The sequence below is a fragment of the Oncorhynchus tshawytscha genome, unplaced genomic scaffold, assembly GCF_018296145.1.
Source record: "Oncorhynchus tshawytscha isolate Ot180627B unplaced genomic scaffold, Otsh_v2.0 Un_contig_2726_pilon_pilon, whole genome shotgun sequence".
Taxonomy (NCBI): Eukaryota; Metazoa; Chordata; class Actinopteri; order Salmoniformes; family Salmonidae; genus Oncorhynchus; species Oncorhynchus tshawytscha.
In genome coordinates, this window is record NW_024609307.1 from 7,639 (window position 1) to 79,727 (window position 72,089).

The 72,089-nt window shown below is 41.7% G+C and overlaps 2 long non-coding RNA genes and 1 pseudogene across 4 annotated transcripts; all 3 read right to left on the reverse strand.

The window, feature by feature from the left end:
- Positions 1 to 8,132: 8,132 nt before the first annotated feature.
- Positions 8,133 to 32,663, reverse strand: LOC121844563 (annotated as a pseudogene).
- LOC121844565 lies at positions 17,992 to 19,449 on the reverse strand. 2 transcript variants are annotated; one of them, XR_006082045.1, is made up of 4 exons: positions 19,223 to 19,449; positions 18,783 to 18,878; positions 18,186 to 18,486; positions 17,992 to 18,146 (listed from the first exon to the last, which is right to left on the reverse strand). It is a non-coding gene; the product is annotated as an uncharacterized LOC121844565 (long non-coding RNA). The 2 variants fall into 2 exon arrangements; XR_006082044.1 differs by having other exon boundaries at positions 17,992 to 18,486.
- On the reverse strand, positions 26,025 to 26,734 carry LOC121844564. Of its 2 annotated transcripts, XR_006082043.1 has the most exons (3): positions 26,629 to 26,734; positions 26,166 to 26,279; positions 26,025 to 26,087 (listed from the first exon to the last, which is right to left on the reverse strand). It is a non-coding gene; the product is annotated as an uncharacterized LOC121844564 (long non-coding RNA). The 2 variants fall into 2 exon arrangements; XR_006082042.1 differs by lacking the exon at positions 26,629 to 26,734 and having other exon boundaries at positions 26,166 to 26,331.
- Positions 32,664 to 72,089: the final 39,426 nt, after the last annotated feature.

Sequence of the window (72,089 nt, forward strand, 5' to 3'; positions counted from 1 at the left end):
TACCAACACTAGATGAGGCTGAGGTACTAGTTACTCCATACCAACACTAGATGAGGCTGAGGTACTAGTTACTCCATACCAACACTAGATGAGGCTGAGGTACTACAGTTACTCCATACCAACACTAGATGAGGCTGAGGTATTAGTTACTCCATACCAACACTAGATGAGGCTGAGGTACTACAGTTACTCCATACCAACACTAGATGAGGCTGAGGTACTACTAGTTACTCCATACCAACAGGCTGATAGATGAGGCTGAGGTACTACTAGTTACTCCATACCAACACTAGATGAGGCTGAGGTACTAGTTACTCCATACCAACACTAGATGAGGCTGAGGTACTAGTTACTCCATACCAACACTAGATGAGGCTGAGGTACTAGTTACTCCATACCAACACTAGATGAGGCTGAGGTACTAGTTACTCCATACCAACACTAGATGAGGCTGAGGGTACTAGTTACTCCATACCAACACTAGATGAGGCTGAGGTACTAGTTAATCCATACCAACACTAGATGAGGCTGAGGTACTACAGTTACTCCATACCAACGCTAGATGAGGCTGAGGTACTAGTTACTCCATACCAACACTAAGGCTGAGGTACTACAGATACTCCATACCAACACTAGATGAGGCTGAGGTACTAGTTACTCCATACCAACACTAGATGAGGCTGAGGTACTAGTTACTCCATACCAACACTAGATGAGGCTGAGGTACTACAGTTACTCCATAACAACGCTAGAAGAGGCTGAGGTACTAGTTACTCCATACCAACGCTAGATGATGCTGAGGTACTAGTTACTCCATACCAACACTAGATGAGGCTGAGGTACTAGTTACTCCATACCAACACTAGATGAGGCTGAGGTACTAGTTACTCCATACCAACACTAAGGCTGAGGTACTACAGTTACTCCATACCAACACTAGATGAGGCTGAGGTACTAGTTACTCCATACCAACACTAGATGAGGCTGAGGTACTAGTTACTCCATACCAACACTAGATGAGGCTGAGGTACTAGTTACTCCATACCAACACTAGATGAGGCTGAGGTACTAGTTACTCCATACCAACACTAGATGAGGCTGAGGTACTACAGTTACTCCATACCAACACTAGATGAGGCTGAGGTACTAGTTACTCCATACCAACACTAGATGAGGCTGAGGTACTAGTTACTCCATACCAACACTAGATGAGGCTGAGGTACTACAGTTACTCCATACCAACACTAGATGAGGCTGAGGTACTAGTTACTCCATACCAACACTAGATGAGGCTGAGGTACTACAGTTACTCCATACCAACACTAGATGAGGCTGAGGTACTACAGTTACTCCATACCAACACTAGATGAGGCTGAGGTACTACAGTTACTCCATACCAACACTAGATGAGGCTGAGGTACTAGTTACTCCATACCAACACTAGATGAGGCTGAGGTACTACAGTTACTCCATACCAACACTAGTTACTCCATACCAACACTAGATGAGGCTGAGGTACTAGTTACTCCATACCAACACTAGATGAGGCTGAGGTACTAGTTACTCCATACCAACACTAGATGAGGCTGAGGTACTAGTTACTCCATACCAACACTAGATGAGGCTGAGGTACTAGTTACTCCATACCAACACTAGATGAGGCTGAGGTACTAGTTACTCCATACCAACACTAGATGAGGCTGAGGTACTACAGTTACTCCATAACAACGCTAGAAGAGGTTGAGGTACTAGTTACTCCATACCAACGCTAGATGATGCTGAGGTACTAGTTACTCCATACCAACACTAGATGAGGCTGAGGTACTACAGTTACTCCATACCAACGCTAGAAGAGGCTTAGGTACTAGTTACTCCATACCAAGGCTAGATGAGGCTGAGGTACTAGTTACTCCATACCAACACTAGATGAGGCTGAGGTACTAGTTACTCCATACCAACACTAGATGAGGCTGAGGTACTAGTTACTCCATACCAACACTAGATGAGGCTGAGGTACTAGTTACTCCATACCAACACTAGATGAGGCTGAGGTACTACAGTTACTCCATACCAACGCTAGAAGAGGCTTAGGTACTAGTTACTCCATACCAAGGCTAGATGAGGCTGAGGTACTAGTTACTCCATACCAACACTAGATGAGGCTGAGGTACTAGTTACTCCATACCAACACTAGATGAGGCTGAGGTACTACAGTTACTCCATACCAACACTAGATGAGGCTGAGGTACTACAGTTACTCCATACCAACACTAGATGAGGCTGAGGTACTAGTTACTCCATACCAACACTAAGGCTGAGGTACTACAGATACTCCATACCAACACTAGATGAGGCTGAGGTACTAGTTACTCCATACCAACACTAGATGAGGCTGAGGTACTAGTTACTCCATACCAACGCTAGATGAGGCTGAGGTACTAGTTAATCCATACCAACACTAGATGAGGCTGAGGTACTAGTTACTCCATACCAACACTAGATGAGGCTGAGGTACTAGTTACTCCATACCAACACTAGATGAGGCTGAGGTACTAGTTACTCCATACCAACACTAGATGAGGCTGAGGTACTAGTTACTCCATACCAACACTAGATGAGGCTGAGGTACTACAGTTACTCCATACCAACACTAGATGAGGCTGAGGTACTAGTTACTCCATACCAACACTAGATGAGGCTGAGGTACTAGTTACTCCATACCAACACTAGATGAGGCTGAGGTACTACAGTTACTCCATACCAACACTAGATGAGGCTGAGGTACTACAGTTACTCCATACCAACACTAGATGAGGCTGAGGTACTAGTTACTCCATACCAACACTAGATGAGGCTGAGGTACTACAGTTACTCCATACCAACACTAGATGAGGCTGAGGTACTAGTTACTCCATACCAACACTAGATGAGGCTGAGGTACTACAGTTACTCCATACCAACACTAGATGAGGCTGAGGTACTACAGTTACTCCATACCAACACTAGATGAGGCTGAGGTACTAGTTACTCCATACCAACACTAGATGAGGCTGAGGTACTAGTTACTCCATACCAACACTAGATGAGGCTGAGGTACTACAGTTACTCCATACCAACGCTAGAAGAGGCTGAGGTACTAGTTACTCCATACCAACGCTAGATGAGGCTGAGGTACTAGTTACTCCATACCAACACTAGATGAGGCTGAGGTACTAGTTACTCCATACCAACACTAGATGAGGCTGAGGTACTACAGTTACTCCATACCAACGCTAGAAGAGGCTTAGGTACTAGTTACTCCATACCAAGGCTAGATGAGGCTGAGGTACTAGTTACTCCATACCAACACTAGATGAGGCTGAGGTACTAGTTACTCCATACCAACACTAGATGAGGCTGAGGTACTAGTTACTCCATACCAACACTAGATGAGGCTGAGGTACTAGTTACTCCATACCAACACTAGATGAGGCTGAGGTACTAGTTACTCCATACCAACACTAGATGAGGCTGAGGTACTGAGGCTAGATGAGGCTGAGGTAGTTACTCCATACCAACACTAGATGAGGCTGAGGTACTAGTTACTCCATACCAACACTAGATGAGGCTGAGGTACTAGTTACTCCATACCAACACTAGATGAGGCTGAGGTACTAGTTACTCCATACCAACACTAGATGAGGCTGAGGTACTAGTTACTCCATACCAACACTAGATGAGGCTGAGGTACTAGTTACTCCATACCAACACTAGATGAGGCTGAGGTACTAGTTACTCCATACCAACACTAGATGAGGCTGAGGTACTAGTACTAGTTACTAGTTACTCCATACCAACACTAGATGAGGCTGAGGTACTAGTTACTCCATACCAACACTAGATGAGGCTGAGGTACTAGTTACTCCATACCAACACTAGATGAGGCTGAGGTACTACCAACACTAGATGAGTTACTCCATACCAACACTAGATGAGGCTGAGGTACTAGTTACTCCATACCAAGTTACTCCATACCAACACTAGATGAGGCTGAGGTACTACAGTTACTCCATACCAACACTAGATGAGGCTGAGGTACTAGTTACTCCATACCAACACTAGATGAGGCTGAGGTACTACAGTTACTCCATACCAACACTAGATGAGGCTGAGGTACTAGTTACTCCATACCAACACTAGATGAGGCTGAGGTACTAGTTACTCCATACCAACACTAGATGAGGCTGAGGTACTAGTTACTCCATACCAACACTAGATGAGGCTGAGGTACTAGTTACTCCATACCAACACTAGATGAGGCTGAGGTACAACACTAGATGAGGCTACTCCATACCAACACTAGATGAGGCTGAGGTACTACAGTTACTCCATACCAACACTAGATGAGGATGAGGCTGAGGAGGCTGAGTTACTCCATACCAACACTAGATGAGGCTGAGGTACAACACTAGAGTTACTCCATACCAACACTAGATGAGGCTGAGGTACTAGTTACTCCATACCAACACTAGATGAGGCTGAGGTACTAGTTACTCCATACAACACTAGATGAGGCTGAGGTACTAGTTACTCCATACCAACACTAGATGAGGCTGAGGTACTAGTTACTCCATACCAACACTAGATGAGGCTGAGGTACTAGTTACTCCATACCAACACTAGATGAGGCTGAGGTACTAGTTACTCCATACCAACACTAGATGAGGCTGAGGTACTAGTTACTCCATACCAACACTAGATGAGGCTGAGGTACTAGTTACTCCATACCAACACTAGATGAGGCTGAGGTACTAGTTACTCCATACCAACACTAGATGAGGCTGAGGTACTACAGTTACTCCATACCAACACTAGATGAGGCTGAGGTACTAGTTACTCCATACCAACACTAGATGAGGCTGAGGTACTACAGTTACTCCACCAACTAGATGAGGCTAGATGAGGCATACCAACACTAGATGAGGCTGAGGTACTAGTTACTCCATACCAACACTAGATGAGGCTGAGGTACTAGTTACTCCATACCAACACTAGATGAGGCTGAGGTACTACAGTTACTCCATACCAACACTAGATGAGGCTGAGGTACTAGTTACTCCATACCAACACTAGATGAGGCTGAGGTACTAGTTACTCCATACCAACACTAGATGAGGCTGAGGTACTAGTTACTCCATACCAACACTAGATGAGGCTGAGGTACTAGTTACTCCATACCAACACTAGATGAGGCTGAGGTACTAGTTACTCCATACCAACACTAGATGAGGCTGAGGTACTAGTTACTCCATACCAACACTAGATGAGGCTGAGGTACTAGTTACTCCATACCAACACTAGATGAGGCTGAGGTACTAGTTACTCCATACCAACACTAGATGAGGCTGAGGTACTAGTTACTCCATACCAACACTAGATGAGGCTGAGGTACTAGTTACTCCATACCAACACTAGATGAGGCTGAGGTACTACAGTTACTCCATACCAACACTAGATGAGGCTGAGGTACTAGTTACTCCATACCAACACTAGATGAGGCTGAGGTACTGAGGCTGAGTTACTCCATACCAACACTAGATGAGGCTGAGGTACTAGTTACTCCATACCAACACTAGATGAGGCTGAGGTACTAGTTACTCCATACCAACACTAGATGAGGCTGAGGTACTAGTTACTCCATACCAACACTAGATGAGGCTGAGGTACTAGTTACTCCATACCAACACTAGATGAGGCTGAGGTACTAGTTACTCCATACCAACACTAGATGAGGCTGAGGTACTAGTTACTCCATACCAACACTAGATGAGGCTGAGGTACTACAGTTACTCCATACCAACACTAGATGAGGCTGAGGTACTAGTTACTCCATACCAACACTAGATGAGGCTGAGGTACTAGATGAGGCTGAGGTACAGTTACTCCATACCAACACTAGATGAGGCTGAGGTACTACAGTTACTCCATACCAACACTAGATGAGGCTGAGGTACTAGTTACTCCATACCAACACTAAGGCTGAGGTACTACAGTTACTCCATACCAACACTAGATGAGGCTGAGGTACTACAGTTACTCCATACCAACACTAGATGAGGCTGAGGTACTACAGTTACTCCATACCAACACTAGATGAGGCTGAGGTACTAGTTACTCCATACCAACACTAGATGAGGCTGAGGTACTGAGGCAGTTACTCCATACCAACACTAGATGAGGCTGAGGTACTACAGTTACTCCATACCAACACTAGATGAGGCTGAGGTACTACAGTTACTCCATACCAACACTAGATGAGGCTGAGGTACTAGTTACTCCATACCAACACTAGATGAGGCCATCCAAAGGGTAATTAATAACTTTGCCGTGCTCAAAGGGTAATTATAACTTCACCATCCAAAGGGTAATTAATAACTTCACCATCCAAAGTGTAATTAATAACTTCGCCATCCAAAGGGTAATTAATAACTTCACCATCCAAAGGGTAATTAATAACTTCCCCATCCAAAGGGTAATTAATAACTTCACCATCCAAAGGGTAATTAATAAGTGGTACTCCAATTAATAACTTCACCATCCAAAGGGTAATTAATAACTTCACCATCCAAAGGGTAATTAATAACTTCACCATCCAAAGGGTAATTAATAACTTCACCATCCAAAGGGTAATTAATAACTTCACCATCCAAAGGGTAATTAATAACTTCACCATCCAAAGGGTAATTAATAACTTCACCATCCAAAGGGTAATTAATAACTTCACCATCCAAAGGGTAATTAATAACTTCGCCATCCAAAGGGTAATTAATAACTTCACCATCCAAAGGGTAATTAATAACTTCACCATCCAAAGGGTAATTAATAACTTCCCCATCCAAAATGAATAACTTAATAACTTACACCATACCAAAGGGTAATTAATAACTTCACCATCCAAAGGGTAATTAATAACTTCGCCATCCAAAGGGTAATTAATAACTTCACCATCCAAAGGGTAATGAATAACTTCACCATCCAAAGGGTAATGAATAACTTCGCCATCCAAAGGGTAATGAATAACTTCCCCATCCAAAGGGTAATGAATAACTTCACCATCCAAAGGGTAATTAATAACTTTGCCGTGCTCAAAGGGATATTCAACATCTGCTTTTTGTTTTACCAATAGGTGAAGGCATTGGAAAACCTCCCTGGTCTTTGTGGTTGAATCTGTGTTTGAAACCCACTGCTCGACTGAGGGACGTTACAGATAATTGTATGTGTGGGGTACAGAGATGAGGTAGTCATTAAAAGAAGTCATGTTAAACACTATTTTTAGGAGTCCCTGATGTGACTTAAAACACAGTTTTACTCTTGAACTTGCCACAACAACAAAGGGGTTGAATACTGATTGACTCAAGACATTTCAGATTTTCCTTTTTTAATGAACTTGTTAAAAATGTAGACAAACATAATTCCACTTTGACATTATGGGGTATTGTGTGTCAGCCAGGGACCCAACATATAGTCATTATAAATTCAGACTGTAGCAACAACAACATGTGGAATAAAGGGGTGTGAACCTCCTCCAGGAAGTGTGATGTCACGTAGTGTGAGTCTTAAAGAGGCATTCAACACAGTTCAGTTACACAGGATGGTGAGAGTGTGTGGGGGGGGGGCACAACCAGATGATGAGAGAGTCTGTGTGTGTGTGTGTAGATGAGGGGGGGCACAACCAGATGATGAGAGAGTCTGTGTGTGTGTGTGTGTGGGGGGGTTCGTTGTCATCACTCTCCTGGAGCAGATTAATGGTTAAATGCACTGTTAAAATGAATATTTTTTGTCTTATTTTTAATTTTTTTTTTTACAAATTGACAAAACATCTTTAGAGGAAAAACCAACCAGTCAGTTTGTGTTAAACACCATCATCATCATCATCATCATCATCAGAGTGTCTTCTGAACGCTTCATCCAGGATCCTTCAGGAGCTTCACGTAGTGTTACGACCTCACTACGACAGCTGACATAACAGCCGCGTTGTTAATAAATAAAATACCCAGAGTTCAGTCTTGCGAGTCCATCTGAGTGCACGACCTCTTAACCCCTGGCCAGTCTCTTGTTGCCATGGTATCAGCCAGTCAATGTGTGTGTGTGTGTCAGTCGATGCGGTTTCCACAGATAGTGAAGCGGTCGATCTCCAATAGGTCTTTCTTGGGGGCGGGGTTTCTATGTTTAAGCCCCTCTCCTTCCTCTCCCGTTGCCGCGGAGATGTCCTTGTCGCCGTCCTCGCCGTCGGGCGTGGTCAGGAAGTGATCGTCTGATTGGCTGGTTGGCAGAGTGGAGGCGGGACTCTCTTGCTGGTGGTTGGTTGGCTGACAAGTGACTGACGCTGAAGACACGACCCCCTCTTCTACGATTGGCTCACCTTGTGGGGTGGGGTTAGCAACCGTTAGCATGGAGATTCTATTTTTCTTTATTTAATCGGTTCTGAACAACAATGATATTTATGTCAGGAAGAGAGACTAGAACAATCAGCAGGGAGGAGACAAGAGGAGGGGGGGAGGAGGAGGGAAGAGGAGGGAGGGGAGGAGAGGAGGAGGGGGAGGAGGAGGGGGAAGGGGGGGAGGTGTGTGGGGGGGGGGGGTGTGTGCTACCTGGAGGGGTGGTGTGGTGTTACCTGGAGGGGTGGTGTGTGTTACCTGGAGGGGTGGTGTGTGTTACCTGGAGGGGTGGTGTGTGTGTTACCTGGAGGGGTGTGTGTGTGTTACCTGGAGGGGTGGTGTGTGTTACCTGGAGGGGTGGTGTGTGTGTTACCTGGAGGGGTGGTGTGTGTGTTACCTGGGGGGGTGTGTGTGTGTTACCTGGGGGTGGTGTGTGTGTTACCTGGAGGGGTGGTGTGTGTGTTACCTGGAGGGGTGGTGTGTGTTACCTGGAGGGGTGGTGTGTGTGTTACCTGGAGGGGTGTGTGTGTGTTACCTGGGGGGTGGTGTGTGTGTTACCTGGGGGGTGGTGTGTGTGTTACCTGGAGGGGTGGTGTGTGTGTTACCTGGAGGGGTGGTGTGTGTGTTACCTGGAGGGGGTGGTGTGTGTTACCTGGGGGGTGGTGTGTGTTACCTGGGGGGTGGTGTGTGTTACCTGGGGGGTGGTGTGTGTGTTACCTGGAGGGTGGTGTGTGTGTTACCTGGAGGGTGGTGTGTGTGTTACCTGGAGGGGTGGTGTGCGTGTTACCTGGAGGGGTGTGTGTGTGTTACCTGGAGGGGTGGTGTGTGTTACCTGGAGGGGTGGTGTGTGTGTTACCTGGAGGGGTGGTGTGTGTGTTACCTGGAGGGTGGTGTGTGTGTTACCTGGAGGGGTGGTGTGTGTGTTACCTGGGGGGTGGTGTGTGTGTTACCTGGAGGGGTGGTGTGTGTGTGTTACCTGGGGGTGGTGTGTGTGTTACCTGGGGTGTGTGTGTGTTACCTGGAGGGGTGGTGTGTGTGTTACCTGGAGGGGTGGTGTGTGTGTGTTACCTGGAGGGGTGGTGTGTGTTACCTGGGGGGGGTGTGTGTGTTACCTGGGGGGGTGGTGTGTGTTACCTGGGGGGTGGTGTGTGTTACCTGGGGGGTGGTGTGTGTGGGTCTGTGTGCTCTAGAGTTGGAGCGGCTGGAGGCAGCAGAGGGGGAGACTGGAACAGCTTCTCCTCCATATTGGCTTCTTTGACGAACACACAGGACGTTCCCAGCAACACGATACTGTTCAGTACCTTCAGAGAGATCATCCTACACACACACACACACACACACACACACACACACACACACACACCACACACACACACACACACACCACACACACACACACACACACACACACACACACACACACACACACACACAGTTAAAGATACCCTTTGGGGTAGTAAGTGGACAACAGACCCCCCATCATACCAGAGCTGGACAACAGACCCATCAGACCAGAGCTGGACAACAGACCCCATCAGACCAGAGCTGGACAAAAGACCCCATCAGACCAGAGCTGGACAACAGACCCCATCAGACCAGAGCTGGGTGATACGGACAACAGACCCCATCAGACCAGAGCTGGACAACAGACCCCATCAGACCAGAGCTGGGTGATACGGACAACAGACCCCATCAGACCAGAGCTGGACAAAAGACCCCATCAGACCAGAGCTGGACAAAAGACCCCATCAGACCAGAGCTGGACAACAGGACCCCATCAGACCAGAGCTGGACAAAAGACCCCATCAGACCAGAGCTGGACAACAGACCCCATCATACCAGAGCTGGACAAAAGACCCCATCAGACCAGAGCTGGACAACAGACTCCATCAGACCAGAGCTGGACAAAAGACCCCATCATACCAGAGCTGGACAAAAGACCCCATCATACCAGAGCTGGACAACAGACCCCATCAGACCAGAGCTGGACAACAGACCCCATCAGACCAGAGCTGGACAACAGACCCCATCATACCAGAGCTGGACAACCCCATCAGACCAGAGCTGGACAACAGACCCCATCAGACCAGAGCTGGACAAAAGACCCCATCAGACCAGAGCTGGACAACAGACCCCATCAGACCAGAGCTGGACAACAGACCCCATCAGACCAGAGCTGGACAACAGACCCCATCAGACCAGAGCTGGACAACAGACCCCATCAGACCAGAGCTGGACAACAGACCCCATCAGACCAGAGCTGGACAAAAGACCCCATCAGACCAGAGCTGGACAACAGACCCCCCCATCAGACCAGAGCTGGACAACAGACCCCATCAGACCAGAGCTGGACAAAAGACCCCATCATACCAGAGCTGGACAAAAGACCCCATCAGACCAGAGCTGGACAACAGACCCATCAGACCAGAGCTGGACAGACCAGAGCTGGACAACAGACCCCATCAGACCAGAGCTGGACAACAGACCCCATCAGACCAGAGCTGGACAACAGACCCCATCAGACCAGAGCTGGACAACAGACCCCATCAGACCAGAGCTGGACAACAGACCCCATCAGACCAGAGCTGGACAAAAGACCCCATCAGACCAGAGCTGGACAACAGACCCCATCAGACCAGAGCTGGACAAAGACCCCATCAGACCAGAGCTGGACAACAGACCCCATCAGACCAGAGCTGGACAACAGACCCCATCAGACCAGAGCTGGACAACAGACCCCATCAGACCAGAGCTGGACAACAGACCCCATCAGACCAGAGCTGGACAACAGACCCCATCAGACCAGAGCTGGACAACAGACCCCATCAGACCAGAGCTGGACAACAGACCCCATCAGACCAGAGCTGGACAACAGACCCCATCAGACCAGAGCTGGACAAAAGACCCCATCAGACCAGAGCTGGACAAAAGACCCCATCAGACCAGAGCTGGACAAAAGACCCCATCAGACCAGAGCTGGACAAAAGACCCCATCAGACCAGAGCTGGACAACAGACCCCATCAGACCAGAGCTGGACAAAAGACACACCACCAGAAATTAACCCATTTTGCTCGACAACGATAAACACGATTTCATTTTCATTTAATTTTCACCTCAAACGGCATCCTCGTCTTAGTGACATACTGCAGATAGAGAGAGGTTTAATTTCCTCAGTAGAGTTGAGAAATACCTCTCTTCCTTCACGTGTGTGAGGCCCATCCGATATTGGACAGAAGTGGTCGTTTAGGACCCTGAGACCACTAGGGGGCCTTTTAAAATGGCGTTTTACCCCCAGGTACAAGAGAAGGCATCTTACCCCCAGGTAGAAGAGAAGACATCTTACCCCCAGGTAGAAGAGAAGACATCTTACCCACAGGTAGAAGAGAAGGTGTCTTACCCCAGGTAGAAGAGAAGACATCTTACCCCCAGGTAGAAGAGAAGGTGTCTTACCCCAGGTAGAAGAGAAGGCATCTTACTCCAGGTAGAAGAGAAGGTGTCTTACCCCAGGTAGAAGAGAAGGCATCTTACCCCCAGGTAGAAGAGAAGGCATCTTACCCCAGGTAGAAGAGAAGGTGTCTTACCCCCAGGCAGAAGAGAAGGTGTCTTACCCCAGGCAGAAGAGAAGGCATCTTACCCCAGGTAGAAGAGAAGGCATCTTACCCCCAGGTAGAAGAGAAGGCATCTTACCCCCAGGTAGAAGAGAAGGCATCTTACCCCAGGTAGAAGAGAAGGCACCTTACCCCCAGGTAGAAGAGAAGACATCTTACCCACAGGTAGAAGAGAAGGTGTCTTACCCCAGGTAGAAGAGAAGACATCTTACCCCCAGGTAGAAGAGAAGGTGTCTTACCCCAGGTAGAAGAGAAGGCATCTTACCCCAGGTAGAAGAGAAGGTGTCTTACCCCAGGTAGAAGAGAAGGCATCTTACCCCCAGGTAGAAGAGAAGGCATCTTACCCCAGGTAGAAGAGAAGGTGTCTTACCCCCAGGCAGAAGAGAAGGGGTCTTACCCCAGGTAGAAGAGAAGGCATCTTACCCCAGGTAGAAGAGAAGGCATCTTACCCCCAGGTAGAAGAGAAGGCATCTTACCCCCAGGTAGAAGAGAAGGCATCTTACCCCAGGTAGAAGAGAAGGCATCTTACCCCCAGGTAGAAGAGAAGGCGTCTTACCCCAGGTAGAAGAGAAGGCACCTTACCCCAGGTACAAGAGAAGACATCTTACCCCAGGTAGATAAGAAGGCACCTTACCCCAGGTACAAGAGAAGGTGTCTTACCCCCAGGTACAAGAGAAGCTGTCTTACCCCCAGGTAGATAAGGTGTCTTACCCCCAGGTAGAAGAGAAGGCATCTTACCCTAGGTAGAAGAGAAGGTTTCTTACCCCCAGGCAGAAGAGAAGGTGTCTTACCCCCAGGTAGAAGAGAAGGTGTCTTACCCCCAGGCAGAAGAGAAGGTGTCTTACCCCCAGGCAGAAGAGAAGGTGTCTTACCCCAGGTAGAAGAGAAGGTGTCTTACCCCCAGGTAGATAAGAAGGCATCTTACCCCAGGTAGAGGAGAAGACATCTTACCCCAGGTAGATAAGAAGGCACCTTACCCCAGGTAGAAGAGAAGGCATCTTACCCCAGGTAGAAGAGAAGACATCTTACCCCCAGGCAGAAGAGAAGGTGTCTTACCCCCAGGTAGATAAGAAGGCATCTTACCCCAGGTAGAAGAGAAGACATCTTACCCGAGGTAGATAAGAAGGCATCTTCCCCAGGTAGAAGAGAAGGCATCTTACCCCAGGTAGAAGAGAAGACATCTTACCCCAGGCAGAAGAGGCATCTTCCCCAGGTGTCTTACCCCAGGTAGAAGAGAAGGTGTCTTACCCCCAGGCAGAAGAGAAGGTGTCTTACCCCCAGGTAGAAGAGAAGGTGTCTTACCCCAGGTAGAAGAGAGGACATCTTACCCCAGGTAGAAGAGAAGGTGTCTTACCCCAGGTAGAAGAGAAGACATCTTACCCCCAGGTAGAAGAGAAGGTGTCTTACCCCAGGTAGAAGAGAAGACATCTTACCCCAGGTAGAAGAGAAGGCATCTTACCCCAGGTAGAAGAGAAGGCACCTTACCCCAGGTACAAGAGAAGACATCTTACCCCAGGTAGATAAGAAGGCACCTTACCCCAGGTACAAGAGAAGGTGTCTTACCCCCAGGTACAAGAGAAGCTGTCTTACCCCCAGGTAGATAAGGTGTCTTACCCCCAGGTAGAGGAGAAGGCATCTTACCCCAGGTAGAAGAGAAGGTGTCTTACCCCCAGGCAGAAGAGAAGGCATCTTACCTCAGGTAGAAGAGAAGGTGTCTTACCTCCAGGCAGAAGAGAAGGCACCTTACCCCAGGTAGATAAGAAGGCGCCTTACCCCAGGTAGAAGAGAAGACATCTTACCCCAGGTAGAAGAGAAGGTGTCTTACCCCCAGGTAGAAGAGAAGGTGTCTTACCCCAGGTAGAAGAGAAGGTGTCTTACCCCAGGTAGATAAGAAGGCATCTTACCCCAGGTAGAAGAGAAGGTGTCTTACCCCAGGTAGAAGAGAAGACATCTTACCCCAGGTAGAAGAGAAGACATCTTACCCCCAGGCAGAAGGGAAGGTGTCTTACCCCCAGGTAGAAGAGAAGGTGTCTTACCCCCAGGTAGAAGAGAGGACATCTTACCCCCAGGTAGAAGAGAAGACATCTTACCCCAGGTAGAAGAGAAGAACACACATGAAGGAGAGAGATCCCTGGATCTTCACTGAGCTGGTCACCACCCTGATCAACTGAAACAGACACACACACACACACCAATATCCCTGTCAATAATAACCCTGTCTCCTCCCTTCAGACCTGGGTTCAATATCAGCCTAATCAATAATAACCCTGTCTCCTCCCCCCAGACCTGGATTCAATATCAATACCAGCCCAATCAATAATAACCCTGTCTCCTCCCTGCAGACCCACCCTTAATGAGCTGTAATACTAGTTGAACCCAGACCTGCAGACCCAGCCTTAAAGAGCTGTAATACTAGTTGAACCCAGGTCTGCAGACCCACCCTTAAAGAGCTGTAATACTAGTTGAACCCAGGCCTGCAGACCCAGCATTAAAGAGCTGTAATACTAGTTGAACCCAGGCCTGCAGACCCACCCTTAAAGAGTTGTAATACTAGTTGAACCCAGGCCTGCAGACCCACCCTTAAAGAGTTGTAATACTAGTTGAACCCAGGCCTGCAGACCCAGCCTTAAAGAGCTGTAATACTAGTTGAACCCAGGCCTGCAGACCCAGCCTTAAAGAGCTGTAATACTAGTTGAACCCAGGCCTGCAGACCCAGCCAGTCTCTTACCAGCAGAGCTAAAGGCAGTGGAATGAAGCCCATTCTCCTGGAGACTGAGTCACTGTAGTCTGTATAGGCCTGGTAAACAAACACACACCATATGAATAATGACCCGTCAAAAACAACTCATCAATAAATCAATACAATATATTAAATCATCATCAATATTCATGTTTAAATCTCACGTTTTTCTGTCTGCTGCTGACGAGGTCAAACGCCAGGCTGATGCGTAAACAGATGAGCTCTAATATATAGACCTGATGACATAGATGTGGTAAACAGATGAGCTCTAATATATCGGCACCCTTGATGACATAGATGTGGTAAAGAGATGAGCTCTAATATATCGGCACCCTTGATGACATAGATGTGGTAAACAGATGAGCTCTAATATATCGGCACCCTTGATGACATAGATGTGGTAAACAGATGAGCTCTAATATATCGGCACCCTTGATGACATAGATGTGGTAAACAGATGAGCTCTAATATATCGGCACCCTTGATGACATAGATGTGGTAAAGAGATGAGCTCTAATATATCGGCACCCTTGATGACATAGATGTGGTAAACAGATGAGCTCTAATATATCGGCACCCTTGATGACATAGATGTGGTAAAGAGATGAGCTCTAATATATCGGCACCCTTGATGACATAGATGTGGTAAAGAGATGAGCTCTAATATATCGGCACCCTTGATGACATAGTTAGATTGTTTTTTTAAACTGGCTGAATGTTTATTTTTACCCAGCTGTCACGATCGTCTAATGAGTTAACGGACCAAGGCGCAGCGCGAATGGAGTTCCACATGTTTATTAAATGAAACTCACAACAACAAAGAGCAACGAAACGTGACGTTCTGTAGAGCTCACAGGCATCAACACAAAAACAAGATCCCACAAAAACCCAGTGGGGAAAAGGGCTGCCTAAATATGATCCCCAATCAGAGACAACGATAGACAGCTGCCTCTGATTGGGAACCATACCAGGCCAACACAAAAACTAGAGTAACCACCCTAGTCACACCCCGACCTAACCAAATTAGAGAATAAAAGGCTCTCTAAGGTCAGGGCGTGACACCTGTAGACACACCACCTGGCCCACCTTTAGCCTTACCAATAGACCACCCTCTCAGCTAACCACCTGGCCCACCTTTAGCCTTACCAATAGACCACCCTCTCAGCTAGCTACCTGGCCACCTTTAGCCTTATCACCCTCTCAGCTATCTACCTGGCCCACCTTTAGCCTTACCAATAGACCACCCTCTCAGCTAGCTACCTGGCCACCTTTAGCCTTACCAATACATCACCATCTCAGCTAGCCACCTAGCCCACCTTTAGCCTTACCAATAGACCACCATCTCAGCTATCCACCTGGCCCACCTTTAACCTTATCACCATCTCAGCTGGCCACCTTTAGCCTTACCAATAGACCATCACCTCAGCTAGCCACCTGGCCCACCTTTAGCCTTACCAATAGACCACCCTCTCAGCTAGCACCTGGCCACCTTTAGCCTTACCAATAGACCACCCTCTCAGCTGGCCACCTGGCCACCTTTAGCCTTATCACCCTCTCAGCTAGCCACCTGGCCACCTTTAGCCTTCAGCTAGCCACCACCTTTAGCCTTACCAATAGACCACCCTCTCAGCTAGCCACCTGGCCCAACTTTAGCCTTACCAATAGCCACCCTCTCAGCTAGCCACCTGGCCCACCTTTAGCCTTATCACCCTCTCAGCTAGCCACCTGGCCACCTTTAGCCTTATCACCATCTCAGCTAGGCACCTGGCCCACATTTAGCCTTACCAATAGACCACCCTCTCAGCTGGCCACCTGGCCACCTTTAGCCTTATCAATAGACCACCCTCTCAGCTAGGCACCTGGCCCACCTTTAGCCTTACCAATAGACCACCATCTCAGCTGCCACCACCTTTAGCCTTATCAATAGATCACCCTCTCAGCAGCTAGCCACCTTTAGCCTTACCAATAGACCACCTCTCAGCTAGCCACATATTGGCCACCTTTAGCCTTATCATCAGCTAACCCTAAACCACATCCCCCAGGAGAGGACGGAGGGAGGGACCTGGACACCTTTAGCCTGCAGTGATCGTTAAACTAACCCTAAACCACATCCCCCAGGAGAGGACGGAGGGAGGGAGGGACACTTACGTCTGCAGTGATGTCGTTAAACTAACCCTAAACCACACCCCCAGGAGAGGACGGAGGGAGGGAGGGACACTTACGTCTGCAGTGATGTCGTTAAACTAACCCTAAACCACACCCCCAGGAGAGGACGGACTGAGGGAGGGAGGGATGGACACTTACGTCTGCAGTGATGTCGTTAAACTAACCCTAAACCACACCCCCAGGAGAGGACGGACTGAGGGAGGGAGGGACGGACACTTACGTCTGCAGTGATGTCGTTAAACCTAAACCACACCCCCAGTGATGAAGGCGTGACATCTTAGCCGCCCACATCCACGGTAACCTCAGACGCTATCACCCCCATGACGACGTCAGGAAACAGCACCCTTACAGGTGGTCTGTCATTAAAAATCAAATCATATTAACCTGGACGCTCATCACCAGAAACAGCACCCACAGGTGGTCTGTAGCCATTATCAGAACATCATCACTAATCAATAATGAAATCATCAGTATATTATCAAAATATCACTAATCAATAATGAAATCATCAGTACATTATCAATACAACACTAGCTAATCATTCATATTAACCGATCAGGAAATGATCAATACATTATTAATACATCACTAAATCAATAACATCAGCGATTGATACATTTTCAATACAGACACCCAGTCGATACGAGTCCAGTTTATGACGAGTGCTGATAATCCGGTTGTAAAACAGTCCAATGTGCTCTGACCTGTCTTTCCTCTGGTCAATGCAATTATGACAGAGTAAAACAATATTACAACAGCTGAACTGACAAGTAACTCCTATGCTGTGAAATTCTCCCCTGAACACGGGGAGAATTTGTTGTTTCAGTCTTACCAATAGATCAAGATCTCAGCTGGCTGCTGACCCACCTTTAGCCTTACCAATAGACCACCCTCTCAGCTGGCCACCTGGCCACCTTTAGCCTTACCAATATCCAGACCACCCTCTCAGCTGGCCACCTGGCCACCCTCTCAGCTAGCCACCTTTAGCCTTATCACCCCTCTCAGCTAGCCACCTGGCCACCTTTAGCCTTACCAATAGATCACCCTCTCAGCTAGCCTTACCAATAGATCACCCTCTCAGCTAGCCACCTGGCCACCTTCAGCCTTACCAATAGACCACCATCTCAGGTGGCCACCGTTAGCCTTATCAATAGATCACCCTCTCAGCTAGCCACCTTTAGCCTTACCAATAGACCACCCTCTCAGCTAGCCACCTGGCCACCTTTAGCCTTATCATCATCTAAGCTAGCCACTGGCCCACCGTTAGCCTTACCAATAGACCACCCTCTCAGCTGGCCACCTGGCCACCTTTAGCCTTATCACCATCTCAGATATCCACCTGGCCCACCTTTAGCATTATCACCCTCTCAGCTATCCACCTGGGCCATCTTTAGCCTTATCACCATCTCAGCTAGCCACCTGGCCCACCTTTAGCCTTACCAATAGACCACCCTCTCAGCTGGCTGCCTGGCCACCTTTAGCTTTACCAATAGACCACCCTCTCAGCTATCCACTTGTCCCACCTTTAGCCTTATCACCCTCTCAGCTAGCCACCTGGCCCACCAGCTCAGGCCCTGGCCCACCTTTAGCCTTATCACCATCTCCTGGCCACCCCACCTTTAGCCTTACCAATAGACCACCATCTCAGCTAGCCACCTCTATCATCACCATCAGCTCTCAGCTAGCCACCTGGCCCACCTTTAGCCGTATCACCCTCTCAGCTAGCCACCTGGCCCACCTTTAGCCTTATCACCATCTCAGCTAGCCACCTGGCCCACCTTTAGCCTTACCAATAGATCACCCTCTCAGCTAGCCACCTGGCCCCCACCTTTAGCCTCTCAGCTAGCCACCTGGCCACCTTTAGCCTTATCACCCTCTCAGCTAGCCACCTGGCCCACCTTTAGCCTTACCAATAGACCACCCTCTCAGCTAGCCACCTGGCCCACCTTTACCAATACATCACCATCTAGCCACCTGGCCCACCTTTAGCCTTACCACCACCATCTCAGCTAGCCACCTGGCCCACCTTTAGCCTTACCAATCACCATCTCAGCTATCTCAGCTTATCACCATCTCAGCTGGCCACCTGGCCCACCTTTAGCCTTACCAATAGACCACCATCTCAGCTAGCCACCTGGCCCACCTTTAGCCTTATCACATCCCATCTCAGCTGGCCACCTGGCCCACCTTTAGCCTTACCAATAGACCACCCTCTCAGCTAACCACCTGGCCCACCTTTACCTGGCCCACCTTTAGCCTTATCACCCTCTCAGCTAACCACCTGGCCCACCTTTAGCCTTATCACCCTCTCAGCTAGCTACCTGGCCCACCTTTAGCCTTACCAATAGACCACCCTCTCAGCTAGCTACCTGGCCACCTTTAGCCTTACCAATACATCACCATCTCAGCTAGCCACCTGGCCCACCTTAAGCCTTACCAATACATCACCATCTCAGCTATCCACCTGGCCCACCTTTAGCCTTACCAATAGACCACCATCTCAGCTATCCACCTGGCCCACCTTACCAATCACCATCTCAGCTAGCCACCTGGCCCACCTTTAGCATCTATCACCCTCTCAGCTAGCCACCTGGCCCACCTTTAGCCTTACCAATAGATCACCATCTCAGCTGGCCACCTGGCCCACCTTTAGCCTTACCAATAGACCACCATCTCAGCTAGCCACCTGGCCCACCTTTAGCCACCTGGCCACCTTTACCAGCCACCTGGCCCACCTTTAGACCACCCTCTCAGCTAGCCACCTGGCCCACCTTTAGCCTTATCAACCCTCTCCAGATCCACCTTGGTCACCCTAGACCACCATCTCAGGAGCCCACTTTAGATTTGGGTGGTCATCACCATCCACCTGGTCAACCCTCCTCCAGGAGAGATCTCAGTCAACCCTCCTGGAGAGCTGGACCTGGCCACTTTGCCTCCTACCAGGAGAGAGGTGGTCAACCCTCCTCCAGGAGAGATACTGGGTCTCAGCTCCTCCAGAGAGATACTGGGTGGTCAACCCTCCTCCAGGAGAGATACTGGGTGGGTCAACCCTGGGTGGTCAACCCTCCTCCAGGAGAGATCGAGAGATACTGGGTGGTCAACCCTCCTCCAGGAGAGATACTGGGTGGTCAACCCTCCTCCAGGAGAGATACTGGGTGGTCAACCCTCCTCCAGGAGAGAACCCTCCTCCAGGAGAGATACTGGGTGGTCAACCCTCCTCCAGGAGAGATACTGGGTGGTCAACCCTCCTCCAGGAGAGATACTGGGTGGTCAACCCTCCCCTGGGTGGTCAACCTCCTCCAGGAGAGATACTAGGTGGTCAACCCTCCTCCAGGAGAGATACTGGGTGGTACCCTCCTCCAGGAGAGATACTGGGTGGTCAACCCTCCTCCAGGAGAGATACTGGATGGTCAACCCTCCTCCAGGAGAGATACTGGGTGGTCAACCCTCCTCCAGGAGAGATACTGGGTGGTCAACCCTCCTCCAGGAGAGATACTGGGTGGTCAACCTTCCTCCGGGAGAGATACTGGTTTGCAGGTATTTTCTCGAGTCCTGCTCTAACACACCAGAACCCAGTCCAGCTCTAACACACCAGAACCCAGTCCAGCTCCAACACACCAGAACCCAGTCCTACTCCAACACACCAGAACCCAGTCCTGCTTTAACACACCAGAACCCAGTCCTGCTCTAACACACCAGAACCCAGTCCCTGCTTTAACACACCAGAACCCAGTCCTGCTCTAACACACCAGAACCCAGTCCTAGTCCTCAGAACCCAGTCCTACTAACACACCAGAACCCAGTCCTGCTCCTAACACACCAGAACCCAGTCCTGCTCTAACACACCAGAACCCAGTCCTGCTCTAACACACCAGAACCCAGTCCTGCTCCAACACACCAGAACCCAGTCCTGCTCCAACACACCAGAACCCAGTCCTGCTCTAACACACCTTTTAGGCCCCACAGTGTTACACCTTTTAGGCCCCACAGTATTACACCTTTTAGGCCCCACCGTGTTACACCTTTTAGGCCCCACAGTGTTACACCTTTTAGGCCCCACCGTATTACACCTTTTAGGCCCCACCGTGTTACACCTTTTAGGCCCCAGAGCAACAGACAGACAGACAGGCAGACAGACAGACAGACAGACAGACAGACAGACAGACAGACAGACAGACAGACAGACAGACAGACAGGCAGACAGGCAGACAGGCAGACAGACAGGCAGACAGGCAGACAGTAGTTACCAGGATTCCATGAGAACTGCTCCATGTTCCGTAGACAGACAATGAGTAACAGAACATAGTTAGTGAACCTCTCCTTTATATCTGTGGAGAGAGAGAGGGAGGAGGGGATAGAGAGAGGAGGGGGGAGAGAGAAAGAGAGAGATGGGGGAGGAGGGGATGTAATAGAGAGAGGGTGGGGTGATGGAGTGAAAGAGATGGGGGAGAATAGGAGAGAGGGGGGCGATAGAGGGAGAGAGAGGCAATAGAGAGAGAGAGCGAGAATAGGAGAGAGGGGGGGAGGAGGGGAGAGAAGAGCAGAATTACTGTTATATTTACCTCAATAACAACCCAGGTGGAATAAAAATGTTTTAATGTCAGAATATGACCACCAGGGTTAGAGAGGTCAGGGGTCAGAGAGAGGCGCCAAGGGGTCAGAGGTCAGGGAGAGACCCCAAGGGGTCAGAGGTCAGGGGTAGTTATACTCACCACTGTTAGACATCTGAAAGAGGTTGATAGAGGTCAGAGGTTAGGGGTTAGAGGTAAGGGATTAGAAGTCAGGGATTAGAGGTCAGGGGTAGTTATACTCACCACTGTTAGACATCTGAAAGAGGTTGTTCTTCTCAAACTTCTTAAACACACTTCCTTTGATCTCCACGAACTACAGACAAACACAACAGTCACTGATCTGGGTGGGTGTCTCAGTGTGTCTGTGTGTGTGTCTCTCAGTGTGTGTGTGTGTGTGTGTGTGTGTGTGTGTGTGTGTGTCTCAGTGTGTGTACAGACAAACACAACAGTCACTGATCTGGGTGGGTGTCTCAGTGTGTGTGTGTGTGTGTCTCAGTGTGTGTGTGTGTCTCAGTGTGTGTGTGTGTCTCAGTGTGTGTGTGTGTGTGTGTGTGTGTGTGTGTCTCAGTGTGTGTGTGTGTCTGTGTGTGTGTGTGTCTCAGTGTGTGTGTGTGTGTGTGTGTGTGTGTGTGTGTGTCTCAGTGTGTTACAGAGAAACACAACAGTCACTGATCTGGGTGGGTGTCTCAGTGTGTGTGTGTGTGTGTCTCAGTGTGTGTGTGTGTGTGTCTCAGTGTGTGTGTGTGTGTGTCTCAGTGTCCTGTTACAGAGAAACACAACAGTCACTGATCTGGGTGGGTGTCTCAGTGTGTGTGTGTGTGTGTCTCAGTGTGTGTGTGTGTGTGTGTGTGTCTCAGTGTGTTACAGACAAACACAACAGTCACTGCTCTGGGTGGGTGTCTCAGTGTGTTACAGACAAACACAATAGTCACTGATCTGGGTGGGTGTCTCAGTGTGTTACAGACAAACACAATAGTCACTGATCTGGGTGGGTGTCTCAGTGTGTTACAGACAAACACAACAGTCACTGATCTGGGTGGGTGTCTCAGTGTGTTACAGACAAACACAATAGTCACTGATCTGGGTGGGTGTCTCAGTGTGTGTGTGTGTGTGTGTGTGTGTGTGTGTGTGTGTGTCTCAGTGTGTGTGTGTGAAACACAACAGTCAGTGATCTGGGTGGGTGTCTCAGTGTGTCTCAGTGTGTCTCAGAGAAACACAACAGTCACTGTGTCTGGGTGTGTGTCTCAGTGTGTCTCAGTGTGTCTCAGTGAAACACAACAGTCACTGTCTGGGTGGGTGTCTCAGTGTGTGTGTGTGTGTGTGTGTGTCTCAGTGTGTGTGTGTGTGTGTGTGTCTCAGTGTGTGTGTGTGTCTCAGTGTGTGTGTGTGTGTGTCTCAGTGTGTTACAGACAAACACAACAGTCACTGCTCTGGGTGGGTGTCTCAGTGTGTGTGTGTGTGTGTGTGTCTCAGTGTGTGTGTGTGTGTGTGTCTGTGTGTGTGTGTGTGTGTGTGTCAGTGTGTTACAGACAAACACAATAGTCGCTGCTCTGGGTGGGTGTCTCAGTGTGTGTGTGTGTGTGTCTCAGTGTGTGTGTGTGTGTGTGTGTGTGTGTGTGTGTGTGTGTGTGTGTGTGTGTGTGTGGACTCACGTTGTTTGACATCATGATGGTGAGTAGAGACTTGTTGTGAGAGTTGAAGGCAACGTTCAGAGTAGTGGCCTGGACCATGATGAGGATAGCATGAAGAACTGACACACACTCAGGAAAACAGCCTGATACACACACCAACACAACCTGACTACACACTCAGGAAAACAGCCTGATAATACACACCAACACAACCTGACTACACACTCAGGAAAACAGCCTGATACACACACCAACACAACCTCACTGCACACTCAGGAAAACAGCCTGATAATACACACCAACACAACCTGACTACACACTCAGGAAAACAGCCTGATACACACCAACACAACCTGACTACACACTCAGGAAAACAGCCTGATAATACACACCAACACAACCTGACTACACACTCAGGAAAACAGCCTGATAATACACACCAACACAACCTGACTACACACTCAGGAAAACAGCCTGATAATACACACCAACACAACCTGACTACACACTCAGGAAAACAGCCTGATACACACACCAACACAACCTGACTACACACTCAGGAAAACAGCCTGATAATACACACCAACACAACCTGACTACACACTCAGGAAAACAGCCTGATACACACACCAACACAACCTGACTACACACTCAGGAAAACAGCCTGATAATACACACCAACACAACCTGACTACACACTCAGGAAAACAGCCTGATACACACACCCCATGAGGAAGTGAGCTACAACTCCTATATGAGCTCTCTTCTCCTCTTTAGGTTCAGTAGGTAAGGATACAGACACAGGAAGTAAGTTACAACTCCTATACCGTCCCTCTTTAGGTTCAGTAAATAAGGATACAGACAGGAAGTGAGCTACAACTCCTATACCGTCTCTCTTTAGGTTCAGTAAGTAAGGATACAGACAGGAAGTGAGCGACAACTCCTATACCGTCTCTTTAGATTTAGTAAGTAAGGATACAGACATATAGAACAGCCATGAGGAAGTGAGGAACAACTCCTATATGAGCTCTCTTCTTCTCTTTAGGTTCTGTAGCAGTCCAGTAGAGAGCGTCCAGAATGTCCTGACCAAACGAAGAGAACAACCTGTCTGCAACCTGCAGGGAACACACACACACGGTTAGTCTACCTGTAGGGAAAACAAATGCACAAACACACAGTTAGTCGGTTGTGCGTGTGTGTCTCAGTGTAAAGCTGCAGGTTCAGGTGAGGTATGAAAAGCTGCAGGTTCAGGTGAGGTATGAAAAGCTGCAGGTAGAGGTGAGGTATTAAAAGCTGCAGGTACAGGTGAGGTATTAAAAGCTGCAGGTACAGGTGAGGTACATTATTAAAAGCTGCAGGTAGAGGTGAGGTATTAAAAGCTGCAGGTACAGGTGAGGTATTAAAAGCTGCAGGTTCAGGTGAGGTATTAAAAGCTGCAGGTTCAGGTGAGGTATTAAAAGCTGCAGGTACAGGTGAGGTATTAAAAGCTGCAGGTACAGGTGAGGTATTAAAAGCTGCAGGTAGAGGTGAGGTATTAAAAGCTGCAGGTAGAGGTGAGGTATTAAAAGCTGCAGGTACAGGTGAGGTATTAAAAGCTGCAGGTACAGGTGAGGTATTAAAAGCTGCAGGTACAGGTGAGGTATTAAAAGCTGCAGGTACAGGTACAGGTGAGGTATTAAAAGCTGCAGGTTACAGGTGAGGTATTAAAAGCAGGTACAGGTACAGGTGAGGTATTAAAAGCTGCAGGTACAGGTACAGGTGAGGTATTAAAAGTTGCAGGTTCAGGTGAGGTATTAAAGGCTGCAGGTAGTCTCAGGTGAGGTATTAAAAGCTGCAGGTGACAGACAGGTGAGGAATTAAAAGCTACAGGTACAGGTACAGGTGAGGTATTAAAAGCTGCAGGTACAGGTGAGGTATTAAAAGCTGCAGGTACAGGTACAGGTGAGGTATTAAAAGCTGCAGGTACAGGTGAGGTATTAAAAGCTGCAGGTACAGGTACAGGTGAGGTATTAAAAGCTGCAGGTACAGGTGAGGTATTAAAAGCTGCAGGTACTAGTTTGATGACAGACTGTTCTCTGATCAGTTGATACATCATGCTGTAGTCTCAGTGTGTTACCTCCAGCATGTTGTAGATAATATAGAGTTTGATGACAGACTGTCCTCTGATCAGGTGATACATCATGCTGTAGTCTCAGTGTGTTACCTCCAGCATGTTGTAGATAATATAGAGTTTGATGACAGACTGTCCTCTGATCAGGTGATACATCATGCTGTAGTCTCAGTGTGTTACCTCCAGCATGTTGTAGATAATATAGAGTTTGATGACAGACTGTCCTCTGATCAGGTGATACATCATGCTGTAATCCACGTAGCTCATCATGACGTAACACAACACCACGATGAAACCCTTCAACACATCACAGACCTGGGCTGGCTGGAGAGGAGACCCACTGTGGAGGGGAGGAGAGAGAGAAGAGTTAGCATGATGAAACCAACACATCACAGACCTGGGCTGGAGGAGAGGAGACCCACTGTGGTCAGACAGCTTGATGTACAGTACACCCCCTGGACAGGACAGGACACTAGTCTATCTCCTGTTTCTGAAGTGAGACAGCTTGATGTACAGGACACGAGTCTATCTCCTGTTTCTGTAGTGAGACAGCTTGATGTACAGGACACTAGTCTATCTCAGGACCTTACCCCCAATATATCTTTAATGCTGAGTGGCATCAGGTCCATTCTAGGGTAGGGTCAGTAGTCTGATGAGGTGTGTGTAGGTGTTACCTCAGACCACAGCAGGGTAGGGTCAGTAGTCTGATGAGGTGTGTGTAGGTGTGTTACCTCAGACCACAGCAGGGTAGGGTCAGTAGTCTGATGAGGTGTGTGTAGGTGTTACCTCAGACCACAGCAGGGTAGGGTCAGTAGTCTGATGAGGTGTGTGTAGGTGTGTTACCTCAGACCACAGCAGGGTAGGGTCAGTAGTCTGATGATGAGGTGTCAGACCACAGCAGGGTAGGGTGTAGTGTGTTACCTCAGACCACAGCAGGGTAGGGTCAGTAGTCTGATGAGGTGTGTGTAGGTGTGTTACCTCAGACCACAGCAGGGTAGGGTCAGTAGTCTGATGAGGTGTGTGTAGGTGTGTTACCTCAGACCACAGCAGGGTAGGGTCAGTAGTCTGATGAGGTGAGTGTAGGTGTGTAGGTGTGTTACCTCAGACCACAGCAGGGTAGGGTCAGTAGGTGGATGAGGTGTGTGTAGGTGTGTTACCTCAGACCACAGCAGGGTAGGGTCAGTAGTCTGATGAGGTGTGTGTAGTGTGTTACCTCAGACCACAGCAGGGTAGGGTCAGTAGTCTGATGAGGTGTGTGTAGGTGTGTTACCTCAGACCACAGCAGGGTAGGGTCAGTAGTCTGATGAGGTGTGTGTAGGTGTGTTACCTCAGACCACAGCAGGGTAGGGTCAGTAGTCTGATGAGGTGTGTGTAGGTGTGTTACCTCAGACCACAGCAGGGTAGGGTCAGTAGGTGGATGAGGTGTGTGTAGGTGTGTTACCTCAGACCACAGCAGGGTAGGGTCAGTAGGTGGATGAGGTGTGTGTAGGTGTTACCTCAGACCACAGCAGGGTAGGGTCAGTAGGTGGACGAGGGCCAGTAGAACTCTGAGAGGGCAGGGTAGGAAGGCATCCAGACACAGGAAGAACCCAAACAGCATCAACTACACAGAGACAGAGATTTAGTTCACTACGGTGACTGTTTATATCACTTACAGCATCAACTACACAGAGACAGAGATTTAGTTCACTAGGTGGTGACTGTTTATAGGTTACAGCATCAACTACACAGAGACAGAGATTTAGTTCACTATGAGGTGGTGACTGTTTATATCACTTACAGCATCAACTACACAGAGACAGAGATTTAGTTCACTAGGTGACTGTTTATATCACTTACAGCATCAACTACACAGAGACAGAGATTTAGTTCACTATGGTGACTGTTTATATCACTTACAGCATCAACTACACAGAGACAGAGATTTAGTTCACTAGGTGGTGACTGTTTATATCACTTACAGCATCAACTACACAGAGACAGAGATTTAGTTCACTAGGTGACTGTTTATTTCACTTACAGCATCAACTACAGAGACAGAGATTTAGTTCACTACGGTGACTGTTTATTTCACTTACAGCATCAACTACACAGAGACAGAGATTTAGTTCACTACGGTGACTGTTTATATCACTTACAGCATCAACTACACAGAGACAGAGATTTAGTTCACTATGGTGACTGTTTATATCACTTACAGCATCAACTACACAGAGAGACAGAGATTTAGTTCACTACGGTGACTGTTTATATCACTTACAGCATCAACTACACAGAGACAGAGATTTAGTTCACTATGGTGACTGTTTATATCACTTACAGCATCAACTACACAGAGACAGAGATTTAGTTCACTATGGTGACTGTTTATATCACTTACAGCATCAACTACACAGAGACAGAGATTTAGTTCACTATGGTGACTGTTTATATCACTTACAGCATCAACTACACAGAGAGACAGAGATTTAGTTCACTACGGTGACTGTTTATATCACTTACAGCATCAACTACACAGAGAGACAGAGATTTAGTTCACTATGGTGACTGTTTATATCACTTACAGCATCAACTACACAGAGAGACAGAGATTTAGTTCACTACGGTGACTGTTTATATCACTTACAGCATCAACTACACAGAGACAGAGATTTAGTTCACTACGGTGACTGTTTATATCACTTACAGCATCAACTACACAGAGACAGAGATTTAGTTCACTATGGTGACTGTTTATATCACTTACAGCATCAACTACACAGAGACAGAGATTTAGTTCACTGTGGTGACTGTTTATATCACTTACAGCATCAACTACACAGAGACAGAGATTTAGTTCACTGTGGTGACTGTTTATATCACTTACAGCATCAACTACACAGAGACAGAGATTTAGTTCACTATGGTGACTGTTTATATCACTTACAGCATCAACTACACAGAGACAGAGATTTAGTTCACTGTGGTGACTGTTTATATCACTTACAGCATCAACTACACAGAGACAGAGATTTAGTTCACTATGGTGACTGTTTATATCACTTACAGCATCAACTACACAGAGACAGAGATTTAGTTCACTACGGTGACTGTTTATTTCACTTACAGCATCAACTACACAGAGACAGAGATTTAGTTCACTACGGTGACTGTTTATTTCACTTACAGCATCAACTACACAGAGACAGAGATTTAGTTCACTACGGTGACTGTTTATATCACTTACAGCATCAACTACACAGAGACAGAGATTTAGTTCACTACGGTGACTGTTTATTTCACTTACAGCATCAACTACACAGAGACAGAGATTTAGTTCACTACGGTGACTGTTTATATCACTTACAGCATCAACTACACAGAGACAGAGATTTAGTTCACTACGGTGACTGTTTATTTCACTTACAGCATCAACTACACAGAGACAGAGATTTAGTTCACTACGGTGACTGTTTATTTCACTTACAGCATCAACTACACAGAGACAGAGATTTAGTTCACTACGGTGACTGTTTATTTCACTTACAGCATCAACTACACAGAGACAGAGATTTAGTTCACTACGGTGACTGTTTATTTCACTTACAGCATCAACTACACAGAGACAGAGATTTAGTTCACTACGGTGACTGTTTATTTCACTTAGGCATCAAGACAGGGAGGAGGGGGCAGAATTTAGGGAGGAGGGGGCAGGAATTTCAGGGAGGAGGGGGCAGGAAGAGAGGAGGAGGGGGCAGGAGAGAGGGACTTACAGGGGGCAGGAAGAGAGGGAGGAGGGGGCATCAAGACAGCAGAAGAAGAGAGGAGGAGGGGGCAGGAAGAGAGGGAGGAGGGGGCAGGAAGAGAGGAGGAGGGGGCAGGAAGAGAGGGAGGAGGGGGCAGGAAGAGAGGGAGGAGGGGGCAGGAAGAGAGGGAGGAGGGGGCAGGAAGAGAGGGAGGAGGGGGCAGGAAGAGAGGGAGGAGGGGGCAGGAAAGAGGGAGGAGGGGGCAGGAAGAGTAGGAGGTAGGGGGCAGGAAGAAGGGGGCAGGAAGAGGGAGGAGGGGGCAGGAAGAGTGGGAGGAGGGGGCAGGAAGAGTGGGAGGAGGGGGCAGGAAGAGTGGGAGGAGGGGGCAGGAAGAGTGGGAGTAGGGGGCAGGAAGAGTGGGAGGAGGAATGGCGGGAGGAGGAAGGGCGGGGGGAGCAGGAGGAGAAGAGCAGGAGGAGGAAGAGGGGGAGTGTTACAGGTATCCTGTGTGTGTATCCTGTGTGTTCTTTTCTCTCCTTCTCTCCTCACAGGTGGCAATCATCACTCCCCAATCAGTCACCAATCAATCATCACTCCCCAATCAGTCACCAATCAATCATCACTCCCCAATCAGTCACCAATCAATCATCACTCCCCAATCAGTCACCAATCAATCATCACTCCCCAATCAGTCACCAATCAATCATCACTCCCCAATCAGTCACCAATCAATCATCACTCCCCAATCAGTCACCAATCAATCATCACTCCCCAATCAGTCACCAATCAATCATCACTCCCCAATCAGTCACCAATCAATCATCACTCCCCAATCAGTCACCAATCAATCATCACTCCCCAATCAGTCACCAATCAATCATCAATCAGAAGAGACACCTCCTATTTCCATTATCACATCCCCTTGGTTTAAAAACCCTGTCCCATGTTTCCTCTGAAGCTCGATCTCTCCTGTGTTTCACCCTCTCCTACTGTGTCTCTCTATCTCCTACTGTGTCTCTCTATCTCTCTGTGTTTCACCCTCTCCTACTGTGTCTCTCTATCTCCTACTGTGTCTCTCTATCTCTCTGTGTTTCACCCTCTCCTACTGTGTCTCTCTATCTCCTACTGTGTTTCACCCTCTCCTACTGTGTCTATCTCTGTTTATGGAGCTGTCTTTTGTTTGAGCACCTCCATATCACTTTGTCCCCACCTGTGAGTATTGTTCTGGTTATGGTTTTTGATGGTGGGAAAAGGGGGAACCAAGCCAAGTTACACTACCCGTAGGACTACGTTGTCTAAGAACACTAGGTAGAACTGGGCGGACCACCCGCTGTATTTTTGGTTAGTTAGTTAACTGTATTGAAGTAGGCTAGTCTAGTCTAGGGGTGTGTTTGGTTAGTTAGCTGTATTGTAGTAGGCTAGTCTAGTTTAGGGGTGTGTTTGGTTAGTTAGTTAGTTAGTTAGCTGTATTGTAGTAGGCTAGTCTAGCTTAGGGGTGTGTTTGGTTAGTTAGTTAGCTGTATTGTAGTAGGCTAGTCTAGTTTAGGGGTGTGTTTGGTTAGTTAGTTGTATTGTAGTAGGCTAGTCTAGTTTAGGGGTGTGTTTGGTTAGTTAGTTAGCTGTATTGTAGTAGGCTAGTCTAGTTTAGGGGTGTGTTTGGTTAGTTAGCTGTATTTAGTAGGCTAGCTGTCTAGTTTAGGGGTGTGTTTGGTTAGTTAGTTACCTGTATTGAAGTAGGCTAGTCTAGTTTAGGGGTGTGTTTGGTTAGTTAGCTGTATTGAAGTAGGCTAGTCTAGTTTAGGGGTGTGTTTGGTTAGTTAGTTAGCTGTATTGTAGTAGGCTAGTCTAGTTTAGGGGTGTGTTTGGTTAGTTAGTTAGCTGTATTGTAGTAGGCTAGTCTAGTTTAGGGGTGTGTTTGGTTAGTTAGTTAGCTGTATTGTAGTAGGCTAGTCTAGTTTAGGGGTGTGTTTGGTTAGTTAGTTAGCTGTATTGTAGTAGGCTAGTCTAGTTTAGGGGTGTGTTTGGTTAGTTAGTTAGCTGTATTGTAGTAGGCTAGTCTAGTTTAGGGGTGTGTTTGGTTAGTTAGTTGTATTGAAGTAGGCTAGTCTAGTTTAGGGGTGTGTTTGGTTAGTTAGCTGTATTGTAGTAGGCTAGTCTAGTTTAGGGGTGTGTTTGGTTAGTTAGCTGTATTGTAGTAGGCTAGTCTAGTTTAGGGGTGTGTTTGGTTAGTTAGTTAGCTGTATTGTAGTAGGCTAGTCTAGTTTAGGGGTGTGTTTGGTTAGTTAGCTGTATTGTAGTAGGCTAGTCTAGTTTAGGGGTGTGTTTGGTTAGTTAGCTGTATTGTAGTAGGCTAGTCTAGTTTAGGGGTGTGTTTGGTTAGTTAGTTAGCTGTATTGTAGTAGGCTAGTCTAGTTTAGGGGTGTGTTTGGTTAGTTAGTTAGCTGTATTGAAGTAGGCTAGTCTAGTTTAGGGGTGTGTTTGGTTAGTTAGTTAGCTGTATTGAAGTAGGCTAGTCTAGTTTAGGGGTGTGTTTGGTTAGTTAGTTAGCTGTATTGAAGTAGGCTAGTCTAGTTTAGGGGTGTGTTTGGTTAGTTAGCTGTATTGTAGTAGGCTAGTCTAGTTTAGGGGTGTGTTTGGTTAGTTAGTTAGCTGTATTGTAGTAGGCTAGTCTAGTTTAGGGGTGTGTTTGGTTAGTTAGTTGTATTGTAGTGGGCTAGTCTAGTTTAGGGGTGTGTTTGGTTAGTTAGTTAGCTGTATTGTTAGTAGGCTAGTCTAGTTTAGGGTGTGTTTGGTTAGTTAGCTGTATTGTAGTAGGCTAGTCTAGTTTAGGGGTGTGTTTGGTTAGTTAGCTGTATTGTAGTAGGCTAGTCTAGTTTAGGGGTGTGTTTGGTTAGTTAGTTAGCTGTATTGTAGTAGGCTAGTCTAGTTTAGGGGTGTGTTTGGTTAGTTAGTTAGCTGTATTGTAGTAGGCTAGTCTAGTTTAGGGGTGTGTTTGGTTAGTTAGCTGTATTGAAGTAGGCTAGTCTAGTTTAGGGGTGTGTTTGGTTAGTTAGTTAGTTAGCTGTATTGTAGTAGGCTAGTCTAGGGGGGGTGTGTTTTTGGTTAGTTAGCTGTAGAAGTAGGCTCAGTCTAGTTTAGGTGGTGTGTTTGGTTAGTTAGTTAGTTGTATTGTAGTAGGCTAGTCTAGTTTAGGGGTGTGTTTGGGTTAGTTAGTTGTATTGTAGTAGGCTAGTCTAGTTTAGGGGTGTGTTTGGTTAGTTAGTTAGCTGTATTGTAGTAGGCTAGTCTAGTTTAGGGGTGTGTTTGGTTAGTTAGTTAGTTGTATTGAAGTAGGCTAGTCTAGTTTAGGGGTGTGTTTGGTTAGTTAGTTAGATGTATTGAAGAAGTCTAGTTTAGGGGTATGTTTCTTTCCTGGGTCCAGCTCAGCCCCATTTCCTGCCCCCATTACTGTGTGTTTGACGGTCTAATTTAGTTGTGGGAGGGTGAGGAAGAGCGGTGGGGGGAGGAAGATCTGTGGGAGGAGGGGGGGAAGAGTGGGAGGAGGGGGAGGAAGAGCGGGAGGGGGGAGGAAGAGCTAACCTCAGTCGGTCACACTCACCCCAATCTGTGTGTGTGTGTGTGTGTGTGTGTGTGTGTGTGTGTGTGTGTGTACCTTCTCTGGGGTCCAGGCACTGCTCCTCAATTTAGCTGTCATTGTGTTCCAGGAAGTACCTCGGGTCAATCTGTGAACCTCGCTAGGGACAGATCTCCACACTGTCCATCTGGAACACACTACACTGCTCCATCAATCTGTCCATCTAAATCTGTCCACACTGCTCCTCAATCTGTCCACACTGCACCCCAATCTGTCCATCTAAATCTGTCCACACTGCTCCTCAATCTGTCCACACTGCTCCTCAATCTGTCCATCTAAATCTGTCCACACTGCACCTCAATCTGTCCACACTGCACCCCAATCTGTCCATCTACATCTGTCTACACTGCTCCTCAATCTGTCCATCTAAATCTGTCCACACTGCTCCTCAATCTGTCCATCTAAATCTGTCCACACTGCACCTCAATCTGTCCACACTGCACCTCAATCTGTCCATCTACATCTGTCCACACTGCTCCTCAATCTGTCCATCTAAATCTGTCCACACTGCACCTCAATCTGTCCATCTATCTGTCTACACTGGCTGTGTTTGTTAATCTGTCCACACTGCTCCTCAATCTGTCCACACTGCTACTGTCCTCATTGCACACTATTACCAATACTGCTACCATTATCCATTACTACACTCCTCATTATACTGTCCTCAATCTGTACACACTAAATCTGTCCACACTGCTCCTCAATCTGTCCACACTGCTCCTCAATCTGTCCACACTGCTCCTCAATCTGTCCACACTGCTCCTCAATCTGTCCACACTGCTACCTCAATCTGTCCACACTGCTCTATCAATCTGTCCATTACTGCTCCTCAATCTGTCCACACTGCTCCTCAATCTGTCCATCTAAATCTGTCCACACTCACTCCTCAATCTGTCCACACTGCTCCTCAATCTGTCCACACTGCTCCTCAATCTGTCCACACTGCTCCTCAATCTGTCCATCTACATCTGTCCACTGCTACTACAACAAACTAGTTAGCTGGCTACTGTAACCCTGCATTAAGTAACTAACGTTAGCTACTAGCTAGTATTGGCTGTGTTTGTTGTTTGTTAACCAGCTACTACTGCTACTATTATTACTATTACTGCTACTATTGCTACTATTACTACTACTGCTACTATGCTACTACTGCTACTATTGCTACTATTGCTACTATTACTACTACTGCTACTACTGCTACTATTGCTACTATTGCTACTATTACTACTACTGCTACTACCACCACCACCGCTACTACTACTACTACTTCTGCTAGTATTACTACTACTACTACTACTACTACTACCATCCCCACCACCGTTATCTGGCTGACTGGCTGTGTAACTAACTACATACTATTGTTTGGATGCTTAAATCCGTAATTAATTTAGTATTTGATCAAATGGCCACACCAGCTACCCGGCTGTGTTTGTGGACGGGGCTCCGTTGGTACTCACCTGAACCAGTACCTGGGCTTGAAACGAGACCAGAGAGCTCTCCTCTGCTCAGAGGTTCTGCTTCAGTACTCACCAGACAGACTCCGTTTCTTGTCCTTCTGGACTTTCTTCTTGTCGTAAAACCCCAGCGTCTCCGTCACCTCGGAGGTCTCCTTCGACCCCCGGCTCTCACTACCTCCCTCCATCCGTCTCTCCTTGCCTTCTTTCTCCGGTTCGTTCTCCTCTCCCTGAGCCGCTGCTAAGGAGTCCGCCATCTTGTTCTACGGCTCGGCTGACAGACAGGCGCGTCACTTACGTGGCTCCGTCACCACGTGGCCAGAAACACGTCATATACTGTTTGTCTACCTGAAGTCAGACACCATAGAGAAGGATAGAGGCCTCTAGTAGACAAAAGGCTATTTTAACATCTACTGTATGTCTACTAAAGTCAGACACCATAGAGAAGGATAGAGGCCTCTAGTAGACAAAAGGCTATTTTAACATCTACTGTATGTCTACCTAAAGTCAGACACCATAGAGAAGGATAGAGGCCTCTAGTAGACAAAAGGCTATCTTAACATGGGAAGCCCCATTGAGACGTGACATTTTGTGGAGAGCTTTTGCAGAGACAGGGATGGTGGTTGGAAGAGCGGGGCTTGTTTGAAATGGAAAAGTATTGTGGTAGCTTTTGACAAAGAATAACATCAAGATGAAGCAGCTGCATTATAAGTGGGATGTACTGTTGTACTAGTTAAATAAAGGTTAAATAAATCCATAAATAAATAAGGAGACATATACTTGGCATACGGACGAGGAATGGAGGGGAAAAGAGAGGCAGAGGAGGTCTAAGAGAGGGAGGAAGATGGTGAGCTTGAGTCAGTTAAAAATGTCTGGGGGAAAAAAGTGATATGGTTTGTTAATTAGCAACTTTAAACATTCGATGAACAACAGTCGTCACATTAACTAATGCAACGTCACGACACTATGTAGCAGCAGTGATTAGGAGGGAGGTTCCGAGGTGTAAGAAGTGTGCAGAAGGGAATGAGACACAGGAATGTGTAGCATTGGGAAAGTAGTGGTATGTGTTAACTGTAGGGGTGCCCATGGGACTGGGGATCAGAAGTGTCCCGTGCGAGAGAGAGGCAGGTTGAGGTTTCCAGGGTTAGAGTAGAGCAGAAGTTGTCATTTCCTGAGGCAGTGAAGAAAGTAGAGGAAGATGGGTCAAGGGGGAGGGATCCTGAGAGGAGGGGTGTGACTAGTAGATCTGTACCAGAACAGGGGGAGGGATCCTGAGAGGACTGGTGTAGTAGATCTGTACCAGAACAGAGAGAGGGATCCTGAGAGGACTGGTGTGGTAGATCTGTACCAGAAGTGGGGGAGGGATCCTGAGAGGACTGGTGTAGTAGATCTGTACCAGAACAGAGGGAGGGATCCTGAGAGGAGGGGTGTAGTAGATCTGTACCAGAACAGAGATATAAACCAACAAGTGATATATGGTTCAGTAAAGTTGGATCTTCAGCATTTATAACAATAGTTATCAACTGTACTGCAGGGATGGAACGTAAGACTCAGGAAATAGAGGTTGTGTTGGCAGCTGCAGAGAGGTGTTTGGGTGTGAGATACATCAGACGAGTTACAGGGTGGGTTGAGTGGTGGTGTCCCATCCTCTCAGGTCAGTGGTGGATTTAGGTATAGGTGACATGGGCAGCCGTGTCAATTATTATTATTTTTGAATATATTCCGAATAGTGACATTCTCTTCTTTATAAGCGTGTTATTCTATTTGTGTGATGTAGGATTTGTGAGTTATATTTGTGTTTTTTGTTAGCAATAGGGTAATAATTCAATTCCATTTTTATTTATGTTCTAAAAAAATTATTATAGTTCTTACTTCTTTTTGATTTTTATGAATCTTAAGTTAATGATTTTATTTATATAGTGTTGTGTTATGATTATGTATTTGTGTTGTTCCAAATGTCTGAATACAAATTACCACTTGAGCAGAATAGTCCTTTAGTAGTCTATACAGGACAGTAGTCTATACAGGATAGTAGAATATATAGGACAGTAGTCTATACAGGATAGTAGAATATATAGGACAGTAGAATATATAGGATAGTAGAATATATAGGACAGTAGAATATATAGGACAGTAGTCTATACAGGATAGTAGAATATATAGGATAGTAGAATATATAGGACAGTAGTCTATATAGGATAGTAGTCTATACAGGATAGTAGAATATATAGGACAGTAGTCTATATAGGATAGTAGTCTATACAGGATAGTAGAATATATAGGACAGTAGTCTATACAGGACAGTAGTCTATACAGGATAGTAGAATATATAGGATAGTAGAATATATAGGACAGTAGAATATATAGGACAGTAGTCTATACAGGTTAGTAGTCTATATTGGATAGTAGAATATATAGGATAGTAGAATATATAGGACAGTAGAATATATAGGATAGTAGAATATATAGGATAGTAGAATATATAGGACAGTAGTCTATACAGGATAGTAGAATATATAGGACAGTAGTCTATACAGGATAGTAGAATATATAGGACAGTAGTCTATACAGGATAGTAGAATATATAGGATAGTAGAATATATAGGACAGTAGAATATATAGGATAGTAGTCTATACAGGATAGTAGAATATATAGGACAGTAGAATATATAGGATAGTAGAATATATAGGATAGTAGAATATATAGGACAGTAGAATATATAGGACAGTAGTCTATACAGGATAGTAGAATATATAGGATAGTAGAATATATAGGATAGTAGTCTATATAGGACAGTAGTCTATACAGGATAGTAGAATATATAGGATAGTAGAATATATAGGACAGTAGTCTATACAGGATAGTAGAATATATAGGATAGTAGAATATATAGGACAGTAGAATATATAGGATAGTAGTCTATACAGGATAGTAGAATATATAGGATAGTAGAATATATAGGACAGTAGTCTATACAGGATAGTAGAATATATAGGACAGTAGAATATATAGGATAGTAGTCTATATAGGACAGTAGAATATATAGGATAGTAGAATATATAGGATAGTAGAATATATAGGACAGTAGTCTATACAGGATAGTAGAATATATAGGATAGTAGAATATATAGGACAGTAGAATATATAGGATAGTAGTCTATACAGGATAGTAGAATATATAGGATAGTAGAATATATAGGATAGTAGTCTATATAGGACAGTAGAATATATAGGACAGTAGTCTATACAGGATAGTAGAATATATAGGACAGTAGAATATATAGGATAGTAGTCTATATAGGACAGTAGAATATATAGGACAGTAGTCTATACAGGATAGTAGAATATATAGGATAGTAGAATATATAGGACAGTAGAATATATAGGATAGTAGTCTATATAGGATAGTAGAATATATAGGACAGTATAATATATAGGATAGTAGAATATATAGGATAGTAGAATATATAAGATAGTAGATAGTAGAATATATAGGACAGTAGAATATATAGGACAGTAGTCTATACAGGATAGTAGAATATATAGGATAGTAGAATATATAGGACAGTAGAATATATAGGATAGTAGTCTATATAGGATAGTAGAATATATAGGACAGTATAATATATAGGATAGTAGAATATATAGGACAGTAGAATATATAGGATAGTAGTCTATACAGGACAGTAGAATATATAGGACAGTAGTCTATACAGGATAGTAGAATATATAGGATAGTAGAATATATAGGACAGTAGAATATATAGGATAGTAGAATATATAGGACAGTAGAATATATAGGACAGTAGTCTATACAGGATAGTAGAATATATAGGATAGTAGAATATATAGGATAGTAGTCTATATAGGACAGTAGTCTATACAGGATAGTAGAATATATAGGATAGTAGAATATATAGGACAGTAGTCTATACAGGATAGTAGAATATATAGGACAGTAGAATATATAGGATAGTAGTCTATACAGGACAGTAGAATATATAGGATAGTAGTCTATACAGGACAGTAGAATATATAGGACAGTAGTCTATACAGGATAGTAGAATATATAGGATAGTAGAATATACAGGATAGTAGAATATACAGGATAGTAGAATATATAGGACAGTAGTCTATACAGGATAGTAGAATATATAGGATAGTAGAATATATAGGACAGTAGAATATATAGGATAGTAGTCTATACAGGACAGTAGAATATATAGGACAGTAGTCTATATAGGATAGTAGAATATATAGGACAGTAGAATATATAGGATAGTAGAATATATAGGATAGTAGAATATATAGGACAGTAGAATATATAGGACAGTAGTCTATACAGGATAGTAGAATATATAGGATAGTAGAATATATAGGACAGTAGTCTATACAGGATAGTAGAATATATAGGATAGTAGAATATATAGGACAGTAGTCTATACAGGATAGTAGAATATATAGGACAGTAGAATATATAGGATAGTAGTCTATATAGGATAGTAGAATATATAGGATAGTAGTCTATACAGGACAGTAGAATATATAGGACAGTAGTCTATACAGGATAGTAGAATATATAGGATAGTAGAATATATAGGACAGTAGAATATATAGGATAGTAGTCTATATAGGATAGTAGAATATATAGGACAGTAGTCTATACAGGATAGTAGAATATATAAGATAGTAGAATATATAGGATAGTAGTCTATATAGGACAGTAGAATATATAGGACAGTAGTCTATACAGGATAGTAGAATATATAGGATAGTAGAATATATAGGACAGTAGAATATATAGGACAGTAGTCTATACAGGATAGTAGAATATATAGGACAGTAGAATATATAGGATAGTAGTCTATACAGGATAGTAGAATATATAGGACAGTAGAATATATAGGATAGTAGTCTATACAGGATAGTAGAATATACAGGATAGTAGAATATATAGGACAGTAGTCTATACAGGATAGTAGAATATATAGGACAGTAGTCTATACAGGACAGTAGAATATATAGGACAGTAGTCTATACAGGATAGTAGAATATATAGGATAGTAGAATATATAGGACAGTAGAATATATAGGATAGTAGAATATATAGGATAGTAGTCTATACAGGACAGTAGAATATATAGGACAGTAGTCTATACAGGATAGTAGAATATATAGGACAGTAGAATATATAGTAGAATATATAGGATAGTAGTCTATACAGGATAGTAGTCTATATTGGATAGTAGTCTATACAGGATAGTAGAATATATAGTCTATAGGATAGTAGAATATATAGGATAGTAGAATATATAGGATAGTAGTCTATATAGGATAGTAGAATATATAGGACAGTAGAATATATAGGACAGTAGTCTATACAGGATAGTAGAATATATAGGATAGTAGAATATATAGGATAGTAGTCTATATAGGACAGTAGTCTATACAGGATAGTAGAATATATAGGATAGTAGAATATATAGGACAGTAGTCTATACAGGATAGTAGAATATATAGGATAGTAGAATATATAGGACAGTAGAATATATAGGATAGTAGTCTATACAGGATAGTAGAATATATAGGATAGTAGTCTATACAGGATAGTAGAATATATAGGACAGTAGAATATATAGGATAGTAGTCTATACAGGACAGTAGAATATATAGGACAGTAGTCTATACAGGATAGTAGAATATATAGGATAGTAGAATATATAGGATAGTAGAATATATAGGACAGTAGTCTATACAGGATAGTAGAATATATAGGATAGTAGAATATATAGGACAGTAGAATATATAGGATAGTAGTCTATACAGGATAGTAGAATATATAGGATAGTAGAATATATAGGACAGTAGAATATATAGGATAGTAGAATATATAGGATAGTAGAATATATAGGACAGTAGTCTATACAGGATAGTAGAATATATAGGATAGTAGAATATATAGGACAGTAGAATATATAGGATAGTAGTCTATACAGGACAGTAGAATATATAGGACAGTAGTCTATACAGGATAGTAGAATATATAGGATAGTAGAATATATAGGATAGTAGAATATATAGGATAGTAGAATATATAGGACAGTAGAATATATAGGATAGTAGTCTATACAGGATAGTAGAATATATAGGATAGTAGAATATATAGGACAGTAGAATATATAGGATAGTAGTCTATACAGGATAGTAGAATATATAGGATAGTAGAATATATAGGATAGTAGAATATATAGGACAGTAGAATATATAGGATAGTAGTCTATATAGGATAGTAGAATATATAGGACAGTAGAATATATAGGATAGTAGAATATATAGGACAGTAGAATATATAGGACAGTAGTCTATACAGGATAGTAGAATATATAGGATAGTAGAATATATAGGACAGTAGAATATATAGGATAGTAGAATATATAGGACAGTAGAATATATAGGACAGTAGTCTATACAGGATAGTAGAATATATAGGATAGTAGAATATATAGGATAGTAGTCTATATAGGACAGTAGTCTATACAGGATAGTAGAATATATAGGATAGTAGAATATATAGGACAGTAGTCTATACAGGATAGTAGAATATATAGGATAGTAGAATATATAGGACAGTAGAATATATAGGATAGTAGAATATATAGGATAGTAGAATATATAGGACAGTAGAATATATAGGACAGTAGTCTATACAGGATAGTAGAATATATAGGATAGTAGAATATATAGGACAGTAGAATATATAGGATAGTAGTCTATATAGGACAGTAGAATATATAGGACAGTAGTCTATACAGGATAGTAGAATATATAGGATAGTAGAATATATAGGACAGTAGAATATATAGGACAGTAGTCTATACAGGATAGTAGAATATATAGGACAGTAGAATATATAGGATAGTAGAATATATAGGATAGTAGAATATATAGGACAGTAGAATATATAGGACAGTAGTCTATACAGGATAGTAGAATATATAGGATAGTAGAATATATAGGATAGTAGTCTATATAGGACAGTAGTCTATACAGGATAGTAGAATATATAGGATAGTAGAATATATAGGACAGTAGTCTATACAGGATAGTAGAATATATAGGACAGTAGAATATATAGGATAGTAGTCTATATAGGATAGTAGAATATATAGGATAGTAGTCTATACAGGACAGTAGAATATATAGGACAGTAGTCTATACAGGATAGTAGAATATATAGGATAGTAGAATATATAGGACAGTAGTCTATACAGGATAGTAGAATATATAGGACAGTAGAATATATAGGACAGTAGTCTATACAGGATAGTAGAATATATAGGATAGTAGAATATATAGGATAGTAGTCAGGTAGTAATATATAGGACAGTAGTCTATACAGGATAGTAGAATATATAGGATAGTAGAATATATAGGACAGTAGAATATATAGGATAGTAGTCTATACAGGATAGTAGAATATATAGGACAGTAGAATATATAGGACAGTAGTCTATACAGGATAGTAGAATATATAGGACAGTAGAATATATAGGATAGTAGTCTATACAGGATAGTAGAATATATAGGACAGTAGAATATATAGGACAGTAGTCTATACAGGATAGTAGAATATATAGGACAGTAGAATATATAGGATAGTAGAATATATAGGACAGTAGTCTATACAGGATAGTAGAATATACAGGATAGTAGAATATATACGATAGTAGTCTATACAGGATAGTAGAATATACAGGATAGTAGAATATATACGATAGTAGTCTATACAGGACAGTAGAATATATAGGACAGTAGTCTATACAGGATAGTAGAATATATAGGACAGTAGAATATATAGGACAGTAGTCTATACAGGATAGTAGAATATATAGGACAGTAGAATATATAGGATAGTAGAATATATAGGACAGTAGTCTATACAGGATAGTAGAATATACAGGATAGTAGAATATATACGATAGTAGTCTATACAGGACAGTAGTCTATACAGGACAGTAGTCTATGCAGGACAGTAGTCTATGCAGGACATGCAGGACAGTAGTCTATATAGGACAGTAGAATATATAGGACAGTAGTCTATACAGGACAGTAGAATATATAGGACAGTAGTCTATACAGGATAGGAGAATAAATAGGATAGTAGAATATATAGGACAGTAGTCTATATAGGATAGTAGTCTATACAGGATAGTAGAATATATAGGACAGTAGTCTATACAGGATAGTAGAATATACAGGATAGTAGAATATACAGGACAGTAGTCTATATAGGATAGTAGAATATACAGGACAGTAGTCTATACAGGACAGTAGTCTATACAGGACAGTAGTCTATACAGGACAGTAGTCTATACAGGACAGTAGTCTATACAGGACAGTAGTCTATACAGGACAGTAGTCTATATAGGATAGTAGAATATATAGGACAGTAGTCTATACAGGATAGTAGAATATACAGGATAGTAGTCTATACAGGACAGTAGTCTATACAGGATAGTAGAATATATAGGATAGTAGTCTATACAGGATAGTAGAATATATAGGATAGTAGAATATATAGGATAGTAGAATATATAGGACAGTAGTCTATACAGGTTAGTAGTCTATACAGGATAGTAGACTATATAGGACAGTCGAATATACAGGATAGTAGACTATACAGGATAGGAGAATATATAGGATAGTAGAATATATAGGAAGGTAGTCTACAGGATAGTAGAATATATAGGACAGTAGTCTATACAGGATAGTAGACTATATAGGACAGTCGAATATACAGGATAGTAGACTACAGCATAGTAGACTATACAGGATAGTAGACTATACAGGGTAGTAATCGATATAGGGTAGTAATCTACATAGGATGTATAGGTTCATATAGGAGAGTGGTCTATACAGGATCTATAGGTTCATATAGGATAGTAGTCTATACAGGATCTTTAGGTTCATATAGGATAGTAGTCTATACAGGATAGTAATCTACACAGGATATATAGATTCACATAGGATTGTAGTCTATATTATGACAGACCAGCTAGATCTAATGCCTCTATTATATGATGACAGACCAGATATATCTACTGTCTCTATTATATTATGACAGACCAGCTGGATCTACTGTTTCTATTATAGTATGACAGACCAGCTAGATCTACTGCCTCTATAGTAAATGACAGACCAGCTAGACCTACTCTCTCTATTATATTATGACAGAACAGCTAGATCTATAGTACCTATTACATTACGACAGACCAGCTAGATCTACTGTCTCTATAGTAAATGACAGACCAGCTAGACCTACTCTCTCTATTATATTATGACAGACCAGCTAGATCTATAGTACCTATTACATTATGACAGACCAGCTAGATCTACTGTCTCTATAGTAAATGACAGACCAGCTAGACCTACTCTCTCTATTATATTATGACAGACCAGCTAGATCTATAGTACCTATTACATTATGACAGACCAGCTAGATCTATAGTACCTATTACATTACGACAGACCAGCTAGATCTACTGTCTCTATTATATTATGGCAGACCAGCTAGACCTGCTGTCTCTATTGCATTATGACAGACCAGCTAGATCTACTGTGTTTAAAATATTATGACAGACCAGCTAGATCTAAAATCTCTATATTATGTAAGACCAGCTAGATCTAGTGTCTCTATATTTTGACAGACCAGCTGGATCTATTGACTATATTATAATATGACAGACCAGCTTGATCTACTGTCTCTATTATATGATGACATACCAGCTAGATCTACTGTCTCTATTGTATTATGACAGACCAGCTAGATCTACTGTCTCTATTATATTATGACAGACCAGCTAGATCTACTGCCTCTATTATATTATGACAGACGAGCTAGATCTACTGTCTCTATTATATTCTGACAGACCAGCAAGATCTACTGTGTTTAAAATATTATGACAGACCAGCTAGATCTACTGTCTCTATTATATTATGACACACCAGCTAGATCTTCTGTCTCTATTATATTATGACAGACCAGCTAGATCTACTGTGTCTATTATAGTATGACAGACCAGCTAGAGCTACTGTCTCTATATTATGACAGACCAGCTAGATCTACTGACTCTACTATATTATGACATACCAGCTAGACCGGCTGTCTCTATTGTATTATGACAGACCAGCTAGATCTACTGTGTTTAAAATATTATGACAGACCAGCTAGATCTACTATCTCTATTGTATTATGACAGACCAGCTAGATCTACTGTGTTTAAAATATTATGACAGACCAGCTAGATCTACTGTCTCTATTATATTATGACAGACCAGCTAGATCTATAGTACCTATTACATTACGACAGACCAGCTAGATCTACTGTCTCTATAATAAATGACAGACCAGCTAGACCTACTCTCTCTCTTATATTATTACAGACCAGCTAGATCTATAGTACCTATTACATTATGACAGACCAGCCAGATCTACTGTCTCTATTATATTATGCCAGACCAGCTAGATCTACTGTCTCTATAGTAAATGACAGACCAGCTAGACCTACTCTCTCTATTATATTATGACAGACCAGCTAGATCTATAGTACCTATTACATTACGACAGACCAGCTAGATCTACTGTCTCTATAGTAAATGACAGACCAGCTAGATCTACTGTCTCTATAGTAAATGACAGATCAGCTAGATCTACTGTCTCTATTATATTATGACAGACCAGCTGGATCTATTGACTATATGATGATATGACAGACCAGCTAGATCTAGTGTCTCTATTATATTTTGACAGACCAGCTGGATCTATTGACTATATTATAATATGACAGATCAGCTTGATCTATTGACTATATTATAATATGACAGACCAGCTAGATCTACTTTCTCTATTGTATTATGACAGACCAGCTAGATCTACTGTCTCTATTATATTATGACAGACCAGCTAGATCTACTGTCTCTATTATATTATGACAGACAAGCTAGATCTACTGTCTCTATTATATTATGACAGACAAGCTAGATCTGCTGTCTCTATTATATTATGACAGACCAGCTAGATTTACTGTCTCTGATATAATATTACAGACCAGCTAGATCTACTGTCTCTATTATAATAAGACAGACAAGCTAGATCTACTGTTTCTATTATGACAGACCAGCTAGATCTACTGTCTATATTATATTATGACAGACCAGCTAGATCTACTGTCACAATCATAATATGATAGACCAGTTAGATCTACTGTCTCTATTATATTATGACAGACCAGCTAGATCTACTGTCTCTTTGTCTCCAATATATTATGACAGACCAGCTAGATCTACTGTCTCTTTGTCTCCATTATCTGTCTCTATTATAATATGACAGACCAGCTAGATCTCCTGTCTCTATTATAATATGACAGACCAGCTAGATCTACTGTCTCTATTATATTATGACAGACCAGCTAGATCTACTGTCTCTATTATATTATGACAGACCAGCTAGATCTACTGTCTCTATTATATTATGACAGACCAGCTAGATCTACTGTCTCTATTATATTATGACAGACCAGCTAGATCTACTGTCTCTATTGTATTATGACAGACCAGCTAGATCTACTGTCTCTATTGTATTATGACAGACCAGCTAGATCTACTGTCTCTATTGTATTATGACAGACCAGCTAGATCTACTGTCTCTATTATAATATGACAGACCAGCTAGATCTACTGTCTCTATTGTATTATGACAGACCAGCTAGATCTACTGTCTCTATTATATTATGACAGACCAGCTAGATCTACTGTCTCTATTATATTATGACAGACCAGCTAGATCTACTGTCTCTATTATATTATGACAGACCAGCTAGATCTACTGTCTCTATTATAATATGACAGACCAGCTAGATCTACTGTCTCTATTATAATATGACAGACCAGCTAGATCTACTGTCTCTATTATAATATGACAGACCAGCTAGATCTACTGTCTCTATTATATTATGACAGACCAGCTAGATCTACTGTCTCTATTATAATATGACAGACCAGCTAGATCTACTGTCTCTATTATATTATGACAGACCAGCTAGATCTACTGTCTCTATTGTATTATGACAGACCAGCTAGATCTACTGTCTCTATTATAATATGACAGACCAGCTAGATCTACTGTCTCTATTATATTATGACAGACCAGCTAGATCTACTGTCTCTATTATATTATGACAGACCAGCTAGATCTACTGTCTCTATTGTAATATTACAGACGAGCTAGATCTACTGTCTCTATTATATTATGACAGACCAGCTAGATCTACTGTCTCTATTATATTATGACAGACCAGCTAGATCTACTGTCTCTATTATAATATGACAGACCAGCTAGATCTACTGTCTCTGTCTATTATATTATGACAGACCAGCTAGATCTACTGTCTCTATTATATTATGACAGACCAGCTAGATCTACTGTCTCTATTATAATATGACAGACCAGCTAGATCTACTGTCTCTATTATATATGACAGACCAGCTAGATCTACTGTCTCTATTATATTATGACAGACCAGCTAGATCTACTGTCTCTATTATATTATGACAGACCAGCTAGATCTACTGTCTCTATTATATTATGACAGACCAGCTAGATCTACTGTCTCTATTATATTATGACAGACCAGCTAGATCTACTGTCTCTATTATATTATGACAGACCAGCTAGATCTACTGTCTCTATTATAATATGACAGACCAGCTAGATCTACTGTCTCTATTATATTATGACAGACCAGCTAGATCTACTGTCTCTATTATAATATGACAGACCAGCTAGATCTACTGTCTCTATTATATTATGACAGACCAGCTAGATCTACTGTCTCTATTATATTATGACAGACCAGCTAGATCTACTGTCTCTATTATATTATGACAGACCAGCTAGATCTACTGTCTCTATTATATTATGACAGACCAGCTAGATCTACTGTCTCTATTATATTATGACAGACCAGCTAGATCTACTGTCTCTATTATATTATGACAGACCAGCTAGATCTACTGTCTCTATTATATTATGACAGACCAGCTAGATCTACTGTCTCTATTATATTATGACAGACCAGCTAGATCTACTGTCTCTATTATATTATGACAGACCAGCTAGATCTACTGTCTCTATTATATTATGACAGACCAGCTAGATCTACTGTCTCTATTATATTATGACAGACCAGCTAGATCTACTGTCTCTATTATATTATGACAGACCAGCTAGATCTACTGTCTCTATTATATTATGACAGACCAGCTAGATCTACTGTCTCTATTATATTATGACAGACCAGCTAGATCTACTGTCTCTATTATATTATGACAGACCAGCTAGATCTACTGTCTCTATTATATTATGACAGACCAGCTAGATCTACTGTCTCTATTATATTATGACAGACCAGCTAGATCTACTGTCTCTATTATATTATGACAGACCAGCTAGATCTACTGTCTCTATTATATTATGACAGACCAGCTAGATCTACTGTCTCTATTATATTATGACAGACCAGCTAGATCTACTGTCTCTATTATAATATGACAGACCAGCTAGATCTACTGTCTCTATTATATTATGACAGACCAGCTAGATCTACTGTCTCTATTATATTATGACAGACCAGCTAGATCTACTGTCTCTATTATAATATGACAGACCAGCTAGATCTACTGTCTCTATTATAATATGACAGACCAGCTAGATCTACTGTCTCTATTATATTATGACAGACCAGCTAGATCTACTGTCTCTATTATATTATGACAGACCAGCTAGATCTACTGTCTCTATTATATTATGACAGACCAGCTAGATCTACTGTCTCTATTATATTATGACAGACCAGCTAGATCTACTGTCTCTATTATATTATGACAGACCAGCTAGATCTACTGTCTCTATTATAATATGACAGACCAGCTAGATCTACTGTCTCTATTGTATTATGACAGACCAGCTAGATCTACTGTCTCTATTATATTATGACAGACCAGCTAGATCTACTGTCTCTATTATAATATGACAGACCAGCTAGATCTACTGTCTCTATTATAATATGACAGACCAGCTAGATCTACTGTCTCTATTATATTATGACAGACCAGCTAGATCTACTGTCTCTATTATATTATGACAGACCAGCTAGATCTACTGTCTCTATTATATTATGACAGACCAGCTAGATCTACTGTCTCTATTATATTATGACAGACCAGCTAGATCTACTGTCTCTATTATATTATGACAGACCAGCTAGATCTACTGTCTCTATTATATTATGACAGACCAGCTAGATCTACTGTCTCTATTATATTATGACAGACCAGCTAGATCTACTGTCTCTATTATATTATGACAGACCAGCTAGATCTACTGTCTCTATTATATTATGACAGACCAGCTAGATCTACTGTCTCTATTATATTATGACAGACCAGCTAGATCGACTGTCTCTATTATATTATGACAGACCAGCTAGATCTACTGTCTCTATTATATTATGACAGACCAGCTAGATCTACTGTCTCTATTGTATTATGACAGACCAGCTAGATCTACTGTCTCTATTATATTATGACAGACCAGCTAGATCTACTGTCTCTATTATATTATGACAGACCAGCTAGATCTACTGTCTCTATTATAATATGACAGACCAGCTTGATCTACTGTCTCTATTATATTATGACAGACCAGCTAGATCTACTGTCTCTATTATATTATGACAGACCAGCTAGATCTACTGTCTCTATTATATTATGACAGACCAGCTAGATCTACTGTCTCTATTATAATATGACAGACCAGCTAGATCTACTGTCTCTATTATATTATGACAGACCAGCTAGATCTACTGTCTCTATTATATTATGACAGACCAGCTAGATCTACTGTCTCTATTATAATATGACAGACCAGCTAGATCTACTGTCTCTATTATAATATGACAGACCAGCTAGATCTACTGTCTCTATTGTATTATGACAGACCAGCTAGATCTACTGTCTCTATTATATTATGACAGACCAGCTAGATCTACTGTCTCTATTATATTATGACAGACCAGCTAGATCTACTGTCTCTATTATATTATGACAGACCAGCTAGATCTACTGTCTCTATTATATTATGACAGACCAGCTAGATCTACTGTCTCTATTATATTATGACAGACCAGCTAGATCTACTGTCTCTATTATATTATGACAGACCAGCTAGATCTACTGTCTCTATTATATTATGACAGACCAGCTAGATCTACTGTCTCTATTATATTATGACAGACCAGCTAGATCTACTGTCTCTATTATATTATGACAGACCAGCTAGATCTACTGTCTCTATTATATTATGACAGACCAGCTAGATCTACTGTCTCTATTATATTATGACAGACCAGCTAGATCTACTGTCTCTATTATAATATGACAGACCAGCTAGATCTACTGTCTCTATTATATTATGACAGACCAGCTAGATCTACTGTCTCTATTATAATATGACAGACCAGCTAGATCTACTGTCTCTATTATATTATGACAGACCAGCTAGATCTACTGTCTCTATTATATTATGACAGACCAGCTAGATCTACTGTCTCTATTATATTATGACAGACCAGCTAGATCTACTGTCTCTATTATATTATGACAGACCAGCTAGATCTACTGTCTCTATTATATTATGACAGACCAGCTAGATCTACTGTCTCTATTATAATATGACAGACCAGCTAGATCTACTGTCTCTATTATATTATGACAGACCAGCTAGATCTACTGTCTCTATTATATTATGACAGACCAGCTAGATCTACTGTCTCTATTATATTATGACAGACCAGCTAGATCTACTGTCTCTATTATATTATGACAGACCAGCTAGATCTACTGTCTCTATTATATTATGACAGACCAGCTAGATCTACTGTCTCTATTATAATATGACAGACCAGCTAGATCTACTGTCTCTATTATAATATGACAGACCAGCTAGATCTACTGTCTCTATTATATTATGACAGACCAGCTAGATCTACTGTCTCTATTATATTATGACAGACCAGCTAGATCTACTGTCTCTATTATATTATGACAGACCAGCTAGATCTACTGTCTCTATTATATTATGACAGACCAGCTAGATCTACTGTCTCTATTATAATATGACAGACCAGCTAGATCTACTGTCTCTATTATATTATGACAGACCAGCTAGATCTACTGTCTCTATTATATTATGACAGACCAGCTAGATCTACTGTCTCTATTATAATATGACAGACCAGCTAGATCTACTGTCTCTATTATATTATGACAGACCAGCTAGATCTACTGTCTCTATTATATTATGACAGACCAGCTAGATCTACTGTCTCTATTATATTATGACAGACCAGCTAGATCTACTGTCTCTATTATATTATGACAGACCAGCTAGATCTACTGTCTCTATTATATTATGACAGACCAGCTAGATCTACTGTCTCTATTATATTATGACAGACCAGCTAGATCTACTGTCTCTATTATATTATGACAGACCAGCTAGATCTACTGTCTCTATTATATTATGACAGACCAGCTAGATCTACTGTCTCTATTATATTATGACAGACCAGCTAGATCTACTGTCTCTATTATATTATGACAGACCAGCTAGATCTACTGTCTCTATTATATTATGACAGACCAGCTAGATCTACTGTCTCTATTATATATATGACAGACCAGCTAGATCTACTGTCTCTATTATATTATGACAGACCAGCTAGATCTACTGTCTCTATTATATTATGACAGACCAGCTAGATCTACTGTCTCTATTATATTATGACAGACCAGCTAGATCTACTGTCTCTATTATATTATGACAGACCAGCTAGATCTACTGTCTCTATTATAATATGACAGACCAGCTAGATCTACTGTCTCTATTATATTATGACAGACCAGCTAGATCTACTGTCTCTATTATATTATGACAGACCAGCTAGATCTACTGTCTCTATTATATTATGACAGACCAGCTAGATCTACTGTCTCTATTGTATTATGACAGACCAGCTAGATCTACTGTCTCTATTATATTATGACAGACCAGCTAGATCTACTGTCTCTATTATATTATGACAGACCAGCTAGATCTACTGTCTCTATTATATTATGACAGACCAGCTAGATCTACTGTCTCTATTATATTATGACAGACCAGCTAGATCTACTGTCTCTATTATATTATGACAGACCAGCTAGATCTACTGTCTCTATTGTATTATGACAGACCAGCTAGATCTACTGTCTCTATTATATTATGACAGACCAGCTAGATCTACTGTCTCTATTATATTATGACAGACCAGCTAGATCTACTGTCTCTATTATATTATGACAGACCAGCTAGATCTACTGTCTCTATTATATTATGACAGACCAGCTAGATCTACTGTCTCTATTATATTATGACAGACCAGCTAGATCTACTGTCTCTATTATAATATGACAGACCAGCTAGATCTACTGTCTCTATTATATTATGACAGACCAGCTAGATCTACTGTCTCTATTATATTATGACAGACCAGCTAGATCTACTGTCTCTATTATATTATGACAGACCAGCTAGATCTACTGTCTCTATTATATTATGACAGACCAGCTAGATCTACTGTCTCTATTATATTATGACAGACCAGCTAGATCTACTGTCTCTATTATATTATGACAGACCAGCTAGATCTACTGTCTCTATTATATTATGACAGACCAGCTAGATCTACTGTCTCTATTATATTATGACAGACCAGCTAGATCTACTGTCTCTATTATAATATGACAGACCAGCTAGATCTACTGTCTCTATTATATTATGACAGACCAGCTAGATCTACTGTCTCTATTATATTATGACAGACCAGCTAGATCTACTGTCTCTATTATATTATGACAGACCAGCTAGATCTACTGTCTCTATTATATTATGACAGACCAGCTAGATCTACTGTCTCTATTATATTATGACAGACCAGCTAGATCTACTGTCTCTATTATAATATGACAGACCAGCTAGATCTACTGTCTCTATTATAATATGACAGACCAGCTAGATCCACTGTCTCTATTATATTATGACAGACCAGCTAGATCTACTGTCTCTATTATATTATGACAGACCAGCTATATCTATTGTCTCAATTATAATATGACAGACCAGCTAGATCTACTGTCTCTATTATATTCTGACAGCCCAGCTAGATCTACTGTCTCTATCATATTTTGACAGACCAGCTAGATCTACTGTCTCTATTATAATATGACAGACCAGCTAGATCTACTGTCTCTATTATATTATGACAGACCAGCTAGATCTAATGTATCTATTATATTATGACAGACCAGCTAGATCTACTGTCTCTATTATTATGACAGACCAGCTAGATCTACTGTCTCTATTATATTATGACAGACCAGCTAGATCTACTGTCTCTATTATATTATGACAGACCAGCTAGATCTACTGTCTCTATTATATTATGACAGACCAGCTAGATCTACTGTCTCTATTATATTATGACAGACCAGCTAGATCTACTGTCTCTATTATATTATGACAGACCAGCTAGATCTACTGTCTCTATTATATTATGACAGACCAGCTAGATCTACTGTCTCTATTATATTATGACAGACCAGCTAGATCTACTGTCTCTATTATATTATGACAGACCAGCTAGATCTACTGTCTCTATTATATTATGACAGACCAGCTAGATCTACTGTCTCTATTATATTATGACAGACCAGCTAGATCTACTGTCTCTATTATATTATGACAGACCAGCTAGATCTACTGTCTCTATTATATTATGACAGACCAGCTAGATCTACTGTCTCTATTATATTATGACAGACCAGCTAGATCTACTGTCTCTATTATATTATGACAGACCAGCTAGATCTACTGTCTCTATTATATTATGACAGACCAGCTAGATCTACTGTCTCTATTATATTATGACAGACCAGCTAGATCTACTGTCTCTATTATATTATGACAGACCAGCTAGATCTACTGTCTCTATTATATTATGACAGACCAGCTAGATCTACTGTCTCTATTATATTATGACAGACCAGCTAGATCTACTGTCTCTATTATATTATGACAGACCAGCTAGATCTACTGTCTCTATTATATTATGACAGACCAGCTAGATCTACTGTCTCTATTATATTATGACAGACCAGCTAGATCTACTGTCTCTATTATATTATGACAGACCAGCTAGATCTACTGTCTCTATTATATTATGACAGACCAGCTAGATCTACTGTCTCTATTATATTATGACAGACCAGCTAGATCTACTGTCTCTATTATATTATGACAGACCAGCTAGATCTACTGTCTCTATTATATTATGACAGACCAGCTAGATCTACTGTCTCTATTATATTATGACAGACCAGCTAGATCTACTGTCTCTATTATATTATGACAGACCAGCTAGATCTACTGTCTCTATTATATTATGACAGACCAGCTAGATCTACTGTCTCTATTATATTATGACAGACCAGCTAGATCTACTGTCTCTATTATATTATGACAGACCAGCTAGATCTACTGTCTCTATTATATTATGACAGACCAGCTAGATCTACTGTCTCTATTATATTATGACAGACCAGCTAGATCTACTGTCTCTATTATATTATGACAGACCAGCTAGATCTACTGTCTCTATTATATTATGACAGACCAGCTAGATCTACTGTCTCTATTATATTATGACAGACCAGCTAGATCTACTGTCTCTATTATATTATGACAGACCAGCTAGATCTACTGTCTCTATTATATTATGACAGACCAGCTAGATCTACTGTCTCTATTATATTATGACAGACCAGCTAGATCTACTGTCTCTATTATATTATGACAGACCAGCTAGATCTACTGTCTCTATTATATTATGACAGACCAGCTAGATCTACTGTCTCTATTATATTATGACAGACCAGCTAGATCTACTGTCTCTATTATATTATGACAGACCAGCTAGATCTACTGTCTCTATTATATTATGACAGACCAGCTAGATCTACTGTCTCTATTATATTATGACAGACCAGCTAGATCTACTGTCTCTATTATATTATGACAGACCAGCTAGATCTACTGTCTCTATTATATTATGACAGACCAGCTAGATCTACTGTCTCTATTATATTATGACAGACCAGCTAGATCTACTGTCTCTATTATATTATGACAGACCAGCTAGATCTACTGTCTCTATTATATTATGACAGACCAGCTAGATCTACTGTCTCTATTATATTATGACAGACCAGCTAGATCTACTGTCTCTATTATATTATGACAGACCAGCTAGATCTACTGTCTCTATTATATTATGACAGACCAGCTAGATCTACTGTCTCTATTATATTATGACAGACCAGCTAGATCTACTGTCTCTATTATATTATGACAGACCAGCTAGATCTACTGTCTCTATTATATTATGACAGACCAGCTAGATCTACTGTCTCTATTATATTATGACAGACCAGCTAGATCTACTGTCTCTATTATATTATGACAGACCAGCTAGATCTACTGTCTCTATTATATTATGACAGACCAGCTAGATCTACTGTCTCTATTATATTATGACAGACCAGCTAGATCTACTGTCTCTATTATATTATGACAGACCAGCTAGATCTACTGTCTCTATTATATTATGACAGACCAGCTAGATCTACTGTCTCTATTATATTATGACAGACCAGCTAGATCTACTGTCTCTATTATATTATGACAGACCAGCTAGATCTACTGTCTCTATTATATTATGACAGACCAGCTAGATCTACTGTCTCTATTATATTATGACAGACCAGCTAGATCTACTGTCTCTATTATATTATGACAGACCAGCTAGATCTACTGTCTCTATTATATTATGACAGACCAGCTAGATCTACTGTCTCTATTATATTATGACAGACCAGCTAGATCTACTGTCTCTATTATATTATGACAGACCAGCTAGATCTACTGTCTCTATTATATTATGACAGACCAGCTAGATCTACTGTCTCTATTATATTATGACAGACCAGCTAGATCTACTGTCTCTATTATATTATGACAGACCAGCTAGATCTACTGTCTCTATTATATTATGACAGACCAGCTAGATCTACTGTCTCTATTATATTATGACAGACCAGCTAGATCTACTGTCTCTATTGTATTATGACAGACCAGCTAGATCTACTGTCTCTATTATATTATGACAGACCAGCTAGATCTACTGTCTCTATTATATTATGACAGACCAGCTAGATCTACTGTCTCTATTATATTATGACAGACCAGCTAGATCTACTGTCTCTATTATATTATGACAGACCAGCTAGATCTACTGTCTCTATTATATTATGACAGACCAGCTAGATCTACTGTCTCTATTATATTATGACAGACCAGCTAGATCTACTGTCTCTATTATATTATGACAGACCAGCTAGATCTACTGTCTCTATTATATTATGACAGACCAGCTAGATCTACTGTCTCTATTATATTATGACAGACCAGCTAGATCTACTGTCTCTATTATATTATGACAGACCAGCTAGATCTACTGTCTCTATTATATTATGACAGACCAGCTAGATCTACTGTCTCTATTATATTATGACAGACCAGCTAGATCTACTGTCTCTATTATATTATGACAGACCAGCTAGATCTACTGTCTCTATTATATTATGACAGACCAGCTAGATCTACTGTCTCTATTATATTATGACAGACCAGCTAGATCTACTGTCTCTATTATATTATGACAGACCAGCTAGATCTACTGTCTCTATTATAATATGACAGACCAGCTAGATCTACTGTCTCTATTATATTATGACAGACCAGCTAGATCTACTGTCTCTATTATATTATGACAGACCAGCTAGATCTACTGTCTCTATTATATTATGACAGACCAGCTAGATCTACTGTCTCTATTATATTATGACAGACCAGCTAGATCTACTGTCTCTATTATATTATGACAGACCAGCTAGATCTACTGTCTCTATTATATTATGACACACCAGCTAGATCTACTGTCTATTATATTATGACAGACCAGCTAGATCTACTGTCTCTATGTATTATGACAGACCAGCTAGATCTACTGTCTCTATTGTATTATGACAGACCAGCTAGATCTACTGTCTCTATTATATTATGACAGACCAGCTAGATCTACTGTCTCTATTATATGTATGACAGACCAGCTAGATCTACTGTCTCTATTATATTATGACAGACCAGCTAGATCTACTGTCTCTATTATATTATGACAGACCAGCTAGATCTACTGTCTCTATTATATTATGACAGACCAGCTAGATCTACTGTCTCTATTATATTATGACAGACCAGCTAGATCTACTGTCTCTATTATATTATGACAGACCAGCTAGATCTACTGTCTCTATTATAATATGACAGACCAGCTAGATCTACTGTCTCTATTGTATTATGACAGACCAGCTAGATCTACTGTCTCTATTATATTATGACAGACCAGCTAGATCTACTGTCTCTATTATATTATGACAGACCAGCTAGATCTACTGTCTCTATTATAATATGACAGACCAGCTAGATCTACTGTCTCTATTATAATATGACAGACCAGCTAGATCTACTGTCTCTATTATAATATGACAGACCAGCTAGATCTACTGTCTCTATTATATTATGACAGACCTAATGTCATTATATTACCCTGGTCTACCATCTACTGTCATTATATTACCCTGGTCTACCACCTACTGTCATTATATCTACTGTCATTTTATTACCCTGGTCTACAATCTGCTGTCATTATATTATTACTGTCCCTGGTCTACCATCTACTGTCATTATTATTACCCTGGTCTCCCATCTACTGTCATTATATTACCCTGGTCTACTGTCATTATATTACCCTGGTCTACCATCTACTGTCATTATATTACCCTGGTCTACCATCTACTGTCATTATATTACCCTGGTCTACCATCTACTGTCATTATATTACCCTGGTCTACCATCTACTGTCATTATATTACCCTGGTCTACCATCTACTGTCATTATATTACCCTGGTCTACCATCTACTGTCATTATATTACCCTGGTCTACCATCTACTGTCATTATATTACCCTGGTCTACCATCTACTGTCATTATATTACCCTGGTCTCCATCTACTGTCATTATATTACCCTGGTCTACCATCTACTGTCATTATATTACCCTGGTCTACCATCTACTGTCATTATATTACCCTGGTCTACCATCTACTGTCATTATATTACCCGTCTACCCTCTACTGTCATTATATTACCCTGGTCTACCATCTACTGTCATTATATTACCCTGGTCACCATCTACTGTCATTATATTACCCTGGTCTACCATCTACTGTCATTATATTACCCTGGTCCCTACTGTCTACCCCTCTACTGTCATTATATTACCCTGGTCTACCATCTACTGTCATTATATTACCCTGGTCTACCATCTACTGTCATTATATTACCCTGGTCTACCATCTACTGTCATTATATTACCCTGGTCTACCATCTACTGTCATTATATTACCCTGGTCTACCATCTACTGTCATTATATTACCCTATATTCTACCATCTACTGTCATTATATTACCCTGGTCTACCATCTACTGTCATTATATTACCCTGGTCTACCATCTACTGTCATTATATTACCCTGGTCTACCATCTACTGTCATTATATTACCCTGGTCTACCATCTACTGTCATTATATTACCCTGGTCTACCATCTACTGTCATTATATTACCCTGGTCTACAATCTACTGTCATTATATTACCCTGCTACCATCTACTGTCATTATATTACCCTGGTCTACCATCTACTGTCATTATATTACCCTGGTCTACCATCTACTGTCATTATATTACCCTGGTCTACCATCTACTGTATATTACCCTGGTCTACCATCTACTGTCATTATATTACCCTGGTCTACCCATCTACTGTCATTATATTACCCTGGTCTACCATCTACTGTCATTATATTACCCTGGTCTACCATCTACTGTCATTATATTACCCTGGTCTACCATCTACTGTCATTATATTACCCTGGTCTACCATCTACTGTCATTATATTACCCTGGTCTACCATCTACTGTCATTATATTACCCTGGTCTACCATCTACTGTCATTATATTACCCTGGTCTACCATCTACTGTCATTATATTACCCTGGTCTACCATCTACTGTCATTATATTACCCTGGTCTACCATCTACTGTCATTATATTACCCTGGTCTACCATCTACTGTCATTATATTACCCTGGTCTACCATCTACTGTCATTATATTACCCTGGTCTACCATCTCTACTGTCATTATATTACCCTGGTCTCCCCTACTACTGTCATTATATTACCCTGGTCCCCATCTACTGTCATTATATTACCCTGGTCTACCATCTACTGTCATTATATTACCCTGGTCTACCATCTACTGTCATTATATTACCCTGGTCTACCATCTACTGTCATTATATTACCCTGGTCTACCATCTACTGTCATTATATTACCCTGGTCTACCATCTACTGTCATTATATTACCCTGGTCTACCCTCTACTGTCATTATATTACCCTGGTCTACCATCTACTGTCATTATATTACCCTGGTCTACCATCTACTGTCATTATATTACCCTTACCCTGGTCATTATATTACCCTGGTCTACTGTCATTATATTACCCTGGTCTACCATCTACTGTCATTATATTACCCTGGTCTACCATCTACTGTCATTATATTACCCTGGTCTACCATCTACTGTCATTATATTACCCTGGTCTACCATCTACTGTCATTATATTACCCTGGTCTACATCTCTACTGTCATTATATTACCCTGGTCTACCTCTACTGTCATTATATTACCCCCTGGTCTACCATCTACTGTCATTATATTACCCTGGTCCCTGTCTACCCTGGTCTACATCTACTGTCATTATATTACCTGGTCTACCATCTACTGTCATTATATTACCCTGGTCTACCATCTACTGTCATTATATTACCCTGGTCTACCATCTACTGTCATTATATTACCCTGGTCTACCATCTACTGTCATTATATTACCCTGGTATACCATCTACTGTCATTATATTACCCTGGCCTACCCTCTTACTGTCATTATATTATCCTGGTCTACCCTCTACTGTCATGATATTACCCTGGTCTACCATCTACTGTCATTATATTACCCTGGTCTCCCCACTACTGTCAATATATTACCCTGATCTACCCTCTACTGTCATTATATTACCCTGGTCTACCATCTACTGTCATTTTATTACCCTGGTCTACCATCTACTGTCATTATATTACCCTGGTCAACCATCTACTGTCATTATATTACCCTGGTCTACCATCTACTGTCATTATATTACCCTGGTCTACCATCTACTGTCATTATATTACCCTGGTCTCCCTCTACTGTCATTATATTACCCTGGTCTACCATCTACTGTCATTATATTACCCTGGTCTACTGTCATTATCTACTGTCATTATATTACCCTGGTCTACCATCTACTGTCATTATATTACCCTGGTCTACCATCTACTGTCATTATATTACCCTGGTCTACCATCTACTGTCATTATATTACCCTGGTCTACCCTACTGTCATTATATTACCCTGTCATTATACTGTCATTACCCTGGTCTACCATCTACTGTCATTATATTACCCTGGTCTACCATCTACTGTCATTATATTACCCTGGTCTCATCTATCTACCCTGGTCACCTATCTACTGTCATTATATTACCCTGGTCTACCATCTACTGTCATTATATTACCCTGGTCTACCATCTACTGTCATTATATTACCCTGGTCTACCATCTACTGTCATTATATTACCCTGGTCTACCATCTACTGTCATTATATTACCCTGGTCTACCATCTACTGTCATTATATTACCCTGGTCTACCATCTACTGTCATTATATTACCCTGGTCTACCATCTACTGTCATTATATTACCCTGGTCTACCATCTACTGTCATTATATTACCCTGGTCTACCCCATCTACTGTCATTATATTACCCTGGTCTACCACCTCTACTATCATTATATCTACTCTACTGTCATTATATTACCCTGGTCTCCACCTACTGTCATTATATTACCCTGGTCTACCATCTACTGTCATTATATTACCCTGGTCTACCATCTACTGTCATTATATTACCCTGGTCTACCATCTACTGTCATTATATTACCCTGGTCTACCATCTACTGTCATTATATTACCCTGGTCTACCATCTACTGTCATTATATTACCCTGGTCTACCCATCTACTGTCATTATATTACCCTGGTCTACCATCTACTGTCATTATATTACCCTACCATCTACTGTCCCTCTACTGTCATTATATTACCCTGGTCTACCCTCTACTGTCATTATATTACCCTGGTCTACCATCTACTGTCATTATATTACCCTGGTCTACCATTACTGTCATTATATTACCCTGGTCTACCATCTACTGTCATTATATTACCCTGGTCTACCATCTACTGTCATTATATTACCCTGGTCTACCATCTACTGTCATTATATTACCCTGGTCTACCATCTACTGTCATTATATTACCCTGGTCTACCATCTACTGTCATTATATTACCCTACTGTCATTATATTACCCCCTGGTCTACCATCTACTGTCATTATATTACCCTGGTCTACCATCTACTGTCATTATATTACCCTGGTCTACCATCTACTGTCATTATATTACCCTGGTCTACCATCTACTGTCATTATATTACCCTGGTCTACCATCTACTGTCATTATATTACCCTGGTCTACCATCTACTGTCATTATATTACCCTGGTCTACCATCTACTGTCATTATATTACCCTGGTCTACCATCTACTGTCATTATATTACCCTGGTCTACCATCTACTGTCATTATATTACCCTCATTATATTACCCTGGTCTACTGTCATTATATTACCCTGGTCTACCATCTACTGTCATTATATTACCCTGGTCTACCATCTACTGTCATTATATTACCCTGGTCTACCCATCTACTGTCATTATATTACCCTGGTCTACCATCTACTGTCATTATATTACCCTGGTCTACCATCTCTATATTGTCATTATATTACCCTGGTCTACCATCTACTGTCATTATATTACCCTGGTCTACCCCATCTACTGTCATTATATTACCCTGGTCTACCATCTACTGTCATTATATTACCCTGGTCTACCATCTACTGTCATTATATTACCCTGGTCTACCCTCTACTGTCATTATATTACCCTGGTCTACCATCTACTGTCATTATATTACCCTGGTCTACCATCTACTGTCATTATATTACCCTGGTCTACCATCTACTGTCATTATATTTACCCTCTACTGTCATTATATTACCCTGGTCCATCTACTGTCATTATATTACCCTGGTCTACCATCTACTGTCATTATATTACCCTGGTCTACCATCTACTGTCATTATATTACCCTGGTCTCCATCTACTGTCATTATATTACCCTGGTCTACCATCTACTGTCATTATATTACCCTGGTCTACCATCTACTGTCATTATATTACCCTGGTCTACCATCTACTGTCATTATATTACCCTGGTCTACCATCTACTGTCATTATATTACCCTGGTCTACCATCTACTGTCATTATATTACCCTGGTCTACCATCTACTGTCATTATATTACCCTGGTCTACCATCTACTGTCATTATATTACCCTGGTCTACCATCTACTGTCATTATATTACCCTGGTCTACCATCTACTGTCATTATATTACCCTGGTCTACCATCTACTGTCATTATATTACCCTGGTCTACCATCTCTACTGTCATTATATTACCCTGGTCTACCATCTACTGTCATTATATTACCCTGGTCTACCATCTACTGTCATTATATTACCCTGGTCTACCATCTACTGTCATTATATTACCCTGGTCTACCTCTACTGTCATTATATTACCCTGGTCTACCATCTACTGTCATTATATTACCCTGGTCTACCATCTACTGTCATTATATTACCCTGGTCTACCATCCTCTACTGTCATTATATTACCCTGGTCTACCTGGTCTACTGTCATTATATTACCCTGGTCTACCATCTACTGTCATTATATTACCCTGGTCTACCATCTACTGTCATTATATTACCCTGGTCTACCATCTACTGTCATTATATTACCCTGGTCTACCATCTACTGTCATTATATTACCCTGGTCTACCATCTACTGTCATTATATTACCCTGGTCTCCATCTACTGTCATTATATTACCCTGGTCTACCATCTACTGTCATTATATTACCCTGGTCTACCATCTACTGTCATTATATTACCCTGGTCTACCATCTACTGTCATTATATTACCCTGGTCTACCATCTACTGTCATTATATTACCCTGGTCTACCATCTACTGTCATTATATTACCCTGGTCTACCATCTACTGTCATTATATTACCCTGGTCTACCATCTACTGTCATTATATTACCCTGGTCTACCATCTACTGTCATTATATTACCCTGGTCTACCATCTACTGTCATTATATTACCCTGGTTACCTCTACTGTCATTATATTACCCTGGTCTACCATCTACTGTCATTATTACCCCCTGGTCTACCATCTACTCATTATATTACCCTGGTCTACCATCTACTGTCATTATATTACCCTGGTCTACCATCTACTGTCATTATATTACCCTGGTCTACCATCTACTGTCATTATATTACCCTGGTCTACCATCTACTGTCATTATATTACCCTGGTCTACCATCACTGTCATTACCCTGGTCTACCATCTACTGTCATTATATTACCCTGGTCTACCATCTACTGTCATTATATTACCCTGGTCTACCATCTACTGTCATTATATTACCCTGGTCTACCATCTACTGTCATTATATTACCCTGGTCTACCATCTACTGTCATTATATTACCCTGGTCTACCATCTACTGTCATTATATTACCCTGGTCTACCATCTACTGTCATTATATTACCCTGGTCTACCATCTACTGTCATTATATTACCCTGGTCTACCCTCTACTGTCATTATATTACCCTGGTCTACCATCTACTGTCATTATATTACCCTGGTCTACCATCTACTGTCATTATATTACCCTGGTCTACCATCTACTGTCATTATATTACCCTGGTCTCCCCACTACTGTCTGTCATATTACCCTGGTCTACTCTACTGTCATTATATTACCCTGGTCTACCATCTACTGTCATTATATTACCCTGGTCTACCATCTACTGTCATTATATTACCCTGGTCTACCATCTACTGTCATTATATTACCCTGGTCTACCATCTACTGTCATTATATTACCCTGGTCTACCTATCTACTGTCATTATATTACCCTGGTCTACCATCTACTGTCATTATATTACCCTGGTCTACCATCTACTGTCATTATATTACCCTGGTCTACCATCTACTGTCATTATATTACCCTGGTCTACCATCTACTGTCATTATATTACCCTGGTCCCCCTACTGTCATTATATTACCCTGGTCATCTACTGTCATTATATTACCCTGGTCTACCATCTACTGTCATTATATTACCCTGGTCTACCATCTACTGTCATTATATTACCCTGGTCTACCATCTACTGTCATTATATTACCCTGGTCTACCATCTACTGTCATTATATTACCCTGGTCTACCATCTACTGTCATTATATTACCCTGGTCTCATCTACTGTCATTATATTACCTGGTCTACCATCTACTGTCATTATATTACCCTGGTCTACCATCTACTGTCATTATATTACCCTGGTCTACCATCTACTGTCATTATATTACCCTGGTCTACCATCTACTGTCATTATATTACCCTGGTCTACCATCTGTCATTATATTGGTTACTCCTGTCATTACCCTGGTACTGTCATTATATTACCCTGGTCTACCATCTACTGTCATTATATTACCCTGGTCCCCATCTACTGTCATTATATTACCCTGGTCTACCATCTACTGTCATTATATTACCCTGGTCTACCATCTACTGTCATTATATTACCCTGGTCTACCATCTACTGTCATTATATTACCCTGGTCTACCATCTACTGTCATTATATTACCCTGGTCTACCATCTACTGTCATTATATTACCCTGGTCTCCCTCTACTGTCATTATATTACCCTGGTCTACCCATCTACTGTCATTATATTACCCTGGTCTACACTGTCTATTACCCTGTCATCTGCTTATATTACCCTGGTCTACCATCTACTGTCATTATATTACCCTGGTCTACCATCTACTGTCATTATATTACCCTGGTCTACCATCTACTGTCATTATATTACCCTGGTCTACCATCTACTGTCATTATATTACCCTGGTCTACCATCTACTGTCATTATATTACCCTGGTCTCCCCATCTACTGTCATTATATTACCCTGGTCTACCATCTACTGTCATTATATTACCCTGGTCTACCTCTACTGTCATTATATTACCCTGGTCTACCATCTACTGTCATTATATTACCCTGGTCTACCATCTACTGTCATTATATTACCCTGGTCTACCATCTACTGTCATTATATTACCCTGGTCTACCATCTACTGTCATTATATTACCCTGGTCTACCATCTACTGTCATTATATTACCCTGGTCTACCATCTACTGTCATTATATTACCCTGGTCTACCATCTACTGTCATTATATTACCCTGGTCTACCATCTGTCTATTCATTATATTACCCTCTACCATCTACTGTCATTTATTTACTACCTGGTCTACCCCTCTACTGTCATTATATTACCCTGGTCTACCATCTACTGTCATTATATTACCCTGGTCTACCCATCTACTGTCATTATATTACCCTGGTCTACCATCTACTGTCATTATATTACCCTGGTCTACCATCTACTGTCATTATATTACCCTGGTCTACCATCTCTGTCATTATATTACCCTGGTGTCATCTTATATTACCCTGGTCTACCATCTACTGTCATTATATTACCCTGGTCTACCATCTACTGTCATTATATTATATTACCCTGGTCTACCATCTACTGTCATTATATTACCCTGGTCTACCATCTACTGTCATTATATTACCCTGGTCTACCATCTACTGTCATTATATTACCCTGGTCTACCATCTACTGTCATTATATTACCCTGGTCTACCATCTACTGTCATTATATTACCCTGGTCTACCATCTACTGTCATTATATTACCCTGGTCTACCATCTACTGTCATTATATTACCCTGGTCTACCATCTACTGTCATTATATTACCCTGGTCTACCATCTACTGTCATTATATTACCCTGGTCTACCATCTACTGTCATTATATTACCCTGGTCTACCATCTACTATCCTTCTATTACCCTATTACCCTCTACCATCTACTGTCATTATATTACCCTGGTCTACCATCTACTGTCATTATATTACCCTGGTCTACCATCTACTGTCATTATATTACCCTGGTCTACCATCTACTGTCATTATATTACCCTGGTCTACCATCTACTGTCATTATATTACCCTGGTCTACCATCTACTGTCATTATATTACCCTGGTCTACCATCTACTGTCATTATATTACCCTGGTCTACCATCTACTGTCATTATATTACCCTGGTCTACCTCTACTGTCATTATATTACCCTGGTCTACCATCTACTGTCATTATATTACCCTGGTCTACCATCTACTGTCATTACCCTATTACCCTGGTATATTACCCTGGTCCATCTACTGTCATTATATTACCCTGGTCTACCATCTACTGTCATTATATTACCCTGGTCTCCATCTACTGTCATTTATATTACCCTGGTCTACCATCTACTGTCATTATATTACCCTGGTCTACCATCTACTGTCATTATATTACCCTGGTCTACCATCTACTGTCATTATATTACCCTGGTCTACCATCTACTGTCATTATATTACCCTGGTCTACCATCTACTGTCATTATATTACCCTGGTCTACCCTGGTCTACCCTGGTCTACCATCTACTGTCATTATATTACCCTGGTCTACCATCTACTGTCATTATATTACCCTGGTCTACCATCTACTGTCATTATATTACCCTGGTCTACCATCTACTGTCATTATATTACCCTGGTCTACCATCTACTGTCATTATATTACCCTGGTCTACCATCTACTGTCATTATATTACCCTGGTCTACCATCTACTGTCATTATATTACCCTGGTCTACCATCTACTGTCATTATATTACCCTGGTCTACCATCTACTGTCATTATATTACCCTGGTCTACCATCTACTGTCATTATATTACCCTGGTCTACCATCTACTGTCATTATATTACCCTGGTCTACCATCTACTACTGTCATTATATTACCCTGGTCTACCATCTACTGTCATTATATTACCCTGGTCCATCTACTGTCATTATATTACCCTGGTCTACCATCTACTGTCATTATATTACCCTGGTCTACAATCTGTCATTATATTCATTATATTACCCTGGTCTACCATCTACTGTCATTATATTACCCTGGTCTCACCTACTCTCTTACCCATTATATTACCCTGGTCTACCATCTACTGTCATTATATTACCCTGGTCTACCATCTACTGTCATTATATTACCCTGGTCTACCATCTACTGTCATTATATTACCCTGGTCTACCCATCTACTGTCATTATATTACCCTGGTCTACCATCTACTGTCATTATATTACCCTGGTCTACCATCTACTGTCATTATATTACCCTGGTCTACCATCTACTGTCATTATTACCCTATTACCCTGTCATTATATTACCCTACCATCTACTGTCATTATATTACCCTGGTCTACCATCTACTGTCATTATATTACCCTGGTCTACCATCTCTACTGTCATTATATTACCCTGGTCTACCATCTACTGTCATTATATTACCCTGGTCTACCATCTACTGTCATTATATTACCCTGGTCTACCATCTACTGTCATTATATTACCCTGATCTACCATCTACTGTCATTATATTACCCTATCCCCCTGTCATTATATTACCCTGGTCCATCTACTGTCATTATATTACCCTGGTCTACCATCTACTGTCATTATATTACCCTGGTCTACCATCTACTGTCATTATATTACCCTGTCTACCATCTACTGTATATTACCCTGGTCTACCATCTACTGTCATTATATTACCCTGGTCTACCATCTACTGTCATTATATTACCCTGGTCTACCCTCTACTGTCATTATATTACCCTGGTCTACCCTCTACTGTCTCAATATTACCCTGGTCTACCATCTGCTGTCTTTATATTACCCTGGTCTACCATCTACTGTCATTATATTACCCTGGTCTACCATCTACTGTCATTTTATTACCCTTGTATTACCCTGGTCTACCATCTACTGTCATTATATTACCCTGGTCTCCCCTCTACTGTCATTATATTACCGTGGTCTACCCTCTACTGTCATTATTTTACCCTGGAATACCATCTACTGTCATTATATTACCCTGGTCTACCATCTACTGTCATTATATTACCCTGGTCTCAACTCTACTGTCATTATATTACCCTGGTCAACAATCTACTGTCAATATATTTCCCTGGTCTACCATCTGCTGTCATTATATTACCCTGGTCAACCCTCTACTGCCATTATATTTCCCTGGTCTACCATCTACTGTCATTATATTACCCTGGTCTCCCCACTACTGTCATTATATAACCCTGATCTCCCCTGTACTGTCATTATATTACCCTGGTCTACCATCTACTGTCATTATATTACCCTGGTCTACCATCTACTGTCATTATATTACCCTGGTCTACCATCTACTGTCATTATATTACCCTGGTCTACCATCTACTGTCATTATATTACCCTGGTCTACCATCTACTGTCATTATATTACCCTGGTCTACCATCTACTGTCATTATATTACCCTGGTCTACTCTACTGTCATTATATTACCCTGGTCTACCATCTACTGTCATTATATTACCCTGGTCTACCATCTACTGTCATTATTACCCTGGTCTACCCTATATTACCCTGGTCTACCTCTACTGTCATTATATTACCCTGGTCTACCATCTACTGTCATTATATTACCCTGGTCTACCATCTACTGTCATTATATTACCCTGGTCTACCTGGTCTCTACTGTCATTATATTACCCTGGTCTACCATCTACTGTCATTATATTACCCTGGTCTACCATCTACTGTCATTATATTACCCTGGTCTACCATCTACTGTCATTATATTACCCTGGTCTACCATCTACTGTCATTATATTACCCTGGTCTACCATCTACTGTCATTATATTACCCTGGTCTACCATCTACTGTCATTATATTACCCTGGTCTACCATCTACTGTCATTATATTACCCTGGTCTACCATCTACTGTCATTATATTACCCTGGTCTACCATCTACTGTCATTATATTACCCTGGTCTACCATCTACTGTCATTATATTACCCTGTCATTATATTACCCTGGTCTACCATCTACTGTCATTATATTACCCTGGTCTACCATCTACTGTCATTATATTACCCTGGTCTACCTCTACTGTCATTATATTACCCTGGTCTACCATCTACTGTCATTATATTACCCTGTCTACCATCTACTGTCATTATATTACCCTGGTCTACCATCTACTGTCATTATATTACCCTGGTCTACCATCTACTGTCATTATATTACCCTGGTCTACCATCTACTGTCATTATATTACCCTGGTCTACCATCTACTGTCATTATATTACCCTGGTCTACCATCTCTGTCATTATATTACCCTGGTCTACTGTCATTATATTACCCTGGTCTACCATCTACTGTCATTATATTACCCTGGTCTACCATCTACTGTCATTATATTACCCTGGTCTACTATCTACTGTCATTATATTACCCTGGTCTACCATCTACTGTCATTATATTACCCTGGTCTACCATCTACTGTCATTATATTACCCTGGTCTACCATCTACTGTCATTATATTACCCTGGTCTACCATCTACTGTCATTATATTACCCTGGTCTCTCTCTACTGTCATTATATTACCCTGGTCTACCATCTACTGTCATTATATTACCCTGGTCACCATCTCCTGTCATTATATTACCCTGGTCTACCATCTACTGTCATTATATTACCCTGGTCTACCATCTACTGTCATTATATTACCCTGGTCTACCATCTACTGTCATTATATTACCCTGGTCTACCATCTACTGTCATTATATTACCCTGGTCTACCATCTACTGTCATTATAATACCCTGGTCTACCATCTACTGTCATTATATTACCCTGGTCTACCATCTACTGTCATTATATTACCCTGGTCTACCATCTACTGTCATTATATTACCCTGGTCTACCATCTACTGTCATTATATTACCCTGGTCTACCATCTACTGTCATTATATTACCCTGGTCTACCATCTACTGTCATTATATTACCCTGGTCTACCATCTACTGTCATTATATTACCCTGGTCTACCATCTACTGTCATTATATTACCCTGGTCTACCATCTACTGTCATTATATTACCCTGGTCTACCATGTCATTATATTACATCTCTGTTATATTACCCTGGTCTACCATCTACTGTCATTATATTACCCTGGTCTACCATCTACTGTCATTATATTACCCTGGTCTACCATCTACTGTCATTATATTACCCTGGTCTACCATCTACTGTCATTATATTACCCTGGTCTACCATCTACTGTCATTATATTACCCTGGTCTACCATCTACTGTCATTATATTACCCTGGTCTACCATCTACTGTCATTATATTACCCTGGTCTACCATCTACTGTCATTATATTACCCTGGTCTACCATCTACTGTTATTACCCTGGTCTACCATCTACTGTCATTATATTACCCTGGTCTACCATCTACTGTCATTATATTACCCTGGTCTACCATCTACTGTCATTATATTACCCTGGTCTACCATCTACTGTCATTATATTACCCTGGTCTACCTCTACTGTCATTATATTACCCTGGTCTACCATCTACTGTCATTATATTACCCTGGTCTACCATCTACTGTCATTATATTACCCTGGTCTACCATCTACTGTCATTATATTACCCTGGTCTACCATCTACTGTCATTATATTACCCTGGTCTACCATCTACTGTCATTATATTACCCTGGTCTACCATCTACTGTCATTATTTTACCCTGGTCTACCCTCTACTGTCATTATATTACCCTGGTCTACCATCTACTGTCATTATATTACCCTGGTCTACCATCTACTGTCATTATATTACCCTGGTCTACCATCTACTGTCATTATATTACCCTGGTCTACCATCTACTGTCATTATATTACCCTGGTCTCCCCATCTACTGTCATTATATTACCCTGGTCTACCATCTACTGTCATTATATTACCCTGGTCTACCATCTACTGTCATTATATTACCCTGGTCTACCATCTACTGTCATTATATTACCCCCTGGTCTACCATCTACTGTCATTATATTACCCTGGTCTACCATCTACTGTCATTATATTACCCTGGTCTACCATCTACTGTCATTATATTACCCTGGTCTACCATCTACTGTCATTATATTACCCTGGTCTACCATCCTGTCATTATATTACCCTGGTCTACCCTGTCTACCATCTACTGTCATTATATTACCCTGGTCTACCATCTACTGTCATTATATTACCCTGGTCTACCATCTACTGTCATTATATTACCCTGGTCTACCATCTACTGTCATTATATTACCCTGGTCTACCATCTACTGTCATTATATTACCCTGGTCTACCATCTACTGTCATTATATTACCCTGGTCTACCTCTACTGTCATTATATTACCCTGGTCTACCATCTACTGTCATTATATTACCCTGGTCTACCATCTACTCTACTGTCATTATATTACCCTGGTCTCCCCATCTACTGTCATTATATTACCCTGGTCTACCATCTACTGTCATTATATTACCCTGGTCTACCATCTACTGTCATTATATTACCCTGGTCTACCATCTACTGTCATTATATTACCCTGGTCTACCATCTACTGTCATTATATTACCCTGGTCTACCATCTACTGTCATTATATTACCCTGGTCTACCATCTACTGTCTGTCATTATATTACCCTGGTCTACCATCTACTGTCATTATATTACCCTGGTCTACCCATCTACTGTCATTATATTACCCTGGTCTACCATCTACTGTCATTATATTACCCTGGTCTACCATCTACTGTCATTATATTACCCTGGTCTACCATCTACTGTCATTATATTACCCTGGTCTACCATCTACTGTCATTATATTACCCTGGTCTACCATCTACTGTCATTATATTACCCTGGTCTACCCTGGTCTATCTACTGTCATTATATTACCCTGGTCTACCATCTACTGTCATTATATTACCCTGGTCTACCCCTCTACTGTCATTATATTACCCTGGTCTACCATCTACTGTCATTATATTACCCTGGTCTACCATCTACTGTCATTATATTACCCTGGTCTACCATCTACTGTCATTATATTACCCTGGTCTCCCCATCTACTGTCATTATATTACCCTGTCTTATATTACCCTGGTCTACTGTCATTATATTACCCTGGTCTACCATCTGTCATTATATTACCCTGGTCTTATATTACCCTGGTCTACCATCTACTGTCATTATATTACCCTGGTCTACCATCTA